At 46.5% G+C, this 69,874-nt stretch overlaps 1 long non-coding RNA gene across 1 annotated transcript; it reads left to right on the top strand.

Annotated features, from left to right (window-relative positions):
- Nucleotides 1-28,791: 28,791 nt before the first annotated feature.
- On the top strand, nucleotides 28,792-60,099 carry LOC132649258 (uncharacterized). The gene is made up of 3 exons (XR_009587697.1): nucleotides 28,792-28,904; nucleotides 30,389-30,520; nucleotides 58,729-60,099. It is a non-coding gene; the product is annotated as an uncharacterized LOC132649258 (long non-coding RNA).
- The last annotated feature ends 9,775 nt before the right edge of the window (nucleotides 60,100-69,874 follow it).

The raw sequence follows: 69,874 nt of genomic DNA, 5'->3' as shown, positions 1-69,874 counted from the left end.
CCTAGTCGGTGGTGCTAGTCTGGAAGGTTGTAGAACCTATAGTAAAAAGAACCTAGCAATAGAAAATGGGTCACTGGGGGATGAGCCTTGATCCTTTAGAGTCTGACCACACTTCCTGACATTGCTTTCAGCTTCCAGAAGGAGACACGATGTGCCGGGTGCCAGGTGCCTCATGTTCTGCCACACCTGCCCTGTTTTTGTGTTTTCTTTTTGAGACGGGGTCTCTCTAGGTAGTCTTGGCTGCCTGGAACTCACTATGTAGAGTTGGCCTCAGACTCAGAGATCTTCTTTCACCTTCCAAGTGAGGGGACTAAAGGCATTCACTGCTATGCCAGGTTGAGTGTGTCTCTTCTTAAACCAAAGTAAACCCTGGCCAAAGTAAACCTTGCCCTCCTTAAAGTGAAAGAGTGGGGGAGGGGAAAGGAAGGTGGGAAGAAAGAAAAAAGGAAAGAAAAAGATGAGGGCATGTAGGATGTCTTAGACCACGGGGGTGCAGTCTTAAAAGGAATTGTGGGGCTCTAGTTTCTGCTTCCTGGCATGAGGTGTGACTTCTCATTTTGACCCACTCTCCCTGACATTGCCACCCACTATTCACCAGTCGCCATGAGGTCCCTGCTAGTACTGAGCTGTTAAAGGCACGATATCCTAGAACCTGCCAAACTGTGAGCTAAGTTTTCTTTGCAAGTCAATTGTGTCAGGCATCTTACAGTAATGAAAAACTGACCCAGGGACACATGGACCAAGCCATAGGATTAAGTACTTAAGTATCACCTAGTACTTAGGAAGCATTCAATAAACATGGATTATTTTGGAGGTGATAATGACATTTCATCACCTGAAGTAAAACACTGTGACCAGTAAAGTGGATTAACTCCTTGATAAGAAGATTAAAGACCCATACCCCATCTTATGTTATGACTGGAGAAGCATTCTGGTACAATGAACAAAAGCCTTGAACAAAAGCCCTAGACACATTGGATTATTCTCAGTGAAGCTCTAGGGTTCTTAAGGAGTGAGCCTTATAGCAGGGGCTCTGGACTGAACCTTGGAAGTCTGGAAAAATCACAGGTCACAGTGTGACCAGTAAAAAAAGGACCAAGGGTCTCCAGAAATTCTGTGAGGCTAAAACAAACAAACAAACAAACACACAAACAAACCCCAAACAAGCAAACACTTTCCTGTGAAAGCTCCATTGTCTAATTTAAGCGCTGCACTTGGAAGGTTTCGGTAAGGTGTGAGGCATTGGTCCTACCTTTCTGCACTGTGAATGCATCTTGGGCCACACGGAAAGATGCCAGAAACCATCTGTAAGAAGAGCTCTAGGCCCAGGCTGGGGTGGGAGGGATGTGGAATAGAGTCAGGTGACTCAGCCACCACCAGCTTTATGATTGATTTTATTATGGATGCATAAATCAAGCGAGATGTGAACTTTAAACTGATTGCAACACTCCATGTTATCAGTGTGTTCTTGGATTATTCAATTTCTGGGCTGATCTTATCTACTGTTTCCCAAGATGTGTCGGAAAGGTTCCGTGCCCATGGCTTCATGGTCCTTTCTTTTCTCCTGCCAGGGTTCCATGTTCCCAGAGCCTGTGCAGATGGGGAAAGTTTTATATAGCACAAATTAGCACCTTTGGGGCCTCTCCCTTGCCTATAGCAAATTCTTCATGGTTTGGAAGAAAAATCCATCTCCATCACGTTCCTCTTGGTCTTTGGACATATTTTAATTGCCACGATCATCTATCTTGAGGCCCCAGCTTTATTTTTATGTGTTACTTATCTGTTTATTCATCTTATATTTCATCTGATCGCATAAGTCAGTCTTAAAATTTGGGTATCACCTTCAGCGTCGACAAGGCTATTTTTCATTTTAAAAGCCCCAGAAACTTCAACCTAGTTAAGCACTTGGCTCTAGTCTTGCTCTCTCTTTCTCTCTCTCTTTTCCCTCAGGCACCTGCTATCACTCAGGATGGGAGGAGGATGAAGGCAAAAAGGCTGAACTGAAAACAACGCTGATGAGCTTTAGTCAGCACTGGGGAATCCACCAGGGAAGCTTAGGTACCTGAGACCAGAAACAGAGCAGCCTTCACCACCCTGAGGCCTGAAGGACTGGCAAGATTGTCAGAGTCTGATAAGAAATGAACTATGGTTAAAAAAACCTCCCACAGGAGGGATTTCTGGGAGCATAACACCTGTAGATTGTGGGAGGGTGGATGAAGCTGGGGGAATGAGTGCCCTTTTGCCTCTCGTGCCTTTTGATTTCCTGATGGTACCTCTGGTTAACTAGTACAGATGGTCCACTCCAGGGACTCTAGCATTTCTGGTCCAGGGAAGAGCTGAGAATGGATGTGAATTAAGACCCAGTTAAGGCACACACAGCATCTCCTCATCGGCTCCTTCATTTTGGGCTGTGGGATTTCTCAGTAGATTGCAAATAGTTGAGCAGTTCTTTGTTGGCTTTCAGTGGTGACTATACGCCAATTCTATTATTATTATTATATAGTTATTATATAAAATCTTATATAATGTAGAACTATATATATATAACACATATATTCTTATTTTGAAGAAATTCTTATTAATCTGCAGATAATATATGGTATTAGATTTCTGTTGCCGTGACAACATGCCTCAGAAAATAAAATTGGAAGTAAGAAAGGTTTATTTTGGCTTAGAGTCACAGAGGTTTCAAACCGTAGATATTTGACTCCATTGTTTTGGGTCTGTGGTGAGTCAGGGTGGTATAGTGGGGAAGCATGAGGCAGAGAAAGGCTGTTTACCTCCTGGCAGCTAGGAAGCCAAAGGAGAGGAGAGAAAGGAGCGAGGGAGGGAGAACAAAGAAAGGAAGAGAGACAAGAGGGAGGAAGAGGGAAAAAAGAAAGAAGAGGGAAGAAGAGGAAGAGGAGTGGCCAGGTTCCAATAATTCCATTAAGGGTCTGTCCTGTGATTTAACTTTCTCCCACTGGGCCTGACCTTCTAAAGGCTCTACTGTCCCTCAGTGGTGTTACAAGCTTGGGAGCAAGTCTTTAGCATGAGAGCCTTTAGGGGACATTTAAAGTATAAACCATAAATAATATCTCAAAGGCTTTTGTATCCATGTAGAGAACATACAAGAAATACCAGTTTTCAGCTCCTGCTCCTGACCCCCTGAACCAGGGCCTCTGTGTGTGTGTGGGGCAGAGGTTTGCAGCAGCAGCTGTATGTACTCAGTTTGGGGTGCACTGGGCTGGATGCTGTGGAGAATGAAGTCTGTACTTCTTTTGGGCCAGTGTTGCCGTGGAAACCATCTGCACAGGTATAGCCCGACTCACACATCTCCGGGTTGCACCAGTGTGTCTCCTCTGCCTCAGGCTCCTCCACCGTACAGGTAGGGTGACTTAGAAAGCCTGCTGAGCCATTCCAGGCATGTGCAAACCTGGAGATGCTGAGGGGCCGATAAACAGCAAGCCCTTGGGCCCCCACGAACCAAGGTGGGAGTCTAGATAAATCACTTGGTCAGGGTTCTGAGGGAGAGGTGCATTATGATGGCCCAGTGAGACTGAGCCCTTTTCACCTAAACCAGCCTGGCAACACACCTCTGTCTTTCGATCTCTTCATTTTGTTTCCTGGGCTCACATACCCAAACAAGGTAAAATCTGTGCAGCATAGCAGTGTTCTGATCCACCTTGGGCTACAGTGGTGACCGGAATGGGATTGGGCGTTTCCTACTGCCTAGCGATAACCACAATGTAATGTCACAGTGTGACGTGTTACTCTGTGTTCTTGGTGTTCCTGCTGGCATGTTGCCAGTCCCTGAAAAGCATATGCCCCTGTAGTTGCGTGCAGTACTTGGTACTTGATACTATCGGGAAACCATGATTTATGTATTTATTAAGCAATATTCTTAGGTATTGTTTTAGGCACAATTCTTCTATTCATTCATTCGTTCATTTATTTATTGTTGACTGTGATGCAGGCTTGTGAGGAACAATTGATCCAGAGTGACTTCTGGCTGCCCCCCCTCCCCACGTGCCTCTACATGAATATTGGCACCCAACCGTGTTCATAAAAGGAACCCTTCCCCACCTTTCTAAGCTACGACTATCCCAACGTCGAAGCACAGCGAGTGTCTGTTGTATTATGGAGGGTCAAAGCCATGTCTCAGTGGGTTTGGGAGTCGCATCATACATAACCTGACTTGGAAACAACTGGCTGTGGTCATTCTGCACAACCGAAGCCTACTCTGTGGGCATATGCATGACACTGGAACTCGTGCCCCAAAGCACCTAGACCAAGCGTGTTGGCATGGTGAAATTCTTTATAGCTTCCTATGTGAACTTGGGCTCTCTAAGTGAAATTCTGCATGTGTTAGCAGAGGAGGTATGCAGAATGTCTCTTGCCTCTGTCCCCGCTGCCCACTCACAGGAAGTGTGTGATGCCCCGGGAACACAGATTTCAGTATATCTTTGGTCCAGGAGATCATCAAGAATCAAAGGAACAGCCGGATGGTGCTGGCTCACGCCTTTAATCCCAATGCTTGGGAAGCAGTTGGAGGCAGATCTCTCTGAGTCTGAGTCCAGCCTGGTCTAGAGGGTGAGTTCCAGGACAGCCAGAGCTCCACAGAGAAAGGAAGAGAGGCAAAAACAAAACAGTCAAAGGTGCACAGGTGACTACTTGAAGTTCAGGATTGAGGAGGCAGAGAAGCAACGGGGAGCTTTTCACCGGTCCAGGATTTGCATTGAGATGGTTAATACCTGCAACTTGACAGCATCTAGAATCACCCAGGAGACCAGCTCCAGGGCACATCTATAAGGAATTATCCGGACTAGTTCAGCTTCAGGGCATGCATTTCCGGGATCATCTAGGCTAAGTGAATTGAGGTGGGCGACCCACCACAGCTGTGGTCAACACCATCCCTTGGGCTGGCATCCTGGACTGAATATAAAAAGGAGAACGCGAGCTGAGTGCTCAGACTTCTCTGCTCCCTGGCAACTGCCACAGTGTGACCAGCTGTCTCAAGCTCCTGCCACCTCGACCTTAGAATGTTAGAATGGTTTTGTGTTTAGATTTAAATTGTCACTATACAGTATAAGGATTTTGGGAAGATTGAAATATGCTTGTGCTGCTGGATTTTTATGTCAACTTCATATAAGCTAGAGCCATCAGATAGGAAGGAACTTCAGTTGAGAAAAATGTCTCCATTATATCGGGCTATAGGCAAACCTGTAGGACATTTTCTTAATTAGTGATTGATGTGGGAGGGCACAGCCTATTGTGGATGGGACCACTCTGGGCTGGTGGTCCTGGATTCTATAAGAAAGCAGGCTGAGCAAGCCTTGGGGAGCAAGCCAGTAAGCAGCATTCCTCTGCAAAAGTTCCTGTCTCCAGGTTCCTTCCCTGTGTGAATTCCTGCCCTCCTGCTTTTGATGATGAGCTGTTAAATGGAACTGTGAGTAAAAGTAAACCCCAAGTCGCTTTTGGTCATGGTGTTTCATCACAGCAAGGAAAACCTTAAGTCGAATAGCACTCATACACGAAAAATGCAATTTTAAAGAGAAATGAACACGATGGATGGGGGGCGGTCTATGCCTTTAACCACAGCACTGAGGAAATAACAGAGGTAGAAGGATTTCTTTGAGTTCAATGACAGCCTGGTCGACATAGTAAGTTCTAGGATATCCAGGGCTACATAGAGAAACCCTCCTCCCTCCTCCCAACCCTCCCAAAAGGAAGCAAGCAAGCAAGAAAGAAGCAAAGAAAGAAATAAAATGATCCGGTGGGAAAAGCTCTTGCTGCACAAACATGATGGTCTGACCTTGACCTGTGGAACCCAGGTAAACAGAGGACAGAACTGACCTTCACATGTGCTATAGCTCACAATGTCCCACCCCCCCAAAAAAAAATCATAATACATATACAAAATTAGAAATTAAAATATAAGGCAACACACGGAACATTTTGCAGTGAGGCAAGCGTTGTGTATGTCGCTGTATGCACACAACTGTAAACAGCGAGTGGATAGAAAGTGCCAGAATAAGTAAGAAATACTGTAACCCACGCTCCTTATCTTCCTGTTTGAAATGCACCAGTCTTCGGAAACACAAACAGAAGTCTACTGGCCCAGCCAAGGACCTTACAGACGGGTGGAGGATCCGTGCTCTCCAGAGGAAAGCACGTGTTGAGAACGCAGGCTGGGATTCACATGGGCTACCTCTCCGCTGGAGCCAGCTGCTATCCGTGTGACCTCCTCACTAGTGGTCCTCCATGGGGTTCTTGGCACAAAGGAGGATCTTGAGGATCAGAGCAACTAATCAAGGTAGTATGTGGGAGGACAGGGCTTCTCCCCCAAAGTTTGGCCCTGGGTTTTCATACTCCTCATTATTCAGTTAATCGGCAGACATGTAAATGAGATTGTGAACAGAGGGACCACAAGAGACCTGGTGATTCACCTCTTCTGGTTGCCGCATTCATTTCAAAGTCACACCAAAGCTCACTTTTGCCTTATGCGTTATTTTTATTCATGAAGAAGATGTTTAATTTGTCACTACATAGCTCATAGCTTAACAGTAGACACGCTCCAGATTTTCCTATTACAGGCATACTATTGTCACTCTCCTACATTGCTTGAAGCCACCCCTGTTCTTTTGTCCCTCTGTACTTCCTATTTCAACTATTTATTTATTTTTATTATTTATGCAGATTTCTGCCTGCACACCAGATTTCATGATAGATGGTAACGAGCCACCATGTGGTTGCTGGGAATTGAACTCAGGACCTTTGGAAGAACGGTGGGTATTCTTAACCTCTGAGCCCTCTCTCCAGCCCCAACAAGTTATTTTTTAAATTATGTGTATGCATGTATGTCTGTGCACACAAATGTCAGTGCCATTGGGGGCCAGAGAGTACATCAGACCCCCGGATAACTGTGAGCACCTTGATGCGGGTGCTGGGAGCCGAACCCTTGCCCTCTGGAAGACGAGCCGTCTGTGGCACAGAGCCGTCTCTCCAGCCCTGAGCTTTATATTTCTTTGCTGCAATAACTCCCGGTGATTGTCACTTATCTCACAACTTTTCTACTTGTCTCGCCTGGTTTTGTGTCCCTCCCACTTGGTGCCATCATTATTAGTATATTCCTTCACGCTGGGGGCTGCTTGCTTGCTTCTGTGTCCTCCCAGGGACCCAGCATGGTGCCTGTTTTATGACGAGCACAACAAATAGGAGTCATCGAATGACTGAGCCAATGCTGTTTGCTATGGTTTGGCTATAGTTTGTGTGGCTTAGAGCAGGTCCCTAAAAGTCCCTGTATTGGCTGGGCTGGAGGAACAGCTCAGCAGTTAAGAGGACACTCTACTTTCCCAAAGGGCCCAGATTTGACTCTTGGCACCCATGTGGCTGCTCATGACCATCTGTAACTCAAGTTCCAAGGGATCCAAAGCCCCCTTCCGGCCTCCACAGGCACCAGACACACACGGGGTGCACAGACACACATATATGCAGACAAAAACCCCATAGGCATCAAATAATGAAATAATAATATAAAAGAGTTTATATGTTGTAAGCCTGGTCCCCGGTGTGATGACGCTGAGAGGTGGCGGGGAAGCTTTGAGAGCTTGGTTAGGCCCAGTGACTGAAGGTGCTGCTGGGGGAAGAATTTCACATTGGTCTCAAGGGACCCTGGTTAGTCCCAGCACTCAGGAGGCAGAGGCAGGTGGGTCTCTGTGAGTTCAAGGCTAGCCGGGGCTACAAAGGGAATCCAGGACAGCCAAGGCTACACAGAGAAACTCTGCCTTGAAAAGGAAGGAAGGAAGGAAGGAAGGAAGGAAGGAAGGAAGGAAGGAAGGAAGGAAGGAAGGGAACAAGATGGCTCCTCCCTGCTCCTGTGCCTCCCGAGATCTCTCTGTCTCTCACACACTGTGCTACAATGCCAGCGCTATGCAGGCGGTCACCCCACACAGCAGCACCACGCCTGTAATACCATGCAAGGCACCCCGTCCACAAGCAGTCAGTTTGGATCTTCCCCCTACAAAACTGTGAGCTAAATACATCTCCTTTCCTGATAAGTTTTCTGGCCTTTGGCATTTCTCGTAGCAATGGGAAGCAGAGACACATAACATCCAGGGGACCCCAAGCTTCTTCGGGACCCCATCTCCTTGCCGTATCCATCACTCTTTTCCTGATGTGTATTAACACAGACCACACACACACACACACACACACACACACACACACACACACACACCACTGGCTTTGTACATTCTCAGCAGAATCTGACTTTGAGATTTAGTTGGGATGCTTTCATGCTTGCTGAAAGAGTTCACCAAAAGCATTTAAAAAAATGATTGATGGCTTAGTCCTGGCCTCTGCTCATTGCAGCGCGCCGCTAGCTCCTGGCTGTGGTGCTTTCTCGGCACACCTGTAGAGTAGGAGACAGCCCAGGCTCCTGCGTGGAGATGGGAAAGCACTCATTTGTTATGAAGCTAAAATTAAACCACAAGTTTTTACATGTCTCTTTGGGGTGGCAGCTGAGGCCCATCTTTGTCAGCTCAGAACTTTTCACACCCTGGGTCTCAGCCACGGTAAGTGGATTACCATGGGGATGGATATCAGGTTTTTGGCGTTGAAAATGAATGAACTCACACAGGGGGAACCAAAAACCGTGCTTTTCCCCTCTCTTTGAGCTTAAAATCTTCTAATTTAAAAAAAAAAATGGGGGGGGGTATTTTTTTTTCTTTCAGAATCTCCTATTCTTCGCTTCTGAGTCTGAAGCGTAGCCAGAGAGTCTGGATTGAAATGGGAAACGCCAAACAGGGAGGTGTTCATTTTTCTCCTCTCTGGGGCCTAGGATGCGAGTCTCATCAGGCTCTGCAGCCCCCTGCCCTCACAGCCCACTTCCCATGTGGCTTGGATGCTGGTATACCCCTTGTCTTGTGGCTGTGCCTCTCACCCATCTTGAAAAAAAAAATTAATTTAGGATTTGAAAGGCAGATCTAAAGGACTTACTTTATGAAGATCTAAAGGACTTTACTTATGAAGCTAAAATTAAACGATGTAGCCCAGGCTGGGGTTGAACTCTCCATCCTGCTGCCTCAGCCTCCCGAGTGCTTGGAGTAGAGGCATGAGCTGCCATCATCAGCCGATTTTGATAGGATTTCCTGTACACGGTAAAAGATTCAGGATGAACTCCCAGGAAACTCTGCTGTTTACTCCGTGTCCTTCCTAGTGAGACCCGAATCTGCTGGCAACAACCCCTTTGCATGATGCTTCAGAGAATGTGTAGAAAACCACAGGTACAGGAGCCAGAAACCGTGGGTGTCAGAAATAGCACAAGAACCAGATGAAAGTGTGTATCAGTGAGCTCTGGGCTCCTTCCATGGATCAACCGGACCTGGCCTCTTTTGCCAAAGAGGTTTGTTAGGCCACAGTTGGGAAGTTTCAAAATGTCAGCAGCACGGTTCAGGCTCTGGAGAAGATGCAGAGCCTAAGGCACATAGCAAGTGCAGGAACATGCGTTAAAGCAGGCCTATGATGCCACAGCCAGGCAGGAGGGGTGCAGGGAAGAGAGAGCTGGGGCATCAGGCAGAGCTCTCACTGACTTCACCTCTCCCAAAGGTTCTGGCACAGTGCCACAGTCCCACTCCAGCCCTCCCTACCCAGTGATTCTTGGAGAAAACACAAACCACACTAGGTTATAGATTTATAGTATCTAGGGCCTGGGCAGAGGGTACCGTGGGTGAGATGCTTGCCACGCAGCTGTGAGGACTTGGATTTGTGTTCCCAGAAGTGCCATAAAGCTGGGCGTGCTAGTGCACCTCTGTAATTCCAGTGTTCTTGTTGCAAGGTGGGAGACAGATACAGGAGGCCCTCCACAATGCTTGAGGGCCAGCTGACCAAGAGGCCCATCTCCAGCAAGGTGGAAGTTGGAGAGCAACATGTCTGAGGCTGTCCTCTGGCCTCCATACGTGAGCTGAGACACAGCGTGCCCGCAGTTACACACACATACATAAGGCCATACGTACAGGGAACAGATTAAAAATAAATAACTAATAGGGACCACGGAGAAAGAGGGGCCGCAGAAAGAAGGTAAGGACCAGGTCCTGTCAAGCGCACAGGACCAAAATAGTGTTTTCTGGACACAAGCAGACGGCTGCTTTCATGAAGTCACAGCAGCTGTCCTGGCCTGCTGCACAAGATCCAGTCAGCCAGCATTCCAGCACGGAGGGGGAGGGGTTCGCAAGGTCCCCACTCTTGAGGACCTATAGGCAGTTGATTGCTGTTGGGGGAGGGAAAGCTGTTTTTCTTTAAAGTCGTGCCCTCTGTTAGGCCAAGCATGTCTCACACCCAAGAGTATATGGGAAGCACAAATTGGACCTTGTTGATGATTAAAACAAAGACAACTGACACCACTAACAACTAAACACAGTTAGGGCTGGAGGGTCGGTGGCTAAGAGCACTTGTTGCTCCTGTAGAGGACCTGGGTTTGAGCCCCAGCACCCACATGGTGATTCACAAAGGTGTGTAAACCAAATTCCAGGGAATCCCAGGCCTTTCTATGACCTCCACAGGCACGAAGCACACACCTCTTATACAAACTTATGTGCAGGCAAATCACTCATACATACAGAGTAATAAATAAATTAAAAACAATTAGAGGACATGTAATTTGGGGGATGTGTAGGTGGGGTAGATATGAAAGGAACTTGGGGGTGAATATGACAAAAATACCTTCTGTGAAGTTATCAAAAAACTAATAGCCAGGCAGTGGTGGTGTATGCCTTTAATTCCAGCACTAGGGAGGCAGAGGCAGGCAGATCTCTGTGAGTTCGAGGCCAGCCTGATCTACAGAGTGAGTTCCAGAGACAGACAGGGTACAGAGAAACCCTGTCTCCAACTGCTTCTCCTCCCCCGAAAAGAACTAATAATTAAAAAAATAATAATAAGTAGAATAAAAATGGTTGTCTTTAAAATTGAAGCTACGATGACTCTCAAGCCAAGGACTGGGTAAACTGAATGCAGAAAGTCTGATAGTGACATGGAATGAAAGCTCTGTGTGTGTGTGTGTGTGTGTGTGTGCGGTAACGACTGTGGTGTCTAACACATTTCTTTTTGCATAATGTAGCCCTGGCTGATCTGGAACTTGCTATATAGATGAGGCTATGTTCAGACTCAGAAATCTGCCTGCCTCTGCCTCTCAAGTGCTGGGATTAAAGGCATGTGTCACCATACCAGGCCTTATTTTAGACATTTTGCCCTTTATAAAGTTTTTTTTTTTCTATTTGTTTATTTACAAATTAGAACATTGCCCCTCCCCCCAGCAGGGATGACTACAATTCCCCTGGGACCCCTGTAAGTTGATAGGAAAGAGGGGGCCTGGACCCGCAGTCTCCCCTGCTTCCTGTATTGTCCTATGATTCCTCCACAGTGCCACCTGCCATGCTGTGATGCTGTGAAGTTGAGATGCTGTGACGCTGTTACACAGCTAGAATCTGACATGTCCTCCACAGACTCATGTCTTAAGTGCTCGCTCCCCAGCCTGGGGTGCTATCTAGGGAGGTGAGGCTTAGCGGTAGACGTCAGTTACCGGATATTATACCCCAGCTCCTGATTCTGGCCTTGCTCTCTGCTCCTTTTATTGCCTTGACAAGAGGATCCTCTGCCAAAGCTGCCATGAACTCCACCATGTCTCTTCTTTCACAGTGGGCTGAAACCATGGGCCCAAACAAACCTTTCCTTCCCTCAGTTGTTTCTGTCAGGCATTTTGCCATGGCGATACAAAAATCACGCATGCGCGTAGCTGGAAGGCTTCCCACCAGAGTCGAGCAGATACTTACAAAATGTTCTTGAACTTTTAGGACTGTGAACTAAATGTTTTCTAAATAAAACATCCAGTCATAAGTCTTTTGTTATAGCAACAGAAATATGCTAATATGGGAGGCTGAAGCTAAGGACGATGGAGCATTTCCGGCACTGCCAAAGCAAAAGGAGCAGGCTGAGTGAAGGATACTCTGGTCACTAAACACGGGTGTCACCCACCAGAAGATCTGGCACCAGCCTCTAACACCATTATCTGTATTTATGTATACATTGTACGTCATCTGTACCTCATGCTATCAAATGTGTCTTATCAGATGCAACAAGCTCTAGCATCACTCAATTCCTTCCTCCCTGGTTTTGTGACAAACTCTTGGTTATAAATGTCCTTGCTACCTGGCAGGTAAGGGGAAGCAGCATGACCTGGATTTTGGATGCTGAGAACAGTTAGAAAAATTCTGTCTTACTTCACTGTCAGGGCCTTGGCTCAGTCAGGCTCTTGGTGAGTTGGGTTAGCACGAACTGATTCTCCAGTGCCCTGTGGATTGGGTCGGAGAGCTTCTTCTGTAAGACCAAACACTAAGCCATTGATCATCTCAAGCACAGTTGCCGGGGACCCTGAGCTGGACTCACCAGCTTCCTTCCCCTAGGACTCAGTGCGAAAATAAATGGGATCAGAAAGTCCCCCAGAGTGATGTCTCCTCAGGAGCATGTTTGAAGGGCTCTGCAGTCTCCGCTCCACTGCTTCCCCACATCTGCTCCACTGCTTTCCCACATCTGCTCCACTGCTTCCCCTATATCTAAGCCAGCACTGTACGTATGGCCTCCCTGTTCGTTCTCTTTGGGATAGCTCTCTTTGGTAGGGTTTGCTCTATTTGATCATTGACCTGAGAGGTTTACATGTCTAAATTCACTTCTCTAGAGCTACGCAGAATAAACTGAATCCGTTCGCACGGAAACCTTTTGATTTTGACCGTTGCTGTTATACTCAGCTGGGAGAGTTCCTCATAAGGTGTTATTCTTTCTCTTTTAACCATTTCAGGACTGTTCTTTCAGCAGAAGAATTTGGGCAGCTGGTTTTAGTATTATAAGCAGAGGAACAATCTGCCTCAGGTGAGAGACCAATGTTTTCATCTTTCATTATATGGCAACTGCCAGGAGCTGTGAAGATTCTGAGATTTTACTGCCTCGTAAGACCGATAGTTTAGCTGGCTACCACCTTGTGTGTCCTGGTTAGAGAGAGCAGTTTCCCAGGCTAGACAGGGCCATATGACACCTCCACACACAGAGGGTGAGGAGGCAAGAAGGCCCAGTTTTTTATTATGGACTGTTAGCAAACTTCTACCCTTTGGCTGGGGGGACGGCATTGATGTTATTTTTTTTTAAGATTTATTTATTTTATGTATATGAACACTGTTTTCATGCACAGCAGAAGAGGGAATCAGATTCCGTTACAGATGGTTGAAAGCCACCATGTGGTTGCTGGGAAATGAACTCAGGTCCTCCGGAAGAACAGCCAGTGCTCTTAACCTCTGAGCCGTCTCTCCAGCCCTGACATTGATGTTATTAAACAGGGCAGCAGGCAGACCAGGTCTTTGCTCCAGAGCAGCGGTCCTCAACCTTCCTAATGCTGCGACCCTTTAACACAGTTCCTCATGTTGTGGTGATCCCCAACCACAAAATTATTGTCATTGCTACTTCATAACTAATTTTGCCACAGCTGTGAATCGTAATGTAAATATCTGATATGTGATCTCAGTGAAAGGGTCGGTCGACCCCCAAAGGGATTGTGACCCACAGGCTGAGAGCTGCCGCTCTAGAGAGAGCTGCATTGCCTTCCTGCTTTCTTGCGCACACATCCTTGAAAGCCAGTAGTAAGCCAGCACCCATGCTCAATGTGTGGAAACATGCATGGCCATGAAGGCTGCCTCCTTCCCTTCCAGCTTTTCTACTAGTCTCCGTGTGACAAGAACCAGGCAGTTATTTTCATCAACCTTCTATACACCTGAACTTTATGCCACAAGATACAGGCAAGGAAGGAGAGAGGGAAGGCGCATGGGCCCTTTGTGTTTCTACTTTTCCTTATAACTTCCTCTACTTCATTCTTTAAATTCACATCTAGGAAACAGTTTCCACTCCAAACGACACAGATTTTCAATTTCTACTCAAGCTGGAGTCAGGTGGAAAGTATGATGTAGGTGACATAGAAGGTAGAAAGAAGTTATAGGTGCCAAATGGTAAGATTATTAAGGGTCAGGAGAGAATGGGTACAGTGTCATGCGCTTGTGGTCCCAGCTTGAGGCAGGAGGATAATCGGTCCAGCCTGGGCAATTCATCTCAACTCATCCCCCACCCGTGAAGTAAGAAACCATGACCTATTGTGTGGGAAGGGTCAAAATTCAGTGGTGTAGGTCACACGGTCGGTCCCTAACACTGATACTAGTTATTACTTCAACTAGAATAAAAGAGAGAAAGAACGGGAAACACGTGTTAAGGGAAGGATGCAGTAATTCCAGGGATAGCAGAGGCCACTGCTGATATTAAGGAAACACTAAATGGATCTCAGATGACTTGGATGTTATACGTCTAAAAGCAGCCTGCTCCTGGAGACTTCCTGGCAGTTCTTGAAGTAGTGGTCCCTAGACTAACATTGTTATCATCTGCGAACTCATTAGATGTGCAAATCTTGGGAGCCCGGTCAGGACACACGGACTCAGGCCTCAGTGGCTGGCCCGCCAAGGAAGTAAGGAGCCTACCAGGAAGGTTTCTGGGCTGCACTGAAATTTGATGGACTTAGGCCAGTGCGCCTCAAAACAGAGCACACATTCATCCCTGGGAAAGGTGTCATGCTCCGTAGTCTGAATAATCAGGATTAAGGTGCAGCCCAAGACTGTGTTCCTTACAGGTTTCCAAGTGAGATCAATGCTGAGACATCCCTGGATACTTAGAGTGATTTTTGGGGAGTAGGGCAGGGGGCCTGAGAGAGAAAGGTTTTGAAAGGGAGTTATGAAAATGGACACAGCACAGCGGCATTTTATTGTCCCTGGTATCTGGAAGGACACGAGCAAGGAGAAGGTGACTTCTCTGGCTGGCTTATGGCCTGGTGTTCTTGCTGTGCCCACTCCGATGTCCTTGCATGTCTATAACGTGGTTGCTGAAAGCACCAAGTGCCAGCCATGGCTCCTGATGCTTTGTGGTACATTCCTCTTCCTGGATAGAGAAGCTGAGGCTGGTCCACACAGTTATTTGTGTCCCAAGGTCACAGAGACCTCAAATGGATGGGGCTGGCAAAGGTCTCTTGAAGCCTGGCCAGAACTCTTCCCTCAGGGAAGGGGGGCAGGGGGGGAACAAGGCCGTCTTCCTCAACAGTGGGGAGTGACAGAGCTCGTAAGATTAGCACCACTGTGCCTCCCTTGTAAAAACAGGACCTGCTCAATCTCCAGGCCCAGCGGTGAATAATAGGAATCTTTATCATCCTTTCCAACAGAAAGCATTTATTTAAAACCCTTGGCTAACTCACGAGGTGAGCTGGCCTGTTACACACACCATCACATGGCATGGAAACTGGCAATTAAATTTAGCAACCCACCTCAGTAAATTCAGACCAGGATGTTTACAGGCCGTCCCAACCCGGGAGGAGCCAGGGGCTTTGTTCCCAAATCAAAAGGTCTCAAAAAAAAAAAAAAAAAAAAAAAAAAAGTGAAGCGAGGCTCAAGAGAGTTATGTTGAGTTATGAGCATCTGTCTCCATCAGTAATGTGGCATCCTCCGACTATGGAAGGCCAAGAATGGCCCTTCTGTAACACAGCCCAGGGGCCGGCTGTTGGCCTTGTGGTGCCACTGCTCAGGAATGGGGAGGCCGTTGCTCCAAGGACAGGCTGTTTGTTTACTGACTCTGGGGACCAACATTGGCGAGACTGCATGAACTAAAGAGTCATTTTCCCTATATGAAAAAAAAATATTGCAGTTGCAATTTTCATCTGCAGCCTTGTGGGTGGTAAAGGATCATCTAGCCAGTAAGCAGGGCTCTGGGCATATGAGGAGTGAGGACAAATGGTTGAATTTCAGGATGCAGTTAGAATGATGGCCAGATGTGCAGGGAAGGTTTGTCTGCCTCCTGGGGAGCTTTTCTGTTACTGTTTTATATATATATATATATATATTTATACACACAGATATATGTGTATAAATAATATAAAATGTAATTACATATATATCATATCTTCTTCTGACACCTTTGGGGTGAAAAATAAGCAAAAGTACAACTTGCATGCATTTTCAGAATCTGCCTGCATGGGTTGGGGTGTTCCAGCAAGAGAGAGGTTTCTTGTTTTAGCCAAACACAGCCTGAGTTTCTGTCCCACATGTGCATGGCTGGGAGGGAACAGAACAAGCTTTGCTCAAGTGACTCTTTGGTCACATTTTCCCTAGCTCCGGATGTGCGTGGTCAATGACATCTGTACCATTGTAGTAAGGCCTCTGGCCTTCTGCTGTGGGGAAGAAGGTGAAGATGCTCAGGTCCAGTGAAAGTCTCACTCTCTCTGGCAGGCCACTTCGGAGACTCAGCTAAATGCGTCTAGCATTCACACCATGCCTCCCTCCATCGCCAGCACCTCCCAGAAAAGAGAACAGAGCCCGAGGTGCCAGCTCCAAGGGAATAAAAAGGGCTGAGAATGGGTGTTCTTCTTGCTTGGGAGAGAAGAGGGGTGGCCTTTCTCACTTCTGAATGTTCAGCCTCATGAACTTCCAGGGCTAGGGGAGGGCAAGGAACGGGCCTTCCTGAGATGGTGAACCCCAACTGGCAAGGCTGGACTCCTAAAATGCCATCATTCAGAGCAGCAAGTTACCCTCTTTCCTGCCCACCATGGGTCCCTTCTTTATTTCTGCTCCCTTCCCTTTATTTTTCCTTTTTAACCCTCTTCTAGACATAACCCTCTTCCAGCACTGTGGCTTTTGAGTCGGATGCCACCTTGAGCCACTGTGCTGGCCCTTGTCTGTTTTCATGGCTGTTTTTTCCTCACTATGAGACAAGAATAATGGTTCCTCCCTTCCTCAACCTCAGTAACGCAGTAGGATCAGAGCAGCCTGGAGGAAGAGACAGGGTCTAAATGTGGCTTTATCTTCGTGGTTCCTTTGTCTCTTGGGACTCTTTTCTGTACTCTCACTTGCATCTGTCTCATCCAGTAAAGCAGGTTGTATGGAGGAGACTCAAGCCATGCAATGTTGGGTGCTTCAGCTGGATTTAAACAAAGAATAGTTTAATTTCTAATCTATGGCGCCGGTCCTGCAGACCTAAGTGACCTCTGGCCTCTGACCCTGAGAGCCCATCTGTTTAGCGTATATCCTTAGTGTGATACTTTCCTCCTTGATTAAAACCTTCTATCTTGGAAGGAAACCCTTTAAAGACAGGATGTTTTGAGGGAGGTGAAACACTACAGGGACCTTTTTAAGACAGGAAGTAAACAACTCAAAATAGCTTCAGGAAGTCCCTGAAACTGGTCTAGATTTATCAGGCCCCTCCCTCCGCAATCATATATAAACAGTAAGGACTGCAGAGAGTCATTCTCAGACTACCCAAGCTGCAAGAAAAGGAGCCAAGTGGCCTGGGAGAAGCAGAGACCAGCTGAGCTGCCTGAAGGCTCTGCAGTGTGCTCTAGATTCCAGCGTTCGTGAGCTGTCACCTATGCTGGGGTGAGCTTTGGTGACGTAGCTGCCTTTGAGTCATTTCTGCTCCAGTAAGTAACCCCTCACCTATATTTATTTATAGAAACAACCCCCCAAAAACTCACTGGTTCGCTAAGCCAGGCTTTGGTGGTGGTCACACTTTGGTCTATTGTCCATTCTCTGTCTGGGGTGAGTAGTTGTTTGTTTATGACTCCCCAAAAAGGTCTGTCACGCAACAGTATCTCACACACTTGTCTAGTGTGCCCGTATTTGCAGAGCAGGGAGTCTCTGGAAGAGGGTTCGACCTGGTAAAGAGGAGCCAGAAGTGCAAGCTGCTTTGAAAATTCCCATGTAAATAGCTAGACACATGTAAGTTTCCTGGGCTAATTGAAACACGAGGCTTAAATTCTTGGAGTCCCATGTCTATGGGTCATGTAAATTAAAAAAACAAAACAAACCAACCAACCAAACAAACAAAAACACCAGGAAAGAAAGAAGGAAGCTAGCAGAGACACTCCTTCGGAGCTGGGGCTGGCATTAGAGTTGGGGTGGGTGGTCACTACCCGTGCCCCAAGTCAGGTCTGCTCTGCCCACTCAATCTCAATAAGACCAAGCCAATTAAGAGAGCTAATAGTAGTGGAAAGCAAAAAAGGGATATTTGAATAAATATGGCCACATTGGGAGGAAGGAAGAAGAGATGCAGTGACACCCCCACCCCCACCCCTAAGTCCGTCTTCGGGGTCCTGAAGTGAGATCCAGGTATAAATAGAGGGTCAAGGATGTGCTGGTCAAGGTGTGGTCCTGCCCATCACTGACCCATCACTGGCCCTTGGTCTCATCCTCTGAGGTGCTCTGGCAAGTTGTTAGAACTGTGTGAAGTCTCTCAGACACGTTACCCCTATACTTTGCCCATCATGAGAATCCTGGGGGGAATTCCCACATCTTTAGGGCCCACTATTTCCATGGTCTGATACTGAGATTGAGAGACAGGAGTGGAATGTCTTGTTAGACATCTTCATTTCTGGCCAGGCTGGTTACAGGGCCACCCCAGCAGCTGCACACCTCGATTGTAGGACCCTTTTGCCTGCATAGCTGAGGTACTGTGAATAGCAGATATTTGCTTCCTGCAAACTGTATTTCTCAGGCTTCTTTGTCTCTGACTTCTGGCTGATTTAGTCTAGAGTCAGTGAGGATGGATGAACAGGGAGTCCAAGGCAAAAGGGAAGCCAGGTGTCTCTGTCCCCTGTTTTCTCCTGGCCCCTCTGTGGCTGAATGGGACTTTTGAATCTGGGAACAAGTGTCAGCCTGGGGGCAAGTGTCAGCAACTCTACCTTCCATTAGGCTATCTCTCATGCCTACGGGCAATGGGAGAGGTGTTGGTTCTTCTGACATCTTGGTCACTATCCTTGTGATCCATCCCTCGGTGCTGAATGAGGATGGACTTGTCTTCTTAACCTGGCCTGTGGGGACACAGGAGGAAGCAGGAGCCCTGGGGAGTATGTGAACAGTGAGCAGATTTTGCTGTGAGCAGGGAGTTTACAGCTCCCTGTGACTCTGCCTTCTTATTGGGCAGGAGCTCTGGGCCCTGGAAGATCATCTCAGGCCTCATTCTGTTGGAAAGGAGGAACCTCAAAGAAACTGCAGAAAGCACAAAATTGGTCCAGATTAGCTGAACAACAACAAAAGCACTTCTTTTGATTAAAAAAAAAAAAAAGTGAGAGAAAAGACCAAATGGTGAAACTCAAGGGTGAAGATTTCCTTCTCATCCATTACCTTCATTGTCTGGGATCCTCATGAGAGACACAGGGGTCTAACACACCACAAACACCTTGCCATGAGTCATTTAGCCTGGCACTGTGACAGCCCAGACCCATGATCCAGTTGGTCAGCACTCCTGGTACCAGCAGCCTGGTCCAAGGAAGTCTTGGGTTCTGCATCTGTATCCAGTGCTCACCAGCCCTTACTGACATCATTCATAGGCCCCTGAAAATGCCTACTGTCCTGCAAACTTAAGACAATGCCTCTGCCCTGGAGCTGTTTTGTCCCCCACTCCCCAAACGTGACTATTTGGTGACATTATCTTTAAGTAGAATTAATGATACTTCTAACTTTGGTTCATTTGCTTTTGACTTTTCATGAATATATGGATGCTTTGACTGAATGTATGTCTATGCACCACACGCATGTCATGCCCACAGTGCTCATGGGGCATGATTTCTTGGAACTGGAATTAGAAGACCGTTGTGAGCCACCATGTAGGTGCCAGGAATTGAACTCTGGCCTTCTTCAAGAGCAGCCGCTCTCAACTGCTGAGCCATCCCTCTCTGTTTAGCTTTTGAAGATACTCCATCCTGTTTTCCTAGGGTTGTACCATCTAGCTTCCCACTCATGGTACCTAGAGGCTCAAATTTCCCGGAATCCTTGACACTGTTACTGTTTTTCTTTTTCTCTCTCCTTCCCTCCCTCTCTCCCTTTCTAGTTCTGCTCTGTCTGTTTCTTTGCCTCTCTCTGTCTCTGTCTCTATCTCTCTCTCTGTCTCTGTCTCTATCTCACAAGGTCTCGTGTACCCCAGGCTGACCTTCAACTCATAGCTGAGGCTGATCCTGAACTTCTGGTCTTCTGGCCTCCACCTCCCAAGTGCAGTGACTACAGGCTCACATCCTCCTCCTGCTATCTTGATGGGAGCGAAACATTCACTAACCTTTTACTTTAATGTGGAATGTGTTTTATATGTGGAGTGAGCCTTCCATCGTGCATAAGAAATGCACCAGGAAACGCCAGCTTCCTTCTCCTTTCATCCCAGTTCCCCTCTCTAGCTCTGCAGGCGACGGTGACTTCAAAGCTTCTTCCTGAGGCCGCCCCCCCCCAGAGGTGTTTACATGTCTGTGCGTGCATCTATGAGGGGACCATGGAGGGCACGCCCATCTCCCTGCTTTCTGGTCTGCTTTGATGTGAGCAGCCTCCATGATGTGTTCTCATCGTAGCGAAGCGAGCTATTCTGCTGTGCCTTTCCATCACGATGGGCTTGAAACTCTGAGCCGAAACCCATCTCGCCTCCCTTCAGTTTCAGCCAACTATTGTCACAGCAGTTTCACCGTAGTTAATACAGTCAAGAAGAGAGTTTCAGCTTTCAGAGGAATCTGGAGTTTACAATTGTAGGTGAGGGGTTGATATTTATAGCCTGCCAGGCCCCGGGTGGGCAGCCTACTACATCTTTATTTATTTGTTTATAAGATAATAAATATATTCTCACTGCTTAGAAGTTTATTAAGTTTTATAATCTTCTGGTTTGGGTAATTTGTGTTTGTTTGTTTGTTTTTTTACTTGCAACTTTTTGTTTAAAATAACTAAGCTAATAATATGTTTAAAACAAATAAAATATTTTAAAAGTTTGTTGTCATTGCTTTTTATTTATGTGTATGTGTGTGTCTGTGTGAATGTGTGTACCTGTGTGAATGTGTGTATCACATGTGTGCGGGCACCACTGGAAGCCAAAAAAGGAGTCATATTCCCTAGATCTGGAGTTACAGGCATTGTGCGTCCTCTGGCATGAGTGCTGGGAACAGAACTATGGTCTTGTAGAAGAGCCACAAGCAGTCCTAACCACTGGGCCATCTCTCCAGTCACCTGACGGTCATCAGCGTGTGGTGAAGCAGAACAAATGTGCTAGTCTGGGTCAATCTTCCTCTTCTTTAAAAGTCACTAATGCTGTCCTGGGACCCCTCTTCTCGTGATCTCATCCACCCTAACAGCCTCCTGGAGTCCCTTCTTCCAGATACCGTGAGCCTATGAAAGTGGGGGTTAAGTTTCCAGTCCACGAAGTTTTGGGGAGTACCTTCAACCATGGTGTGGCTGATTCTCTCCCTATAGGCGGGAGGTTTGGACTGTTGAGTAAATATTAATGGGTAGTTGACCCAGATTTGACATTTTGTAAGGACCAGTAGCTGTCACAGGTGTGGAGAGGCTGCCGACCAAGAAGACAGGAGAAATCCAAGGCTTAATCTCATTGATGTCACCACCTACACCCTCACTTTAGTTGATGACACGGATTAGCCATTGGTTTGTTACAATTAATTTGAAAGTAAATGCTAGAAAATGGTCTGTTTCTCCCTTTGTGTGTGTGTGTACCTGTATTGTGTCTGTAGTGTATGTCTCTGCGTGTGTGTACCTTTGTGTGTCTCTGTGTGTATCTCTGTGGGTGGGTGTTTTTCTCTACGTATGTATGTCTATGTGTGTCTCTGTCTGTCTATGTATCTGTGTTTGTGTGTTTCTCTCTCTGTGTGTTTCTGCGTGTATATCTGTATTTCTGTGTTTCTCTATGTGTGTTTGTATCTCTGTGTGTTTCTCTCTCTGTGTGTTTCTCTGTGTGTCGCTCTTTATGTGTCTGTTTTTCTCTCTGTGTCTCTATGTCTCTGTCTTTGTTTGTCTGTGTGTGTGTGTGTGTGTGTGTGTGTGTGTGTGTGTGTATCTGGTCATTCCCTCAGCTTGAATGCTGTGCTGACCAGAAGATAGTATTTTCCCAGCATGCACTGCCTCAAGAGGACACTGGGTTAAAGAAGCTGTGTTCATGCTAAACTCCAAGCCTAGCCAGGCTTCAAGAGGAAAAAGAAGCCACGAGTCTCTGTTTCCCTCTCTTTATGTGAAGGTGAGGAGAGCAGGTGACAGGAACTGGGTCTGGCTCTGTGACTGCTCTTTTGGCTTCAGGCCACGTCGTCATGCCTGCCTGGTCCAGGGTCTGCTGGACCTGCAGACAACTACTATCCACTATCTCTAGTCAAGGTCGAGATTCATCAGGCTTATCATCCTGTTTTACACGATGGAAATGGGAGCACTAATGAAGACCTAATGAGAGGATGCATAAACAGGGCCCATGTAGCCCCAAGGAAGAGCACTGTTTGTGACCTGGTCTGACATCAAGGCATGTCTGGCTCACAGAGTCTAGGCATGAGTGAGTCAAGCTGGCTGTCCACTGTATTTGGATGCCCAGAATGGTACCCTGTTACTCCTGTCCTCACAGAGCAGCCCGTTGCTGGCCTTGGACTGCTGCTTTCTCGTGTAGTGGCCTGGCTGACTTTGCGGGAGGACACTGGCTAGAGCAGTTTCACGAGGTGTATCCCGTGTCCACTATCTGCAGGGTTTCAGCTCCCATCATCAAGGATCACGCTTTGATGCTGAACTTTGCTCCAAGGTCAGCCTATTGACCCTGAAACTGTCCCATCCAATGCTATTCCAGCTTTGCTGATGGATGCCCACATTTGTGTTCAGCACCCAGATCCCGACCGTTCTGGAGACTTCTCTGCGTGAATGGGAAACATGCAATCCAGGTGGGAGAGAGGAAGGAGCCACGGTATCCAAGCTCAGTTCTCTTCTTGTTTCCTGAGCTGTATGGAAGTCATCTGAACTCTAAGGATGACAGACATCAGGTTAGGCACTGTCACCTCCACAGTGCATGGTGACCTGCTGTGGTCTGATGTGGAGCAGTGCAAAAGGAGAAGAGTTCAGGGCCTGATCCATCTGGTCCCAAACCAGTGCGGACTCAGTAGAAGTGAGCAGATTAGAGCTGGAGTGTTCTGGGTTTGCTGGGGGCGGGGGTGGGGGTGGGGAGAGAAAAGGGTAAGTTCTAGAATTTCCTAAGATGCTAGGTCAGCTCCCAGCCTGTCCAAGATGCAGCTTGCAGAGAAGGCTAGGTGATAAAGGAGGCCATCTGGCTGTCAGGCTGGTATAGACGTGGGTCTGTCTGCTGGCCAGCCTAGAGGAAGAAGAGGGAGAGGAGGAGGAGGAGGAGGAGGAGGAGGAGGAGAAAGAGGAGGGGGTTGTTGAAGAACTATTGGACAGTGAGGTCCATATGGGTGAAAGGGGTTTTGGGATTGGACTTGTCTGTCACTGTGAGGCAGGGCTCAGGCAAACAACTCCTTTCATGATGTCTGGGCTCTCTTTGGATACTGGATTATGTAGAGTGGATCCGAGGTGAGCAGCGGGCCGACCTTGCTCCTTCTGTGGATGTATTTTAAGCTCTCGGAACACTGGCATTCTGTACCCATGTGGACTTACTGTCCGCGTGGGAGCCTGGGCTCCTCTGTGCTTTCCCACAAGGCAAGGTCACTCCAGGCTGATGGGTTTGTGCAATCCTGAAGTTTGACTGTGGGACAAAAGGCGTAAGTCCTCTGGTGGCTCTCATGATACCTGCTCTGAAAAGTCCCTAGCTAGCGGAGGCTGGCGCCATCCTGTTCGGGCCTCAGCTGTCAGCTTAGTGTTGGGGACACACACCCAGTACTGTCTGTCATCTGGCCAGGCTGTGGCCACAGCTGTGGCACTGGAGGGCTCCTGAGGCGGGGACCTGCACAGGGCAGGCCAAGCATCAGATGAGGCCTCCTGGCAGGAGCCTGAGTCTCTGCTCTGCCTTGCATAACACTTCCTGTGTGTGTTTCCTCAGTCTCTGCAACGGTCGGGTCAGCGAGTGACCTTTAAAACCACTGAGAAGAAGCTACTTCTGGAGGCCCGGCTGTCAAGGAGCCACCCCTTCCTGCCACCCTCTTTCCTGCTAGGGAAGCTGCACACTCAGGGGCTGATGAAAGAAAAAGAAAAAAAAAGAAAATTAAAGTTTTAGGCCAAACATGGTGATCCCAATCTGTAATCGTAGCATCAAAAGACAGGAGAACTAGGCACTCAAAGCCAGCCTAGGTTACAGGGGACACTGTCTTTAAGAAAACAATATTTGTAATGTGTGTATGTGTGTGTGTGTGTGAACATGCATCTGTATGACTGTACGTGTGAAAGCCAGAGGACAACACCAGGTCAGGTATCATATCATGCTTTATGCCTTCAGAGTTCCTTACCCTGGTTTTGTTTTGTTTTTTGTTATTTGGGTTTGTTGTTGTTATTCTTGGGTTTATTTTTGTGTGTGTGTTTTAAGATAGGGTCTCACTATGTAGTCTTGGCTGAGTTGAAACTTGCTCTATGGAGCAGGCTGCCTGAAATTCATAGAGATCTGCCCACTGATGCTTTCCAAGTGCTGGGATTAAAGTCAGGAGCCAGCACACCCGGCTGCTTCCCATATGTTTGGACAGAAGCTCTCCCACTGGATTCTGGTTCTCACTGATTCTACTAACCAGGATGGCTGGCCAGTGAGCTACAGGAATCCACCTGTCACTTTGTCCCCCATGCTGGAATTACAAGCATATACAGTAACACTTTAAAACATTTACTTTTTATGTAGGTGTATGAGTGTGTGTGTGTATCTGTCTGTCGTGGTGTCCACAGAAGCCAGAAGGCTTTGGATCCCCTGAAGCTGGAGTTACGGGTGGTTGTGAGGACCCTGGCGTTGGTGCTGGGAATGTAACTCAGGTCCTCTGGAAAAGCAGCAGCTCGCCTAACCTCTGAGCCGTTTCTCCAAGCCCCGGGCTCAGCTTTTGATGTGGGTCCTGGGGATCAACTCGGGGTCCTCATGAGTAGGAGGAAAATCTTTACCATCTGAACCATCTGCCTAACCCCATATGTATTTTATTTTCATTTGTTTTTTTTTTCTCTTTTAAAATTTACATTTATTCATTTATTGAGCGTGTCTATACGTCATGCTTTGCTTGTGAAGGGCAGAGACATGTAGCAGTCAGCTCACTTTCTACTGTGTGGGTCCCAAGAATTGAACTTAGGTCCTCAAGCTTGCCTAAAAAGGTCTTTTTACCCACCAACCTGTCGCAACCACCCCATTTACTTACTTTTAAATTTTGCTGTCTTCTATCTGTTTTAAAACTCAGTTTATTATTGTTCACTTTAAAATTTATTTCATCTACTTTTAAACTACTTTAAACTTTTATACTACTTCATTTTTTATTGTTACTTATTTAGAATATACTTGACAATTTGATGCCAACCAGTCAATTTCAATTTCTATGATTTCTCTATCATTGTTAGTTAAGATTTTATTCTGCATAATTAAAAAAAATCTTCATTTTATTTTATGGTGTTTATTTAGAAATTATTGTACTTATTTTAAAAGTTATCTTATAATTTTCACCCCCCAGTTGCCAGACAGCCTCCTTCAGCTCCAGTGAAGACTCAGGAATCTCCATTTTCTGGCTTTACATCACTCGTCAAAGGATGTGAAGGCTTTGCAGTGCCCAGCTCACATACCTGGCACTGGAATTTTCCACTTTGCTTTGGAGGTGGAGAATCTGTCTTCTCCTGCTCCCTCTGGCTTGGAGAAGATGCCAGCGATGGGTGGAACGGCGTGTCCATGGAGCGTGGCAGAGAAACTGCCCCTCAAGATTGAGTCTGCTGAGTTCCTCATGGAGGGCGGGTCTGGGAAGGGACATTAGACTCTCACCGGAGAGACTCCCTCCCTCTCACGCCCCCTTTCAGCTGCGTGTAATCAGCAGTGACTCACATAGTCTTTGGATACATAGAGAGGAAAGGTGAGGAAGACCCCCATCTACAGAGCTATAGGGAAATTATCACCTATGCTTAGATGACTTTCCAGTGACTGTGGGTGTTTTGGAGAGGTCCTGTAAGAAACCTCTCACCCACGCTCCTTTACAGGAACCCAATAAATCCACTGCCACTAAGCTAGACTCTTGTGGAATTGTTACTTTGCCTGGGGTTGGTGCCCTATCTGCGGTGATCTGAAGTTGTCGGTTTGCATATCCCTAGGAAAAGTTAATGCAACAGTTGGACCCAGGAGGAAGGGTGGGGAAGGCCGGTGCTTCTATCTCTGGTGTCCAGGATCACTGATACCCAAACCACTGTGCTCACGCCCCGTGCATACACAGGTGTTACACATATCCTGTGGTGTCGGCCACGTCGAGATGACTCAGAACACGTACTGTTTCGACAAGGCAAGGCATCTCCTCTTAGTCGGTGCAGATGTGCTTTGTCTCTGAGCAGCAGTGAGCCATACCGTGCTGGGCGCCTGGGCACAGATGGCGAGGCACACTCAGGCACAGAGAGGGAGCCCCTGGATTCCAGCCCTTTCCCCCAGGCCCGTGGTTGGGGTGAAAGGTCAGGAGGAACACCTTTCATTTCAGTCCTTCCAGTTTCAGCTGGTGTTCCCTGGCATGGTGCACACTTACTTCCTGGGGACGTTTAAACCCAGAAGCAGGGAACACAGATTTTCCCACAAAGTCACAGTCAAGTCTTGCGTACTCGTTTTCAGGAGCCCAGCCCTTCCTTTTTTCTTCTCCTTCTATTGCCCATCTAAGTATTCTGTGTGTGTGTGTGTATAATGCATTATTATATCTTATAATACATAATATTATATAAGATATATATATATAGAATACTTAGATATGTATAAAGGATAGACAGGATAGAGACTATTACACAGGAGGGTGGCTCATATAGAAACCATGTTAGTGAACAGGAGGGTGTGAAATACTGAGAATGCTGGTGTTTCAGCTAGGAGGGAGGGGGTTCTCTTAAAGGCTGGGGAAGGGCTAACTATGGGGGAGAGCATCCAGACAAGGCAGAGGCAAGTGCCCCCTCTGGAGGCTGGAGTAGTGCCCTGTGGGTGGAGTGAGGATGAGGAAGGAATGAAGAGGATGGAAAAGGAGGACTTCCAGCAGACCAGACCCTGGCTACGGAAGATCTAGCCTTTGCTCTGAGGGACATAGGAACCATTTTAGAGTCTGGAGCAGGGAAGGAGGAGTGAGGGTGGGGCTTTGCTGTTTGTAGTCAGACGGCTTTGCTGTCTGGAGCAGAGGAGCTTAATCTTTGCAGAGCCATCTGGCTGTGGTCCGCTCTGTGCCGGACAGACAAGCTTGAGAGTAGGTGGATCAGCCAGGCTTCCCAGGGGCAGGTGCCTGAAAGGGACTTTTATAGGTCGACTGGCTGTGGCCAGAAGTCCCAGGCCAACGTGTCTGTAAGACAGAGTGTCAGATAATGGCAGCACGTACCCGGAGGCTTATGCACAAGGACACGAGTGTCACTCTCCACCTGAGGCAGAAAGTCTGAGAATTTGAGAGACTGTGGTGAATGTTTTGGGGTCCAAAGTCTGAGGCTGTCAGGGAGAGGCCAGCTCTTCTTTGTCCTGGTGTAGCCAGCTCCAGCAGAGTGAGGGTGCATGCCCACTGCCCACCCACATATTCAGAGCCTTGCTCTGAATGCTCCTTAATCCACTGAAGCTGACGCCGGAAGAGAGCGTCTCCCAGTAGACAGTGGGTCATAGCGACCCCTATTCTAAGGACATGCTGTGTCTAGCTCAGAGAAGACCTTAGAGTGTGTTTTACCTTCTGATGAGCAAACACCCCTCCTGGCAGCAGGTCCTGGCTCCCAGGGGTGTCTGTCACAAGCCTCCCCGTGGCTGAGAGGACCTCCGGCAGTAAGTGTTGCTGATAGCCAGGTGCCTGGGTTTCTTAGCTGCCCGTTTAGTGTCACCGGGTATACAACATGCCTCCGAACTGGCTTTCCTTTTGGTCATGGGGCAGGTTCTATGTCACTCAGAGGGAGGGAGGGCTGCAGGGTACCCCACAAAGCATTGCTTAGACCTGCCCTGCACCGAGCTTGGGTGGGAGACACGGGTACAGTGCAGAGTTGCTGGGTGGGCTTCGTGGAGGTGGGAGCTAGCTTTTGGGCAGACTGAGAGTGACAGCTGTCATTGTGGGATGGAGCCACAACCCAGAGGTTCAAGGAAAGAGAAGGTAAATGTGGAACTTGAAGACATTGATTCCAGGCCCGAAGATGACCTGGGGCGGGGAGTGGGGGTTGGTTGTGTTTAGTGAGGGCAAACGCACCAAGCAGAGAGAGGCTGTTGTTCAGAGCCCAGAGGCCATCAGAGACAGTTTTAGGCACAGGCTGCCAGGCATCAGAGGCAGGGCACAGTCCTCTTCTGATCCCACAAAGCCAGGCTGGGGAGGCTGCAGGAGCACCTCACCAGGGCTGGGGACAGGGGCACCAGGCTGTATAGGTGATCTCTGCATACAGCTGACCTGAATCCTGGGTCTGAACAGTCTCCAGGTGGGGGCCACTCGGAGTAACAAGCCACCTGCTGGAGTGCATACTCACATCAGATGCCGCCAGCCTCTCTTGCTCAGAGGGTGAAGTGGAGGGAGGAAGGCTGCAGAAACGTGTGGTGTGCCCAGGACCGCTTTCCCAGCTCATTTACAGAGCTCTCTCCACGCTGGGACTCCATACATTTGTGCTGTTCACCCTTGTGGTGGAATCTGCCGCAGGCGTTTTGAGACACACATTTTCACCTCCTTCTTAGTAGCAGGAACCTGTATTTTTAGCATGCCTTTCTGGAACAAGGGCTTCTTTTCCCAGCCTCTCGGAACTAGGTGTAGCCACAGGATAAGACTGTGGCCAATGGACTAAAAATGGAAGTATGCTCAACTTCTGGGAAGTACTATTAAAGAAAAGGGATTCTTCTTCCTTCGCGCTGCAGGCTGGACGACGAGAGTGATGGCTGGAGCTCAGGAGCCAGTTTGGATGATGAGGCAGAAGCTCTGCGGTGACTTAAATAAGGTTGGTTCCCCTAGACTCAAAAATTTGAAAGCTTAGTTGTCAGAGCGACACTACTTGAAAAGGATGAGGAGGTCTGGCCTTGTTGGAGGAAGTGTGTCACTGCCGCCGATGGGCCCACCCCAGGGCCGGTTCTCACTTTGCCTGCAGATCAGGATGTAGCCCTGAGCCACTTCTTCGGGACTACATGTGCCGCCATGCTTCCCACCATGACGCTAATGAACCAAGCCTTAGTCAGATGCTTTCTTTTCTAAGAGTTGCTTGTCCTGGTCCCTCTTCACAGGACTAGAACAGTGCCTAAGACGTTGGCCCAATCGCTGTTAAAAATCATGAAATGTTACGGACTTGTGTTTTTGGACTATACTAATTTTGGTTTCTGAAATGTTTAGATGAACTAATATCTAACGGACGGTAAACACACAGACATGCGTGCGCATGGGTGCGAACAGCATCCTCTGACGTGTGTACCCTGAGGCATGTGCCACTTTCATGTTCACTGCTGTGACGGGACACCTTGACTGAGAAAGTAACTTAGGTGACAAAGGGGCTTATTTCAGTGTACAAGTCCAGGTTAAATCCCATCATTGTGGGGACGTCACGGCAGGAACTTCAAACAGCTAGTCACAGCACATCTACACCCAAGACAGAAAGAAATGAGTTCGCGCATGTTCATGCTTGCTTGTGCTCATCTCGATTTCTCCACTCTCTCATAGTCGAGGATCGAAGCCCAGAGAGTTATGTCACTCACAATGGGCTGGGTCTCCCCAGATCAATTAATTAAGACAATTCTTCATAGACATGCCCAATGCAGACAATCCCCCGTTGAGTCCCCTCAGAAACTAAAGCCAGGTGTGGTGATGACGTCAGGAATTCAGAACAAAATGTCGATCTCAAAACCACCCCAGTCAGCAAAACGAAATAAAACCCGAAGTAGTGAGCAGTTTTTTTAAACACAGAAATTTTATGGGGATATGTTTTCGTTTTAATCTCAGGTGTGGGATATGGGGCTGCTTCAGACTGTCCCCAGCAGCTGACTTTGATTTGCCTTGTGTTCTAGCAGAGGCATGATGTTGCCAGCTGCAGATAGTTTCTGCAACTGTATGACATTTAGAATTCTGGGGGACTCTTGAGAGGATCTATAAACACTGTAGCCCTGACAGTGGTTTTGGTGGCTGCTCCTCCTCCTCCTCTTCCTCCTCGTGCAGCTTGCTGTTTGCTGTTGTTGTGGTTTGTCAAGAGGTTGTCCACAGAGACAAGAAGAAATTGAATATCCTGAGGGCAAAGATCAAATTCACCCCAAGGCACTCGACACCCCTAGCCAGCTGTGCTAACGACACCTCTCCTTCCCCTCTATTTTTCTTTCCCTCCTATCTAATGCCGAAGGCTGGAAGGGTAGAGAAGAGTGGAGAAGGGCGAAAGAGGGTAAGGAACCCACAAAGTCGAAGAGCTCTGGTGACAACCCTACATTTGAATTTGGTTTATTATAGGACGACAGAAGCAGAAACGGAGGAGCCATGCCCGATGCTGCTGGCGCTGGCCATTGAACAGGGGCAGGCAAGCTTCCTCATCTCTCCGGACGTGCCTTTTCTTATGCCTGGTTATGCTGTGGGTGTCACAGGGTGAGTAAGAATCTGCCAGGAATAAGAGGTGGGGTGTCTCTTCTGGGAACTCAGTTTCCGCAACCGGTGGCAGAGGTGCATAGCCAGTTGATCAGAGTAGCATCACTTGTAGACAAATGATGTAGTCGTGGAAACACTCTACCGGTCCATATTAGGAAACTGGATAAGCTACGGACATCCTGAGGTAGAATGCTGTATGGCAGGGCAAAGGGGTGAGGCTGCTCTTGGAGCATTTGTGGGGAAAGCTGTCCAGAATGTGTACCGTTAAAGCCAACAGTTCAAGCAGCAGTGTGTGTGTGTGTGTGTGTGTGTGTGTGTGTGTGTGTGTGTGTAGGAAAAGGGGAAAAGACATAATGTGCTGTCCCTGGTGGCAGGAACAGGTTATGGCTTGTCTGTGTTACAGTCCAGGAAGCAGAGAGACGATGCTGAAATAATGTTCAGAAGCCCATCCTTAGTGACCAACCTCCTCCAGCCAGGCTCTTCCACCTAAGGGCTCCACAGCCTTTAAAACAGTGGGGCAAGCTGGGGAACAAATGTTCAAACCATGAGCCTGAGGGGACACTGTAAACAGGAAGAAAAAAAAAAAAACCCTGTCCTTGCAGGAAGGCCAGAATGATTATCAAGGAAGAAGGAAGGAAAGCCATCCTTCCTCAGCAGGAAGTAGGCTGGAGGGTAAGAAGGAAGTAGAGGAGGTCAGTAGGGGCACATGACACTCAATCACTCCATATCACCTGGGACAGGTTAGCTATAAAATGTCCCTCAAAGCCCTAGATAAGTACTGGTCCCTGATTATTGGCAAGTGGTAGAGCCTGGAGGCTTTAAGAAGTCGGGTCTAGTGGGAGGAAGTTAGCTTACTGGGGGAGTGCCCTTCAGTGGGCTGCTAGGACCCTGCTCACCTCTTGTCCAAGCGTTCCTTGCTGCACACACGAGCCAGGACGCGCCATGTTGCCACAGTCCCAGAGACTGGGAATTGAAAGCATGGACCAAAATAAGCCTTTCCTCTTTAAACCTCGACTAGCACAGGTGATTTGCCACAGTGCGCGTGGATACCCTTGCTTATGTCAGCATCACGATGTCTTCCTCAACTGCTTGAGAATCTTTCCCTGGACCTGGGGCTTGCTGGTTCAGCTAGACCGGCTGCTGGCAGTTCCCTAGATCTACCTGTCTGTGTCCCTCAGTGCTGGGGTTATAGGAGCGTGCCGCTGTGCCTTGCTTTTTATGTGAGGGCTGGGGATCTGAACTCAGGGTCCTCATGCTTTTTACTCACTAAGCCATCTCTCCAGTCCCTGTTTGTGAGGCTTTGTGTGTGTGCCTGACAGGGTATTGTATGTAACCCCAGGTTGGTTTCAAATTACCTAGTTCTCTTGAGGAGTTACATGCTTGTACCATTCCTGGCTCATCTCCTTGTTTTTCACTTCTGAGTATCTATTGGAAAATATATTTCTTGAAAGTAGGGACCAGGCACTGGACCAAATTCCTCAAAAATAGGGACCGGTGTCTTTGGCGTGGACTCTGGACAGACCTGATGATCTGCACCATTTGAGAGCATCCCACTCACATCTAGGGCACCTTTTTCACGTGAGGAGCCCTTTGTGCCTTCTATGATCTCATTCTGTTCCCTGACAACTATCCCACATCCTCTCTTTCGCCACTCTCCTGTCTCAGGGCTCCTTCCATTCCTCTTTAAGGAAACTAAGCCAGGGGCTGGAGAGATGGCTCATCAGTTAAGAGCACTGGCTGCTCTCGTCAGGCAAGTTTCCTCATTTCTCTGGACATGCCTGTTCTTATGTCTGATTCTAGACTCAGTTCCCAGAACCCACATGGCAGCTCACAACCATCCGTAACTCCAGTTTCAGAGGGTTCTGTGGCGCTCTCTGGCTTCTGTGGGTACGAGGCACACACGTGGTATACATACCTCCACGCAGACAAAACACTCATAACGCATAAAAATAAAAAGAAACAAATCTTTAAAAAGAAAAGAGAGAACGCCGTTATTGGCTGGGGAGGCGGCTCAGCGGCGGAGCATGTACAACCCCTTTCTGGGCTCCATCTTGAGTGTTGCTAAAGTCAATAAAAGACAGAAGTAAATAAACAGTCTTGCTCGGCCCAGAGAAGTAATGTATTAAGATGAAAACATATAGCAGAGGGCAAAATCATGAATCATCGGTGGAAATCTGTGCTCACACGCACACAGGATGGCGCACCAGCTTGTACTCACCCACCCACGCAGCAAGCTCAGAGCGTACAGAGAGCGCTCGCCCTGCCTGCTAAACCCGGGCCATGGGACCACTCTCTCTAGAGCAGTGCTGTTCAAGAATGCTGTTAGCTTGCACGGCTCTTAAAGGACACATTTAAAAAACAAAACGAAACACCAAACACCCCTTATCATTATAACTCGACATCTGAAATCTTTCTATATCCCAGCTTTAAATAGTTATAGAGGATGGACCTCTTGACCTACAATAAAATACTGATATTTAAAAGTAAAAAAAATGTTAGGCCGCTTTAAAATATGGGCCAAAGGGCGTTCAAAGGCTGTGCTGACTTGAAACCCATCACACTCTAAATGACAGCAGCAAATCTTGTTGACATTCAGACATCTCTCATGTTCCCTTTTCTCTTCCTGGATTCCTATTTCCATTCCATTTCTCCAAAGGTCTTCATCCTGATGGAATATGTATGTTCATTCCTGAGAGCCTCGTGAATCTCCTGTTCTTCTTGATTAGGCCTCTGTGTGTGAAGGACAATGTTATATCTACTTTATTTACTGTGGCAAGTTATTAAATTTTTTAAAAATGTGTTTCTTGGGTTGAGTGAGCTCTGCCGTGGATGGTAAAAGAGTTACCAAAAGGGGAGAATTCAGGCCAGCTATGGAAGTATCCGTTACTCAGCATTGAGGAAGCTGAGTTCAAAGCCAGCCTGTGCTACATGGACACTTTGTCTAAGACAAAACAAACAAACAAAAAAAGTAAATCAAGATTGGATCAGTAAAGTGAATTTTGTTTAAACTTTTTTCTAAGTATTTAAGGGGACAGGAAAGAACATATCAAAATATTGGTTGAACAGACAGAAAATTAACCTTAAAAAAATAGGAAGCTAAAAATATTGGAGACTAAGATAGAAAAGATTGGATTTCTCTACTTGGAGCAATAGCTTAAATTGTAATGTTTGTTAAATAAGATGTTGAATCTCAAGGAATTCCCCGAGATTGTAATTGTGGGATTTTAGCTAACGTTCTCTGAAAATGTCAGAAGTTGTGGGAACTACCCTGGCCACAGGGAAGCTCACAGGCCAGTCCACACTACAAGGCCTGAGCTGCTGATCACTCCTAGAGGAAGCCTGTTAAGAACTGATGGAGGGATGGAGGTAGAAGAGACAGTTCAGTGAATAAGAATGCTTGCTGCTCTTTCAGAGGACCTGGGTTCAATCCCCAGCATCCACATGACAGCTAACAACCGTCTGTAACCCCAGGATCCGACGCCATCTTCTGGTCTCTGAGGGTACTGTACACACATGGTACATAGACATATACACAAGCAAAACACACACACACACACATACACACACATATATATATATAATTTTTATAAAACAAATAAATCATTCTTTAAAAGAATACAGCAGGGCTGATGTGTTGCTCCTTTGATACAGTGCTTGCCTAGCATGCACAAGACCCCCTGGGCTCAACCCCTAGCATTGAGTAAACAGTGAGAGAGCACGTATCTGGAATACCCAGCTCCCAGGAGGCACATGCCTGTAATAATCAGCTCCCAGGAGCCGAGACAGCAGAATTAGATGTTCAATGTCATCCTCGAGCACATTCTTACAATAAATAATTGTAAAAAAATTTCGAAGTCTTTGTGGCAACACTTGGGAGGCAGAGGCAAGTGGATCTCTGAGTTTGAGGCCAGCTTGGTCTACACAGTGAGTTCCAAGACAGCCAGGGCTATGTAGAGAAACTCTGCTTCAAAAAAACAAACAACAAACAAAACCACCACCACAACAATAAAAACCCTTCCTTAAAACCTTTAACCTCCAGTTTGTCCTGCCTGCAGAATGTCCTGGGACTGGAGCTCAGCATTATTGTCATCAGAGACTAGAGAGACTCTATCCAGCACCTGATGGGAGCAGATGCAGGGTCCCACAGCCAAAAATTAGGCAGGGCTCAGGGAGTCCTGCAGAGGAGAGGGAAGAAAGAGACGAGGAACCACAGGGGTCAAGGACACCACACGAATGTGGCTATAGGGTCAACTGACCAGGACTCATGGGGGTTCACAGAGATCATAGAGCCTGTGGGGGGTCTGACCTCGGTCCTCTGAGTAGCTTGGTGTTTTTGTGGGATTCCTAACAATGGAAGGGGGCCTGTCCCTGACTCTTCTGACTGCCTTTGGGACCGTTTTTCTCCTACTGGGTTGCCTTCCTTGATAACGATGGTAAGTGCCTGGTCTTTTGGTTTATTTGTTTATTTATTTTGTTTTGTTTCAAGACAGAGCTTCTCTGAATAGATCTGGCTGTCCAGGAACTTACTCTGTAAACCAGGCTGGCCTCGAACTCAGAGATCTGCCTGCCTCTGCCTTCTTGGTGCCGGGATTAAAGGAGCACACCATGACCGCTGGCATGCCTGGTCTTATGGTAGCTTCTTATACCATGTCTGGTTGATGTCACTGGGAGGTCGGTTCTTTTCTGAGGGAGGCAGAGTGGGGGCTGCATCTGAGGGAGAGAGGAAGGAGAGGGCGGAGACTGGGGGTAGGGGAGGGAGGGAAAAGTTCAGTCGGGATGTAATATATTAGAGAAGAATTTTTAAAAGTTCTTGTAGCATGAAATAGTTATTATAGATGTTCCCCTTTTTTTATGCTTAGCACTGACTCTTAGGAGCTGTGACAACCTCCTTCCTCTTGCCCCATCTTTGTTCATAAAGAGCTGTTTCCCCACTTGGCTACGTAGCTGAGTAGGCCCATAGTTCCAGCCCGGAGTTTCCCTCTCCAGTAAGTCGGCAAGGGCACAGAGCAGGAACTTCCCCAAGCCAAGTGAGAGGACAGAGCCTTCGTGGGTCACCCAAGAAGGCTGCCCTTTTGTGTGCTGTGTCAGCCTTATGTTTCCTCAGCACAGGGTAAAGAAGCTCCCCAGAGGCATGGGAAAGCCAAGAAGGGTATTTGTCCTTTGCAGAAATCTAGTGAACTCCAGGCTCATTGTCTAGCTTCTCTAGGAAAGGGTGAATGAGGATGAGACCCTGGAAGCCAGTTTTTTGGATGAGCCAGGTATGCCCTGGGAAGGCAGTCTGCATGTTTCCCATAGCAAAACCATGCTCAGAGAGCTAGGGAACCTTCCAGGTGAGAAGGGTAAACTGAGACCAGCAATTCTGCAGACTTACTTTCTTTTTTTTTTTTTTTTGTGAAGAAGAACATTTTACCCAAAATCTTTTTGCGTGCAATTGGTGACAGCTGGCTAGCAAGTCTGGGAACTTGCTTGGGGGCTATAAAGAGCCATTGACATGGCTCCAGAGGTAGAGATATTTCCTGGCCCATAGTTACAGCCCAAACATACCCACTGTAAATGGAGCAGAGGGAGAAGGCAAGTTGGAGGCTAGCCTGGGCTCCATAGTGAGACTGTCTCAAAAGCAGCCATCCACTCAACAAACACTATCATCCTCTGTTTATGCTGGGCTGAGGATTGAACTCAGGGCTTCATGCATGCTGGACAAGCATTCTACCAGCTGAGTTATATCCCCCATCTAAGACAGTGTTCTCGACATTTCAAACGTGTTTAGACGTAGGAGGAATAACACATGCGTGTGGATGGAAATGATGTTAAAACCAGAGTACCATGCTTGTTGCTAGGGAGACACCTAGGATTCGCACAGACGTGGAAGCCTTCTGTTCAGAATACAGGAACCACAGCAAGGAAGATTCTCAGCCAGCCGGGCCCTGGGAACTGTTCATAGCTTCCTCATGAGCTGTAGACTGTCTACTTCCAGTATGAGGCCAATGAATTCCTGTTCTGTTCAAACCACCGTCTTATTAGATTTATAACCCCACCAATTCTAACTCACCCACTTTCTAGCTTTCAGCCTCTCTTAAGATGCAGCTGTGCTTCCTAGCATACAGCTGACTACCCCATCAAGCTTTCCACACTTTGAAGCTTTCCATTCTTCTCAGATGATTCTTGTGTTGAGTCCCTCAACCTAACAGGAAGGAAGGCAGACACATAGCATTTGGAATAGAGATTCTCAATACTTTGTGTGTGTGTGTGTGTGTGTGTGTGTGTGTGTGTGTGTGATTTTCTCTTATATTTGGCCAATAGGAAAAAGATGACTAGAAGGATGCTATCAAAAAACTAGGGCCAGGCATGGTGGCACACACCTGTAATCCCAGAACTCAGGGGGTCAGAAGCAGATAGATTTCTGTGAGTTCGAGGCCAGCCTGGTCTACAAAACAAGTCCAGGACAGCCAAGGCTACGCAGAGAGACCCTGTCTAGAAAAACCAGAGTGTGTGTGTGTAAGAGAGAGAGAGAGAAAGAGAGAGACAGACAGACAGACAAGAGAAGGGCAAGAATTATTCTGGGCCTAAAACATGCCTGGTCCATATCAGTTAATGTGGTCTCTGTAGCTGATGCAGGACAGAGTCTAGAAACCACAGTGGTGGGGCTAGGGATGGTTCAGGCATGCTGCAAAGGGCAAATTTGCTCTCGTACAGATTTGTGAACAAGCCGTTCATTTATGGTCAGCAGCAGGCCTGCCGTTCCCTGATGTAATGATAAGCTGTGCCTTATGGATTCATCTGGGAGTCATTTTTAGATTTATGTGATGGAAAGATTGATGTATTAGGGTTCTCTAGAGAAACAGACACATACAATGAATATATGCATATATACATATCTATATGTGGAATTTATTAAAATGGCTTACAGGTTGTAGTCCAACTAGTCCAACAATTGCTGGCTGCCAATGGAAGGTCCAAGAATCCAGCAGTTATTTGGTCCACGAGGCTGGATTGTCTTAGCTGCTCTTTAGTATATGACAGAATCCCAAAGTAGGCTCTAATGCCAGAGAAGGAATAAACTTGCCAGCAAGAGCAAGCAGGCAAAGAGCAAGATTCCTTCTTACATGTCCTTTATGTAGGCTGCCAGCAGAAGGTGTGGCCCCGATTAACGGTGGCTCTTCCCATGAAAGATCTGGATTAAAGGTGTGTCTCTCAGCTTCAAAAGCTCTGAATTAAAAGTGGGTCTTCCCACTTCCAATGATTTAATTAAGGGGAAAAAAATCCCTCACAGGTGTACTCAGCTGCTTCAGTTTCAGTTAGCTCCAGATGTAGTCAAGTTGACAGCCAAGAAGAGCTGTCACAGTTTGGGGTCATACCTATCTTGGCTCCTCTGTTTTCTTGAACATAGGGTGGGTTATAGACATGGCAGCAATTTCCTTCCTTCCCACCCCTTACTTCAGCTTGGTGTTTGGCTTTTATTTTCTATTTGTTTATGTTGTTTATATATTTATTTATTTTCATGTTGTGTGCATTGCCTGAATATGTGTCTGTGTGAGGATGTCAGCTCTTTGGGAACTGGAGTTTGAGACAGTCAAGAGCTGCCACGTGGGTGCTCAGAGTTGAGCCTGGGTCCCTCTGGAACAGAAGCCAGTGCTCTTAGCCACTGAGCTATCGCTCTAGTCCATGTCTGGGCTTTATTTATAACATATCCTATACAGAAAGAACAGCAGGGCAGAACCCAGAGGCCAAGTGGCATCAGCTTATCTTTCTTATTCCTTGTGCATAATTTTCTTAGACAGTTTCAAGTTTATAGGTTTTTTTTTCTATGATGGTATACTAGACACAAAGTGTTAACTGGAAACAGGAGTAGTCCCCTGTTTCTGTCCTACCCTCCTCTTCCCCTTACCTGCTAGCATGTTTCCCTCCTACTCCCATGGAGGGAGGATGCTCTGGCGGGAAACCTATCAGCCCGGATAAAAACAGAGTTATCTAGATATTTCAGCCACTCTGGGGGACAAGAGACCTTGACCACTTCTCACCCCTGTCTTCTCTGAAGGGAACGGCTCACAGGCCAACCCTGGACAGACAGAGGTACCCCAGGTGCAGCACCGCGCTCTGTTTTCCTCATTTCTGAGTTTAGAGGCTTCACTGACTAGAGACTTGTCCAGTGGGCCTTCAACAGTGTGTGTCCTTTCTGGGTCACTTGAATGTGTGGCTGACTGCATGTTCTGACCTTCTAAAGTTTGAGTTACTTTGTATCTCTATGGAGAACATGCTGGTGAGGCTGCTTACTGAAACAAAGTGACATAAACAGACTTACAGTCTGGTTCAAAGAGGAAAAGCTTCAGGGAAAGTCTATAGTTTAGGGATAAAATACTTGCCTAGCAACCTCGAAGCCCTGAGTTTGGTTCCTATTACCCAGCCCCACACAAACAGAAAAAAAACAAAACAAAACATATTGATGTATTTTCCTTCTTTGAGGTTTAGGAGGCAAATTTCATAAATTTGCATATACCCGACCACATATTTGCATCTAGGTTCATAAGGTTTACATCCCAATGAGGCTGTGTGAGAACGCTCGTATGTATTACCATTTGTATTGCTCCTCTTGGACTCTTGTCATTGGCTTGTGTTATTGATGTACTGTTTCACAAGCTTGTTCTCCATTTCCCAGAAACGCTGACTAAAAGTCACCACGGTTGTGAAACTCAGTCCTGAAGGACATCAAAAGGCTTCTTGTAAACTGGCAGCTAGTGTTAGGTATTATCTGTCGACATCAGGGTCCCCATGGTTCTGTCATAGAGCCCTTTGAGACACTACTAGTTGTTACATCAGGCCTTTAATTGTATTTCTATCAAGGACTATGCTTGTATCTACAGAAAAGGATCATATAAAAAAGTTGTATTTTCATAGAAAGGATTTTATCTGAGGTACTGGAATGCACCCCAGTTATTCTCCAGTCTAGTGTTAGGGTGATTCATTAAGGCTTAAAGATGATGTATCAAACCGACATAATTATGTGGGGATGTGGGCAAGTTGGGTCTCCTCCATGAACCTGACTTTTGTCTAGGAAGAAGGTCATTAAGCCAAATGCCAGGCATTTGTAATTATAATTTTAATATTTTCACATCTTCTTCTCATCTATACTATTGTCTTCAATTTCCAACAAGAGTAGCATTATCTGTCTTAGCCTAACCCTGAGCAAAATCTCTATGAAATACACATTTGATATAATTTTTGCTTACATGCCAAGAATTACCATAGTCTTCTTAAACACTTTAAAAATATTTTTATTTACGTTTGTGTGTATGTGTGCATGTGTGAGAGTGTGCACGCATGTGCTTGTGTGTGTGTACCCATGAAGGCAAAAAGGGGGACGGGGGCTCCTTTTGATCTGTGAGTCTCCTACCTGGGTGCTGGGAAATGGACAAAGTTCCTCTGGAAGAACAGTACATACATTCTTCATCTCTGAACCATCCCTCTAGCCCTGCTTTCTCGGGCACTTTTAAAAAGGCTCCTCTGGATTCATTTAAAGTTTCCTCAGGTATCGTTGCCCTCTGAGAACGTAATAAAGCAATCAACATTCATAAACCATGTGCTATAAGGCCAGCTACAGTAGCCATAACAGGAGCTGTGGCAGAACACTGCCCTCTGGCCACATCCTCTTTCCTTCATGGTAACAGATGAAAGGCCTTTTCCTGGGAATGCAACTTAAAAAAAATGGCATCTCCCAGCATTCCTCACAGCCTGGAAAGAACCACATAATTATGTTTATTTTTTTATTTTTGATGTGCATTGATGTTTCGCCTGCACATATGTCTGTGCTCTGTGTTTGTATGGTGAGCACAGAGGCCAGAGAAGAGCACTGAGTCTCCTGGAATGGGGATTTCAGAGAGTTGCTAGCTACAGTAGGTGCTAGGAATGGAATTTGGGTCCTTTGGAAGGTCAGCCAGTGCTCTTAATCACTGAGCCATCTCTCTAGCCTGATAATCGTGTGACAGAACAAAGCAGATATTTGGTGAGATTTCTAAGAAGCCCAGTTTTGGTTTGAATGTGCATTCCAATACTCATTTGACAGTTTTGTGCCATTGTGATAGTGTCAGGAGGTTCCTTCCATCATCACAGGAGTGGGCTCCTGATCAAAGGACGTTCTTCTCTCCTGCATGTGCTTGCTTGTCCATCAGACTTAGTCAGTGCTGCACAAGGTCTTTGGGACATGCCATTACCATGCTCTTGCACTGCCCAGACTCCTGGGCCAAGAGCCAAATAGGTCTCTGTTCTTTACAAATTCCCCAGTCTATATACTGCCATGTCAGAACCTGAAGAGTAGTGCTATTATCTCCCGGGGAGGGCAGAGCCAGGCACTGGGAGGATGGCAGGGCTTTAGTCCTGAACTGGCGTCTGTGTGTTCCCTTTACCCAGAGAGAAATGAGCCGTGCTGTCAAGCCACCACCCTCTCTGATTTTCTGTCACTGTAAACTAAGAGTCGCATGTTGTGCAGATAGATGGGTGAGTCATCGGCACTGGAGGGTCTCCATGAGGCCGGAGCTGATTGAGTCCTCCTGAATTCTGTCTGCAGGTGCATGTTCTTACGCTACCAAAGTCAGAAAGTGCTGCATCAACACTGGGGTTTTTATTTGTATGGAGATATCCAGTCACTGATCACTTACCAGCCGCTTGCACATCTGTGATGAGATCGGAGGACTTTATCCGAAGAAGTCTGATGACATAACAAAATGTCTGAGCTCTTCATCTGCTCTCAGTTTCTTCAAACTCTAAGGAAGGGGCTGGGTCACAGACCCGGCTTCCTTATTATCTAGCCGTGCATTTGTTTTTGGCACCGCGGACTAAGCCCTGGTCTTGAATCCCTCTTGCAGCAGGGACAATAACTAGGAGAGATAGGAAGATAGCGTTCTGACTCAGAGGCTCACACACATACAGATTAACTTAGTAAGCATATTTTCTTCTTTTCAAAAGGAAGGAGCAGTTGGTGGGGCAGCAGGCCTACACACATTTAGGATTCTCTGTTATAAAATGGTGAGCTACGGTCCACAGGCTGCGTCTTGACCGCAGACAAGCACGAGCTCGTCACAAGAGTGAGGGAATTGCATTTAACTTTAATCTTTTCCTTGATCTCTTTACCAAATATCTAGCGATCACAGACAGGATAACTTTTAGCAAAAAGTGGGTTATTTCGGTGTCTCTTCAGGAAGTTGAAGGCCGAGATGTCACGTTTGGTGTAGCCTTCCTGTTGACAGAGTTCTGAAGTAACACATTTCACGAGAGACAGGGAATGCATGTATATATGGGTGTCACCTCTTCCTGTAAAGCTACAGATGCTCTGTGGATGCTAGTCATTGAACCAGGGTCTTCTGGGAGAGCAACCAGTGCTCTTAACCACTGATCTATCTTTTAATCCCTGAGATGGGCCTTTTCAAGAGAACCTGGAATCTATCTCTGGACTCTATTACAGGCCACCAGGAGAGTGAAACCAGGCTGCCCATGTGCTACCCTCAGCCAGCAGCATAGCAGGGGATACTGAGGCAGGCCTGTTTCCTAAAGACTGGCAATTTGAACTTGAGCGCATTTAGTCACCTTGGCTGAGACCAAGATACCTGCTAGACACTTCTTCCCTATCTTTCTTCTGGGTGCTCTCTCCTACAATGCTGGGTCTGTGGCAGGACCCCTCTGCTTAGCCAACCTCTGCTGGGTACCTCTCCATTTTTTTTTCCTTAGAGATATCTTGTGCACACCCACTTTTCTTTCTTTGTCTGCTTCCTAGAAGATAAGAACTATTCCACTTGGTAAACATGACTGCCTTTCCCATATCCTGGGACGGGGTCACCTCACGGGATGCACTCTGAGCATTTCTGCCTCTGTGGAGAAGCGCGTCTGCAGGCGGGTTGTTCAAACTGTATTTTATACTTCTTACTGTGAACACTGTGTCTTTGTGGGAATTTATTTCACAATAAAAAACACATTCCCTCTTATTCCATTTACTCTTTTAAAGATATTAATTTTTAATTTTATGTGCATGGGTGTTTTGCCTGTGTTTGGGACCTTTGGAGGCCAAATGAGGTCATTGTATTCGCTACGGCTGGAGTTGTAGAGGAGCTAACACGTGTATGCTGGGAATTTAATCCGGGTCCTTTGGAAGAGTAGCCAGTGCTCTTAACTGAGCCACCTCTCCAGCTTGTTTTATCCTCTTTTTGACACAGCTATTTCACTTAACTTGTAGTTTTTTTGGGGACCAGGTGGCTGACCTTTGAACTTGTGATCCTCAGTCTCCTGAGTACTGAGAATGGCAGGTGTGTGCTTCTTCATCATACTTGCTCTCGGCACTGAATGAATGACTCCTAAGGTACTGTTCTCACAGCTCCCAGGGATAGAGAGCTGAGGCTAGTAAACAACTCTTCTGACTTGCTTTTGTCTTGTTCCATCGTTCATACTTCGTAATGTCTCCACAGCCTTTTCCACAGTGGGAGCCTCTGAGGGCAGGTTGGGATACATGACTGAAGAAATGAATTAAGTAATGAATGAGCTAGACTTCCAGGCTCTGGAGCTCCAGGCTGTGCCTGGATGTCACGGGACTATGAAAGCCTTGCACTCTGCTCCTCCATGGCTGATTTCAGATGAGCCATCTAGCTTGGAAGGGACTTGGGTTGCTTTCTGTGGAAGAGACAGTAAATAAGCAAGGCTGAGATCAAAGGTTGGGGTAAATGGGTGTAAGTCAGAGGCAAGGTGGGGACCACGTGCCATGGGGGTGATCATCTAACTCAGCTGAGACAGGGTCAGGATGCATTCTACTTAGCGGAAAGGAAGGAAAGCAGAGAGAAGATGGAGGGAAAAAAGGAAATGACCACATATTCTAGAAGGCTTATCAGTCCGGAACTACTCAAAGAAGCAACATTCAAGAGTTGGGGTTGATATAATAGCAGGGTCTTTGTGCTGAGGGTCCTGGGACTCAGAAGCTGGCTGCTGAGGCAAAGCCAGGCAGGAGTGAGGTCTGTGTGTCTCCAGGACTGTCAGGCTTGTCAAGGAAAAGGGCTCAGACTTGTGGCCTCTGTGGCCCCTAGCAAGGTCCCTGGGAAACGGAAGTGTGAGTCCATCTTAGAGGCTGGTGAGAACCCTCGGCAGAAGCCAAGTTTTGACCCAGGTGGACTCCCTTGCTCACTACAGAGAATGGAGCAGAAAGAAGAGGTACCCCCCAGAATTGTGCTGTGAGTGACAGCCCCTGAGCTGCCCCAGGGAAAGGTTCCTTCCTTACTCCTTAAGAGTCCTGGGTTTCCCACAGGAGTGGGGCTCATTTAGTATGTTGTAGAGTTTGGGTTTCAGATGTTACTGAACAACTTGGCTGAGTCTGCAGCGGGCGATTAGTGACACATTTACTTTGAGGAGTCAAAGTATTACGAGTTTCTGGTATTAGCTTTCAGTGGACCCTGCGGGACCAAGGCATGTGAACATCACCAGCAAATCCAACCCTTATGCTTCCTTCAATTCATTTTTTTTAAAAGCTCCTTTTTTCCTTTTTTTTTTTTTTTTTTTTTTTTAGATTCCAACGAAAATGTATGTCAAATGTATGTCAATGTTGACAGGCTTTTATGTAGAAATGGTATTTTTTAATGGAATGATTTAAAGAGACTAAAAGGACGTCACAAATTAATTATGCATGTGAATGTCAAGTCAGCTTTCCAGGACAAGGCCAGTGACAAGCCTTCAGGAAAGCAATCGTTGAAGGAACAGGCAAGAGTTGTGCAACTTAGGGGTTCTTCTAGCTGTCATGGGATAGATAGACCTTTTCCTTTCAACATGGCCCACCTCCAGCTACAATGCTTCATCCAAACCAAGATGCACCGTTATTCTAACAGGCGTGCAGGAGTCCAGAGATTTAGCACCAAAATGACAGGGAGGTCTGGAGAGATGGCGTAGCAGTTTTTGGTTCTCAACATCACGCAGCTCACAACTGCCTGTACAGGCGTTGGTACCCATGAGCGCAGCTCCACACGTAGACTCTCGCAGTCTAATCATAAATCTTTTTAAAAAAAAGAAACCGGAAACTGTTCACTAATAACTTTTTAACATTTACTGTATGTTCTAATGGTGATGTTGATGTTATGTCGGGTAAACAAGCTATATTTCTATAATTGATTTCATCTGTTACTTTTCATTTTTAGCATGGCTACCAGCAAATTGAAAATGACAAACATGTGCTCATACAGTTGGCTCTCTATTCTGTGGGCATCCAGGAATTCTACCACCTAAAGATTAAAAAAAAAAAATAAAATTAGGAATACCTCAAGCTGTCTCTATGTAACACTCTCAGGCTTTCTTTTTGTGTGTGTTAATTCCCTCAATACAGCAGTTGTTTTTTACATTACACTCAACATCAGAAGATATCTAGGAATGATTTCAAGTTTAAAGGAGGCTGTACCTATCTTCTATGCAAATACTACTTTATTTTATACAGCGGACTTGGGCGTCCAAGGTCGTAAGATTGGGAGTTCCTAGAAACAGTTTCCCTCAGGTGGGAAGGGTGGCTACGTTGGATTTCAGGCTGAACCAGATACCAACACACATTCCCATCAGCATTGTATGGAAACTTTAAAGATACAAACTTTTTTAATATTCAATGTGGACACAGCTGTTATAGTTGCAGACACTTTAAATGGTTTCTCAATTTATGGAGGGTTTTGTTTGTTTGTTTGTTTGTTTGTTTTTTGGAAAGGCTGAAATTTCTTTTGTCCCAGCAGGTGCTTTTTATAGTTTGGTTTTGGGACAAGATCTTGCTACGTAGCCCAGGCTGGTCCCAAACCTCATAATCCTCCTGCCTCAACCACAAGTCCTGGTTGCAGGTAGACCCCACCGCACCAGCCTTCAAAAGCAGTTTAACTAAGGATGTGTGTGGACGCTGAAGATGGAGGCAGGGGAGCTGTAGGTCAGCGCTCCAAGAGCAGGAGTAGAAAGAGGCTCAGTGTCTGCAGTGAGGCTCACCAAGGAAACTCGTTTTAACCCCCCTCTTCCCCTGGAAGGAAGAACGGAGAAGAGCCTGCTCTAAAGTGCAATGTCTCAGCAACTGGTCTCCCAGGGTCTGAGAAACCAGGCTCCTAAGAACCAGGAGCTCACAAAAGTTTAGGAAGTATGTTTAGCAAATGAAAATAAGATTGTGCAATGAAAGGCTGGCCACCGGACCCAAAGGCTGCTCTGCCTTGGCACCGGCTGAGGTGGAACACGGATGACAGCCTGTCAAATTCCAGATGGTCACCTGCCCAGGAGCCTAGAGTGAGAGAGTCCTCTATCCCTGTGCAGGGGCTGAGGCACAGAATTAACAGGAGGATCTTTAGACTCTGGGCTTGAAACAGTTCCTTCCCCATGGTTCATTTTGCAAGACAGCAAGTTATTTAAGCACATTCAACGATCTCTGTGATCTGCTTTGACATCTGAAATGAGAGAGAGGAAAAAAAAAATCTAAAAATGAGGAAGTCAGCAGCCAGGATGGAAACTGCTGGTCAGGCTTTAACTCTGTGTAACACTCAAGGGACTTTCTTCCCAGAAGAGTTGAAGGTCCTCCACTAGGACTTCCCTTCTGGAACGGTGTTAAGTCAGACTGTGGCTCTGCCTGTTCAGTCATGGTGTTAACACAAGAGCATTCCTTTCTTCTCCTTCTCCTCCTCCTCCTCCTTCTCCTCCTTCTTCTCCTTTTTCTCCTTCTCCTTCTTCTTTTCCTCCTCCTCCTCCTCCTCCTCTTCCTTCTTCCTTTTATAGTGTACATAATACCTCCAGGGAGAGTATTACCTCTCAGCCTACTTTCTCTGTTCTGTAGACACTGCCAGGCTGTTCAGATACTGGATGGCAACCCCTAAGTCCTATTTTAGTGTGTCTCCTGCTTTACCTCCGATAGTAGAGACTTGAGTTAATTTGCTGTAGGTTCTGGTCTCTTATACTTCAAGAATAATAATCAAGACAATTCGGGCCAATTAACTGCTACGTTTTTAATTAGAATTTTTAGTAGTTCCTTGAAAGTTTTGAGTTTCATACAACATGTTTTAATCATATTCACCCTCCTGACTCTTCCCAGGTCCATGTCCTTTTGCTCTCCAACTTTGTGCCCTTTAAAAAGAGAAAATTCATAAAGACCCATGTGAGCCGCCCACACTCATTCTTGGGTGCGTAGTCTTCCACTGGAGTGTGGTTGGTTTACAAGGCCTATGCTCTCGGAGGAAACCATCTCTCCTTTTTCTAGCAGATAGCAATTACCAGTTGCTTCATGCCTTTGGGTGCTATTGAATGCCCAGTTCCCCTCTCTGTGTTAGGATCTGGTCTGGCTTGGGCTTGCACGGGTTTTGTGCAAACTGTCACAACCAGCATTTGTGCAACTACTTTGCTGTGTCCAGAAGACAGTTACCTTTTAGTCATACGCCACCCTGTGCTCTTAACTCCCTCTGCCTCCTCTTCTGCAGTGATCTCCGAGCCTTTGGTGAGGGTTTGCAGTGTATTTTTTTTTTTCCTTCGGAGCTGAAAATTCTGCAACTTCATATTCTGTGCACCCTGTCCACCTGCGGGTCACTGTGTCATGCCCCATCTACTGCAAATAGAAGCCTCTCAGATGAGGATTGAGAGACACACTGATCTATTTTATACTACATGCACTTAGTAGCATAATTGTAGCAGTTGTCCCCTCGGGGCCTATGACCTGTTTAACCACCGTTTTTGGCCTAATGATGGTGTCAGGTAAGGGTTTCATCTTATGGAGTGGGACTTAAATCCAAACAAAAAGTGGTCGACTACTCCCATGGAACTCATGTCGTTATTGCACTAGCATTCATGTCTTACTAGGCCAGTCACTGTTGTAGTTGCTACATATTTTGGACAGATCACTGAGAGTGTTAGGCTGTTGAGTGGGAGAAGAAGAGACAGAAAATACTTTGTTTGTTTGTTTGTTTGTTTGGTCATTTTTTTTAATCCAGGGGGAGAGATTTTATATCAAAATATAGTCTTTAGATACAAGGCAATAAGAATATTACACTTTCTTTAGGTTGTAGTAGTTTTTGTAACAAGTTGATAAACAACAGAAATTCATCGTTTAAAGTACTGAAAGCTAAGAAGTCCAAGGGCAAGATACAAGAAGATTTGATAGTGGTAATGGCTTATTCCTCATAAGTGACTATTTCTATGTGTTCTCCATGGGGGAGGGGCAAGCAGGCTTCTTGAGTCTATTTACTTATTGTTTATACATTTTTTGGAGTTCATTTAAAAACAAAATAAAAACAAACAAATGGAGCCTTTTGTAGCCCAGACTGACTTTAACCTTGCTATGTAGCCAAACATGGTCTTAAAGAGGCTGAAAGACTCTACCTCCTGAGTGCTGGGACTGCCTGTTTATGTCATTATATCCTGTTTTAGAACTGTGTGTGTGTGTGTGTGTGTGTGTGTGTGTGTGTGTGTTTAATCTTTTGAGACAGAATCTTTATGTAGCCCGGCTGGAATTAAACACTTGATCATCCTGCCTTGGCTTCCTATGTACTGGGATTATAGGTTTTTGCTACTATGATTTTCAAGCCTTTTTTTAAAAAAAACTTAAAATTGAAATATATGTGTATGCATATGTACACAAAAATCTACAAATAGTTTTCTGTAGAATCCGGGGTCTCCCTCAAGGTGGGCGTGTGCCTTCCCTGGCCCTTTAATTTTTATTCTCAGATTATTATTAATCTGCAGAAGTTGAAGGACCCTGTGACTCCGCCGGGACTGGTAATGGCTGCAGGCACATCCTTTGGTGCTGAACGTTTGGGTGCTCAGCTGTCCTGTCTAGTTCTCGATCCCTTCCCTAGCTGCTACTCGTAACGCACCAGAGTCAGACCTTGCAAATTTATCTCCTTGCAGACTCTCTTTGTAGTTCAGGAAGTGAAGTCAGGTAGCTGGGCCGAGGTTCACTTGTAAAATATATGACTTAAAGCGAGTTTTCTGGTCTTCCTAAGTCTCTTCTATTTTAATACCTGAAAATGTGGTGCTAGTTACCAGGGCTGGGTGAGGATTAAGAGATTATCTAACACAGCACCCTTAGCCCAGGGCTGGGCATTCTATAGATCATAGCTAAATTTATTTTCTCTCTCTTGTAAACCTTCTGCAGTTTCATATAAAACAGTATTCCTGAAGGTGATCCTGTGCATCCCAGGTAGCTGAGAAACAGATTTTTCCCTTCCTCAGACTGTTCTACTTTCTGGGAATGGAATCCACTAAGCTGTGCCGTGGGCTCTCTAGGCATCCCTGTGCACGTAAGACATACAGGCTCCTCATTCCAGTTTCCTCCCAGCTCTGAGATCTACAGACACACATATCTCCTCCTGCTGCCCCACCTCATTCCTGGGAACGGTTTCTTTGAGGTGTGGGAAGGGACTGAGGTAGATTTTTGAGCAAGGGCTGTTGACTCAGTACTTCCGGATGGATAGACCCAGGGTGTGGAGGGTACTGGGCCCATCCCTGTCTATAGCACAGCCAACAGAAAGGGGAACTGAAAGGAATTTCTGAGTATGCTTCGGAGGAAGCCAAAGAGAATTTTCTGCAGGCGTTTGGTTAGAGACACGGAACGGGCCTGAGTCCCATATAAAGGTAGGGCATCTCAGCTCGCCGCAGGACGTAAATTCGGGAGCCAGTGTGTACCACCAGACTGGCCCTGTCTCCCTGTCTCTCAGCAATCCTTTCCCATCAGGCACCTGATGGTCTCTCCATGTTCCAGCTGCAGTACCTGGCTTCCTCCAGGGCTCTGCCAGGAAAAAAAAATGCTTCTTTCACACCAATCCTTCTGCAAACATCCACCCTGATCACCACCCCTTTTAGTCACGGCTAAGGGAGCGACGTCTTTGCCTCACCTGGAAGCTGTGAGCGCCCCAGGTCAGGACTGTAGCCCTCTGCTCACTCGCATATCCACTTCGTGCTCTCAGGGAGGGGGTGTGTTGGTGATGGAGTGGGCACTTTGCTTAGGGGTTGGGGGCAGACAGGACCGTTGTTAAGCAGCTTCCACTCCAGGTCCATGTCACTCTGGCAATGGACTTACAACTGTTTTTCTTCCTTCTGCTCTCCCTCCTCCCGGTCTGTCTCTTAGAATCTCTCCAGAGCTCAGTTAAAATTCAGAGTTCTTTAAAATCTCTGCCTGGATTCCCCTACGGCTTGCCATGTTTAGATTAGGATCTACATCCCTCTTCATGACACGGAAGCTCCTCTCCCCACACTGGGCACATTCTAAGAGTTCCTGTTGCTCTGGTCTTTTCTTCTCTCTGTCCCGTAAGTCCCCAAATCCATCTCTACTTGGGTCTTCCTTGTGGGTGCTCTTCCCAGCTCCCCAAGAACACACAGCATTATCTTCTCATCTCTTATTTCCCTCACTTTAGTTATCTTTGGAGAGTATATCACTTTATAGGATTTTATTCAGTTACTATTAAATTGCAAATACTTTTGTGGACTTGTTTCTAGGATCTAGAAGTTCCATGGTGACAGGGACTTGATAGGCTCCTTTGTTCCTGGTCTTCTAGACTGGGGCTCCCATGAGAAACTCAAGCATTGGTTGAATGATGACTAGACACACAATAGAATTTAGAGTTCATAGATTTTGGCCCTGTGATCAAGTCTTTTTTTCTCTTGCTCCTGAATAAGGATAGATGCTTTTGAAATGGCTGACACTCCACGGAATGTGACTCTTAGTCCCAAAGATCCCTGAAGAGTGGTTGAGTCCTAGAGATGTTTGCCAGGTATCAGAGAAGTCCTGATACCAGGAAAACCTGATACAAGGTACCAGGAAAGAGCCCAGTCATAAATTGCTCTAAGGGCAATTTGCTACTGAGGTTAGCCTGAGAGTAATAAACACTGGTAATTTTCCTACGGTTCAGATATCACTTTAAGGGGATTTACAGTAGAGTCATGATAGTACATGAAACAGTCATCTTAGGTCTCCATAAAGTGGTTTCCATAGTCCAGAACTACGAAAAAAATGCAAGAGTTTGTTTGGGTAGGGAAGCTAATCCTAAAATAAAGCACAAATACAAAATCTACCAGCACCATGCATTTTCCCTGAATTCCACTGTGTATCCTAGGCTGGCATTGGACTGACACTGTAGTTCAAGACGGCTTCAAATTAATAAATCTCCTGCCTCAGCCCCTCACGTGTTGAGATTATAGGCACATACCTGACAGAGGACCTCTCAAAGGGTACTGAGTACATTGGTATCTGCCCCTTGGATTACTCTCCCAGAGGGCTGTCTGAAGAGAAGGGGGGTCTCCGCCTGAATGCAGAGCAGAGGGAATGATCCCCAAGGCTCTCATGATCTATGGCTTGGATTGCACTTGCTTTTGTGAGCCTTTCTTTTTTTTTTCTTTTTCATGTTTTTCTCTTCCCTCCTTTTACTCTTCCTCACCTGGGCCATAGATGTTCAAGTATTATTTCTCGCCTCCTGCTGCTTTGTGGTCTCATAGGAAAGTACACATTTGTATCTAATTTGCACATTTTCTGCCTGACAAAAATTCCCTTAAATAATCAGATATCCCTTGGGCCCATGGTTGGGACCTGACTTCCCAGTTCTGGCCTTGTTGTGTGTTCTCAAGAGGACACTTGGGAGGAAGGGCAGAGGTGATCATTTCTGCCCTGAAGAGGGCCTGCTGGTTGTCTGATACACTTTTGTAAGAGATAGAGATTCAGAAGTGAAGGAGAAGAGCCATTGAAAACGTGTGCCCATCTGTGACGACACAAAAGCACACTCACAATCTCCTTTATTCAGTAGGTTCTACCTGTACTCCAGACCTGACTGGGCCCTCACCAGCTCTGTCAGCTTGGGCTGACATTAGTCTTGGGGGCAGAAGTGAAATATGCCATCTTCATCCAGTGTGACTGTCTATTTCACAGATACTTGGGTTCATATACTCTTGACTTAGTGATAGAATCCCAAGGCCCAGGGCAGTGCCTGGGATCTAGAAAAAGCTTTTGAACATGTTTTAAGTAAGTGGACTTCTAGTTTTTTTAAATTCCCATTTCTAGTGGAAGAGGATATGACAATGTAGGAAAAAGGCCAGTTGGGTTCATGGGTTTATCGTCTTGGTGGTTCTTTATTTTTCCAAAGCTCTGCTCACAGCAAGTGCTTGAAATGCTGTCTTAAATAGCATTACTCATACACTTGGGGAGACTGCATTCAAGAGCAGGAGGGGACATCGTTTTCAGCTTTGTAGACTATGCTGTCTAGAAACTGCCATGAGTCAGCCCTTGTTACTTGAAGGCGGCCACAGACCACTACGGAAATCAACAGATTTGGCTCTGTTCTAATAAAGCTTTATTTACAAAGCCAGGTGGGGTCTGGTTCTAAAGGGTGACAGAGGACCTTGATCGCTACACTTCCGACTTTGATTTTTCTTGGGTCTAAGAGGTGAGCATACGTGAAATCGAGGAACTTTGCACCAGCTGTATGCTTTGAGATAAGAAACAAATGACAAGATTAAACAAAGCAACAACTCTATACAATCATGTGCTTTTCAAAGCCACTGAGTTTGGGAGTGATTCACAAGGTGGCGGCAGCCCGTGGTCACAGAGCCCTTGGCTTGCTTACTGAGCACTGGCAACCAAGTGTGACCCTTTGTGGTGGCGCAAAGCCTCACTCACAGTGCTATGCCTACAACCTTTGGTGAGCTGGGAAGAGAGGCAGGTGTGAGGAGTATGCTGGAGGCCAGGAGAGGAGGCACAGCAACATTCCTTTATCCGTTTTATGTAGAAATAAGAGTACACGAACCCGGCCTAACACGGTGGTAGACAAAACAGACCACCATCGACAGTTGCCTGGTTCAGCTCAGCACTGAAAGGCAAGGAGGCATGGCTACTGCCCACAACAAAATCGCCCTTCTTCACCCTGACACAGATTTTAATGTTTTCTTTTTCTTTCCTTTTTTCCTTTCTGCTCTCCAGTTATTTTTATGAACCTCTCTGGACTGCACCTTGCTAAAAGAATTCACTGCCCCTTCTACTAAATGCCCAGACAACCTTATTGTACATGCTACAACGCACTATTTGTGCCTCTGCTAAGGAAAAATCTTGACTAAATCTTTTAGAGTGTTGTCTCAAGCTGGTTTCAACCTCACTATGTAGCAGAGGATGACCTTGAACTGCTGATCCAACTATCTTTACATCCTGAGTGCTGGGGTCATGGGTATGCACAACAGGCCTCTTGCATGCTAGGCAAGCTCTCTAAACAATCAAGCAAACAAACAAATAAAAAAACAAAACAAAAGGAAAAACAAAAACAAAGAAAGAAATGTGTGCTTACAATGTGTCACCCAAACATGGGCAGACTGACTCATATCAAAGAAGCAAGGAGATGGGAGTATGTAATCATTGACTGACCAAAGAAAACATCCTATTGGCTGCTTCTAGAAGCTTTCTGATTTTCCAGATTGAATGTCTGGGGGTCTGTGTGTCACTCATTTTCATTATAAAGCTGACTGAAGGTTCTTGCTGTCTCTGTGCTGGAGGGAAGCAGACTTCTTAGAAGGACTTTGTCCCTAGCATAGTGAAAGTTCTTTAAGTTGCAAGTGGACGAGAAATCTAAATCTAACAAGCAAATCAAGAGAGAGGATTTGTCTGCTGGGTTAAGCAAGCAGCACGGGGCTGCCTGGTATGATTCACACATGACCGTATTCGGGTCTAAAATTATGTAACAGAGACCCAGCAGTTTCTTCTATTGTCTGCCTGCTGCAAAGCAAGCTTTTTTCTTTGCAGGATAATTGGTGAGAGGTGAGGGGTTTCCAGGTTCAACTGAGGAGGAAGAAAAGGAGGAAGGGGACGAGCAGGAGGAGGAGGAGGGGAGGCTCAGCATCCCCAGGCAAAATCTGTGTTTCACCAACTTTGAGTGGGTCAAGAGCCTGTTGTTGGCCAGAGGCTTAGGAGATGCAGATTGGCTTACGTCTGGGTCACATGCTCTCTGATTATGTGTCAGGTCACTCTTCTCAAACAAGATCAGCTGGTCTGGGGACCGGGGCATTCTGTATCTATTCTGTGCACAGCGAAGAGAAAGACCTTGGTCAAAGCTGCCAGTCTCCAGTGTTTACACAGTAGCCAGGTGAAAAGAAATGGTGGACATAAAGGCCAAGGCATCTTACTGACCTGTTCTACACTGCCTTTTGGGGGCACAGATGTTCCTAATTGGCAGATCACCAGAATCACATTTGGGTTCAATAGGTTTAGGAGAGGGAACGGCCCCTGGGTGAGGTGATCCATGGGTGGATCTTAAAGGAAGAGCAAAGGGAGCTGAGAAGTCTCTGGTGGATCTTGCTCTGGGACTGAGGCAGACCCACCTGTCTGATTCTGCAGCTTGGTCTCCATTGCCTACAGGACCAAGGCCAGGCCAGTCCATCATCTGCAGTCCCCTTTCCAGCTTTGCTGTCACCTCTTATCTGCACTCACTTTCTATTGGCCTGTCTAGAAGTTATTTATTCTAAAACTCCATCTCACTCCTTCCTTGCTCATGTCATTTTCTTCAGGAAGGCCTCTTCTGTCTGTTGCCTTATTGCTAGGATTGAAGCCTCATCGTCACGCCACTCCTGCCCTCTTTGAAGCCTTCCCAGATTTCCTTCCTTCTCTGCCCTTTGTGTATTCAGCCTTATGCTGCAGGCCTTCTCTGTGTGCCTAGCTTTCCCTCTTAAAGTTCCCACCCCTGTGTCAGAGACAATGTGGCCCTTGCATCTTCTCCTCAGCCTCTGTCTATGATCCTGACTTACACAGAGGAGGGGCTTAACTCTCTTGCTCTGTGCATGGATTATTCCCTACCCTTCCTCTTCTCTTTCCTTTTCCTACTATCTTCTTCCTCTCCCCTTTCTTCTCCTCTTCCTCCCCTTTCCTTTCTCCTTGTCTTCTTCCTCTTCCTCCTCTCTTTCCTCCCCTCCTTCTTTTCCTCCTTTTCCTTACCTTCCTCCTCTCCTTTTTGCTTTTCCCCCTCTGTTCTCTTTTCCAAGATATCCATCCTTTGAAAGTTCTTCTGAAGCCCAGCCTTGTTTCTGACACGACCTTGAAGTGTTACTATCAAAGCTGTGTTGATATTTTAAGAGGGGCTGCTGGGAGACAAGAAGTTTTAAAGTCCTAATAGGGAGCAGAAGCAGAAGAAATGGCCCAGAGAACCAGCTTCAAGGCCTCTCTGTTTCTGAGAGCTCCTTTGTTTCCTAACTTGGCTCCTTCACAAAGGGAGGAGAGAAGCAAATAGCAATAAAAAAGAGTAGAATTTAGGATGGGTGGAGATTTCTTTTTATATCAGACAGAAAACAGAAAATGTTACCAAAATATTTGATTATCTAGTAGCTACATGAGAAATATACTCTGATGGATAAGGGGGAAAGTGGATGATGATTATAACTTCGTAGGTAAATGGCCATACCTTGATGTGAGAAAACTAACACCCACCTCGATGAAGGGTGTAGAAATAAAACTAGGTGGCTTAGAGACAAGGAAGTACCAATAGCTAGAGACATGGGAAGATGCCAGTTCCCCCAAGCCCACAGGAGTTAGAGGAACAATAGCAAAATCAATCAGGAATTCAGATTTTAGCAACTCAGTTCTCAAAATTTCAAACAATCCATAGTATCCAGGGCCAGGGGGATGGTGAGATGGGCATCTTTTCCAGAAAATTTGGAAACAGCTATAAAAATTACATTATACACTTTATTCAAAATACTAACCCTACTTCTAGGAATCTAGGCTATAGTTCACAAAATAAACAGAGCGTCGGTATACGGGCTGGAGGTCTGTTCGTGGCTGTAGGTTGTAGGTGGAAGCACTATGAACACCTAAGGGACTCTGCATTGAGATCGGAAGCTCAGAAAGAGAAGGCCTGAGCTGTGGGAAGAGAAGGGCTGTGGCCAGCATTACACTACGTTCTAAAGCGACAGGGAAAAAGAAGGAAGACCCGCCCCACACATGTACACTATGCTCTAGTTTATGAACAGAGACAGGTGTGGAAGCGGCATTCTCACTGCTACCCAGGGGGAGAGGATTACAGTGAGGGAGGTGGCCTGCTGTTGGCATCCGGCCTGAGAGGACAAGTGAAGCAGCCTGTGCGTAGGCCCCGTGCACTTCCTGCTCACGCACCGGCTGCCCCCTGCACTCCCGCTTCTCCTCTCCCTGAGGCTCTAGATCATTGGTTCTTAGAACGCTGCCACCCTTTAATACAGTTCCTCACGCTGTGGTGAGCCTCAAGTACAACATTATTTCTACTGCCACTTCGTAACTATAATCTTGCTATAACTGTTATGAATCGTAATGTAAACATCTGTGTTTTATGATGGCCTTAGGTGACCCCTGTGAAAGGGTCATTCACTCCCCAAAGGGGTCTCGACCCCCAGGTCGAGAGCCACTGCTCTAGGGTTTGGAGAAGCACTCTTCCTGGAGAGGTCTTAGGATGTCAGGTACAGGCAGGTGTCCACTTTGACATTAGAAGAGATCGTGAAGTTACTGGGGCATAAATTTTGTCAGCCTCGTACTTGGAATTTGGTCCAGAAGGAGAGTCACAGAGCCCAGTGCAGTGGGCACACCTCCTGGGATTTGAAGAGCCTAAGGGGTCTGTCTGACTTAGGGTAGTGCTCAGGTCTTCGAAGGGTGTTGAGAAGTGGGGACAGTGGCTAACTAGCCTCATAGTTTTCTAAATTATCTGACTCACTCAAAAACAATCAAACTTTTTAAATTAAGTATTTTAAACTGAAAACTAAAAATACAGCACTATTGCAAGTTTACAGTGGGAGAAGTGAAAAGAGTTGGTCATTGCTATAACATCCTAAGCGTCATTCTTCCTGTCCTGAACTTCCGCTGCCCTCTGAAGGTGAGGAGCAAGCCAGGTGAATGGTCAGATGTACGTATCTGCATGAACTCTGTCTGTCTGTCTGTCTGTCTCTGAATGATCCTGAGTAAATGACATTCTGGAAAAAAGGAAAAAGATCAGTGCTCACCATTTCTTACCAGTATGGAGAGATGTTCAGGTTGTCTCAGGAACACTACAATGGTAGATACCCATCATCACACACTTGTCCAAACACACAGAATGGACAGACCAAGACTGAGCCCTGATGCTTACGTCAACACTCTCGTGAAGGTGGCACATAGGAAGCACACGTGGGCACACAGGACAGAAGAAAGGACATGAGATCTGGCTGTGCTTCCATTTTGCTGTAAAATGATCCGTGTCATCTAGAACTATTTATTTACAGACTGTGACCTTCTTGGAAAGTATGTGGGCCGAGATCACTGTTGAAATGGTGTCACATGTGTGGCCCATTCCACCCATATTGTGAACTATTTCATCATGTGAGTAATTTCCATGTCCCCTTTTATATTAAACCGTTGATACTCAAACTAAAAAAAAAAAAAAAAATTGGTTGTATAAGTTGATACAGTTTGACTCGTGTGTGTGTGTGTGTGTGTGTGTTGGTGGATTGGTCCTCAGTACAGCGATGTTGGGATGTGCTGGGGTCTTTGACAGCTGGCAATTAGCATAAAATGATTAGAACATTGGGAATGTTGTCCCAGGAAGGGATTGATGTAGTTCTGCGAGCACAGTTAACTGTTAAGAATGTCCGTCCTAAGGATATTTGCTCAACCATGTTTGTAGCAGCCTTATTTGTAATAGGCAGAAGCTAGAAACAACCAAGATGCCCCTCAACTGAGGAATGCATACAGAAAGTATGGTACATCTACACAATGGAATACTATTCAGCGATAAAAAACAAGGAAATCATGAAATTTGCAGGTAAATGGTGGGAACTTGAAAAGATCATCCTGAGTGAGCTACCTCAGAAGCAGAAAGATGCACATGGTATATACGCACTCATATAGACATATAATATAGGATAAACCTACTAAAATCTGTACATGTAAAGAAACCAATTAAGAGGGAGAACTTTGGCTAAAATGCTCAATCCCCATCCAGAAAGGCAAAGAGGAAGGACATCAGAAGAAGGAGAAAACAGGGAACAAGTCAAGAGCCTGACACAGAGAACCTCTGAAAGGCTCTGCCCTGCAGACTATCAGTGCAGATGCTGAAACTTATGGCCAAACTTTGGACAGATTGCAGGGAATATTATTAAAGAAGTGAGAAATAGTGAGATCTGGAGAGGACAGGAGGTCCACAAGGAGAGCAACAGAACAAAAAAATCTGAGCACAGGGGTCTTCCCTGAGACTGATAGTCCAGCCAAGTAGCATGCATGGAGATAACCTAGAACCCCTGCACAGATGTAGCCCTTGTAACCATTCTCCAAGTGGCTTCCATTGTAATAGGAACAGGGACTGTCTCTGACATGAACTGATTGGCCTGCTCTTTAATTACCTCCTCCTGAGGGGGGAGCAGCCTTACCAGGCCACAGAGGAAGACAATGCAGCTACTCCTGATGAGACCTAACAGACTAGGATCAAAAGGAAGGAAAAGAAGACCTCCCCTACCAGTGGACTTGGGGAGGGACATGTGTGGAGAAGGAGGAGAGAGGGAGGGATTGGGAGGGGAGGCGGGAGGGAACTACAGGGTAGATACAAAGTGAATAAAGTATAATTAATAAAAAAATTTAAAAACAACAACAAAAAGAATGTCCGTCCTTAAAAAAAAGAAAAGCAAGCAGAGCGGGAAGAGGTGGGTGGCTGGAGGGGAGTGCTCCACTTCCCCACTTCCGTGTTGCCACCTGACCTCTTCCCTCTTTGCAATAAGCCGTCTGTCATGATGTGACATAGCAAGGAAGCCCTCTACAGAGGCAGGTGAATGGTTCCTCCCAACCCTCGGCATTTGTTCCCCCAAACATTGAGCATGGTGGATTTGCTACACCTGGTAGCCTCGGTGCCTCCATACTCTGGGAGGACTTTATGTCCATCTTTGACACTAAGTGGTTGAATCTAGGCAGCTTTTCTTTCCACGCCTGATGCCACAGCTACTGCTGTTGCTTGCAGCACCTTGCCTTGAAGCATGATGCTGCTACCTTCGGTTACAGTTTTTGACCGCACTCCTTTCAACCATTCTCTGTCAAAGCGGGCGAGGCTTCCCGGAAGCCTGCCCAGCAGTCTCGGGAGTGTAACCCTTCTCAATACGGCAGAAGGCGTGTGCAGTGGCCGGAGTGTGGTGCTGGAGAAAGAGCTGGGGTCTACCTCCTGGTCTGCAAGCAGACAAAACTTGCGTACACTTATTAAACTCGTACACTTGTTAAATCACATTTCAACTTTGATTTCTCTTTTTTCTAGTGGAATGCCCATGATGAGATTTTACCAACAGGCATGCTGGGAAGACATTGTTAGTGCTTACCCCCTAGATCCCGGGGGCGCGGTGTCGCAGAGAGCAGAGGGGACAGGATGTGTCCCTTGGAAGTGGAGGTCTGAACAGCTCCTCAGCGCTCCAAGCCTCCATAAGGATTGCTGTTTTTTTTCCTTCTTTGAGACGAAGTCTATGTGACCCAGACTGGCCTCAAACTTAGTATTCTCCTGCCTCAGCCTTCTGACTGCTGGGATTACGTAAGGGCACCCATGCCTGGCGATACTGAACTCAGATTTACTGAGGAGGCTCATGTGTTGTCTTCTGGAAACATCTTCACTCTTCAGGAGCCGGCAGTGTACACAATGCAGAGAGTAACCTCGGAATGTGAGAAGTCCCCTCTCGCCTTTGTCATGTTAGGGACAGCTTTGGTGCTGCAAAAACAAACAAACAAACAAACAAACAAACAAACCTTCAATGACTTTGGGTAGTTATAGTCTCTCATTCCCGGAAACACTGTTATTCAATCATTTGGCTTTGGGTAGTCGTTACCAAAATAGCACCCCATTTTCTGCTCTGGGGGGGAAGCATTGTTGCCATCAGCTGGGATGTTGGGGTGGGGTGGGGAGTCAGAAACGGTGGGATGGCACAGGAGAGTATTTGTGTCATAAAGATTAGGTGCAGATAGAGGTTGGAGGAAAGGCAGCCTAGAGGATTAGGAATCTAGAATAACCGTTTATTATACAGACCACCAGGTCACGTAAAGTGAGGGTAGCATCACCAAACATCACTCCAGCCCTTTCTAAAGGCAGTTATTAAAGAAATTGGACATTTTTGCTTTTAAAAAATAATGAATTGAAAACGTAGGCTGCATTTTGTGTGACTCCTATTATTCTAGTGTGTTTATAAATATCTTCCCTGGGAAATCTGTCTCTCCAGCACATCATGTTGGCGGTTAAACTGTAGAGCAAAAGTGTGCTGGTTTGCAGTGTTTTTGGAGGCGTAGGCTTAAGATCAGGGATGTCTTGGCCAGGAAGGTCAGGTGGACGGGAAATTCTGAAGAATGACCTGCTGCTCCTCAGTACAAACAAAGCCTCCCCGCCTTACAGGACCATCTCCTTGGTACAGAACCTTCCCTCTCAAAGCTCAACATTTCCCCATCAGCCCACCGAAGCCTCGAATCCCGTACTATCCCAGGCCACTCCACCTATCCCGTTTATCATGGCATTTGCACCATTTTAAAACTCTCATTTTTCAGGAGACTTCTTCTCTGTCAAATTGAGGTGTGAGAGAATGAATCATGACTCCAGGCTCCCCCAGTGGATCACACAGCCCTGCTTCCCTTTCTCACTCTTCACTTCACACTGGCCTTCTATAATGTTTTGGACCTATGGTCTATTTGATATTTACGCTGTTGCTTTTCTTCCACCTTCCTCTTCCTGATTCTTTAAAACATTTTTTTTCTCCCTCTAAGTTCAAGGGATGGGTGGTTGTGAGAACTGTCTGATGATGATGGGTGGAGACTAGGGTGTGGGGCGGGGGCCCAGGAGGAAGCAGAGAGGGCACCCTCCAAGGTTAGCAGATCTGGGCTGGCAACCACAAACAGATGAGTTTGTTCCAAAAGCCCTCCTCTCTCCACACCTGTCTTTCCCCAAGTGCTAACGTGTCTCCTGTCACAGTGGGAACTCGGTAGGGTTGTGGTTTCTTCTAATTCCCTCCTGTAATTTCCAGACATGACGGTCCTTCTCCTGGCTGGCAGACTTAATTTCCCTTATGATGCTCTTAGATTAAACTAATTCCTGCTTTGAAAGGGGATATTAAAAAGAAAGAAAGGAAAACAAAAAGTTGTAAAAAAAAAAAAAAACTGCACGTGGAGATCAAGTTCATGTGGCCATGCGTGCCTTTCTACAGACAGTTAGGGAGCGTTAGAGAGTGAGCAAGGATCAGGCCCTTTCCGTCATCATCTTTATTCATTCTCTTGCCCTCTCCCTCCTTCCTTCCCTCTTCCTTTCATTTCCCAGCTGACAGAATTGGATGTTTTTCATCTTGGCAAACTGACTTCTGAGGAAAAGCTTGGAGCAAAGCAATGCGAGATGCCTGGAATCAGCAAGAACCTGGACACGCTTCGATCCAGCCTTTAAATGGGACGAGGGAGAAGCCTGTCTCTGCTCCTGCCAGGGTCTGGGATCTGGGAGGAAGGGGTGCCTCTCCCCACCGCCTCTGTCTGGCTCCTGACCGTCTGGAATCCATTGTGTCTGCCCCAGCACCTGGCAGCTGGCATGAGCCTGCTGTCTGCAGCAGGCACACAGGCCACACTGTTGGGGATTAGATGGAACATACGCCTATAAGATGCTTATAGCCTTTCCCAAGCACAGGACCACTCCAGCTCAAGAACGGGGCAATTAGATGAAGGCTCACGCTGAGAGGAAAGCTGTTTCCTGGCTGAAAGCTGTAATCCCTCCCTTGCTTCAGCCTCTCTTCTGCTCCAGTTTATCTGTTTTCCTCCTTTGCCTTTTATTTTTTTCCTTCTTTTCTCTCTTTCTTTGTAGTGCATGTGTGTACATGTTCTTGTGTGTACATGCATGCTGTGTGAAGGACAGATACTGAGTGTTTTTCTCAATTGCTTCTCTACCTCATTGGCTCCTTTTCCATTTTTCATGTGTGTGAATGTATGGTTTTGCATGTGTGTGGCCGTGCATATGCCCATGTGTGGGTACTCACAATGTAGATTGAGCTGGCTTCAAACTCCGAGATCTACCTGCCTCTGCTTCCTGAGTGCTGGCATTAAAGACGTGGCCGCCATGCTTGGGGTCAAGTCTCCTGATGAACCTGGAGCCGAGTTCTGTGGATCAGAACTCAACTTCTCACTGCGTGATAAGCACGGACTGACTGAGCCATGTCTCCAACCTCTACTCTTTCTTCACTCATCTGCTTTCTGTTCTCTACTCATCTCCAGCTTAGCTTGCGCCTTCTCCTGACAACCCTCTGCTCTTCCAGTTTCTTCTCCTCCCTCTTGCGCTTGCTTTTTTCTGCGCAGTCACTTTGTGCTGGCTGCATTTTTCTTCACTCAGGTGTCGGCTTAAGCAGACTACAACTCTCATGGGGGGAAGAAGCAAGCAATACGGTTGCAGGTTGCAGCTTCATATGTGTGTGGACAGGCAGGGCAGTAACTCAGAAAGCCATGGGCACTGCCATTGGCTGAGTACAACTACCAATTCAGACATTATGGTGGTGAGCCCAGCCCTTCTCTGTCTAACTCTGACGTGTTCCTTGCTTTTATATATTTTAGGGTGGTGGGTGGAAACGCTGTGGGTTTGGGGTGGGAAAGTGTTTCTGGTTTGATTCTAATGTCTAAAGCAAAGGTTCTCCCAGCTTTGGCATGCACACAGGTACCTGCCCAGCCCCACCAGTTTCCAGTGCAGTTGGGGTGGGGCCTGAGAGTATATGTCTGGCAGGTTCCCAGGTGAGGCTGGTGCTAATGGCCTGGCATTGACCTTGAAGTTAGGAGCTAGTCTGAACTCAACCCTAAATGACAGTAAACATCTTTTACACCTTGACGTGTGTGCAGGGTGGGTGTATATGGAGGATTTGCCTTTATCTGTAAAACTGCTCACAATGTAAAAGTGACCTGGTGCGAAAGGAATCACAAACTAAGGGAACATAAAGATGAGTTTTGGCTTAAATCATAGGACTGCTGTCAGGATAGTTTGTTCTTTTTGCAGAACTCTGTAGGCCGCTCTTCCATTTTCTGGCTGACAGCATCTTGTTGGTATTCTGAGTAAAGGACCTCTCAATTGTATCACTTGAATAAAAATTCCCCTCTTAACAACTTCCTCACTTGAGCAATTTATTAGGTAGAAGTCCTCTGGTCTCCTAAAATATTAACCTATTGGCACTGTTCTGCCAACCTAACAACAGAACAGTGAGCATTGGCTGAACAATTGTGCATGTTGGATGTACAATGTTTGCTTGCCAAAGAAAAGAAATCTGCAGGTCGTGGGGCCTAGCACTCTGGAGAGGGAGACTGGGTATCTCAAGTTCAAGGCCAGACCTGGGGTACATAACAAACATCATCTCCCACCCAAAATCAATCAATTAATCAGCCAACCAACCAATCAATCAATCAAAACATAACAGCAATACCACCAACCAACCAACCAACCAACCAAACAAACAAAACCTTAAGAAATACAGGGGAGGAACCCTAAAAAGCTAAAGTAGGTTTTCTATTTTCTAAATATTTAAACCAAGATACGGAGAGAAAAACCTTGATATATGCAAAACAGCAAGGAACAATCATAATCTTTAACAGAATTCAAAGGCTCTAAGTGCAATGCTCTTAGGTCAGAGGAGGGTTTTGATTTTACTGTTTTGTGTAGAGGCACAAAAGAATAAAATTTAACTTGATAGAAAGGGGAGGGGTAAAATAAGTTTGTTTGTTTTACCACAATCCAAATCTGAAAGTGTAGCTTTGTGTAAAACTATGACAACTTCATTGAATGTGTATCTGGCTAGTAAAGAGAGAAGTGCATTTGCCAGCAGCAAACCTAGACCAAATTCTGAACTTGTTACTATGACTGTGTGTCCTTATAGGGATCATTAACCTCTCTGAGCCTTGGTTTCTGCAAAAATAAGATGGGAATTTCCAGCCTCTATCTGTATCTATCTGTATCTGTATTCAGCTTCCTGCAGGACACCTGAAGCTGGAATGTTTAATACGAGACAAAATTAGTAAAGGGCTGTTTAAAAGCTGTAGATGAGTGGCTGGGGAGGTGGCTCAGCAGTTAAGAGCACTTGTTCTTGCAAAGGGCCCAGGTTTGATTCTTAGCACCCATAGGTTGCATCACTACCATCTCTAACTCCAGCTCCAGGATATCTGGTGCCCACGTCTGGCCTCAGAGGAGATTCCTCACACATGTGATGTATAGATATACATGCAGGCAAAACACCCACACATATAAAATAGAATAAATAAATCTAAAAAAAATAATAAAGATAAAGATGAAACTGTAGGCATAATTGAAAAGACATAAGACCCTGGCCTTCTGGGTTTGTCTGTGTGGCCATGAGAGCCAGGACGTTACCCCTCTCTCCCTAGAGGTCTAGAAATGATGCCTAGGCTGTGGCCCAGGGCATCACGAAGGCTTCTGCCACAGCTCATTGTCACCTGTGAACACAGGAAGGGCGTTCGCTGCTCTTATTAGAGCAGTGGTTCTCAACCTGTGGGTTGTGTCCTTTTTCAGGGTCACGTATCGGATATTTACATTACAATTCCCAACAGCAGCAACATTACAGTTACGAAGCAGCAGCAAAGGGTCACAGCAGCAGGCTCACTGAGAACCACTGCATTAGAAGGAAGATGAACTGCGTCTGTGGTCTGCCTGGAAGCTGCACCAAGGCTTCCTCAGGTAGGCAGAAACGAAATGGAGCTGTAAGGGAGGCGGCTGAGGAAGCAAAGTCCTTCGCTTCTCTTGCCCTGAGGTCTTGCAGAGGGGCGCAGGCCCTGGGATGAGGCAGAGGAAAATCCCAGCCACCAATCTTCGGTGCGGAGCAAAAGCAGAGTGGATGCCAGGGGCTGCGGTTCCTTGGCTGGCTGTAAAATAAGCGGAGAAGACTTAAAATGTTGAATGGCCAGCATTAAAAAAAAAAAAAAAAAAAAATCAAATGGGACAAAATAGGAAACAGCAGCAGTGCTTTGTGTAAAGCAAGTGTCGTTTTATAAAAGTTACTTCGGTATTTATGTTTGAGTGTGTGAGAGAGACAGAGACAGAGAGATACTAGGTCATGGATTATGAATGCCAAAAAGGTTTAAAAGCCCTAGAATGAATAATTTGTTGGTTTTGTGAGTTGTGGAGGACAAAGCAAGCATGGTGGGTTATAAACTCATTTGCCTTTCTGAAGCCACATTTGCTGTGGTCACCCAGGTGGTTCTACACTGCATCTTTGTAGGGCCCAGCGGCACCTGCCTAGACCCATCTTGCCCACTCAGTAGCCTCCCACCCTCACAGCGTTGCTGGTGGTGAGGGATGGGAGCCACCAAGGATACAGGAAACAAACTGAACGCTCTGCTAGGGTTTTCAGTTTCTTGTGGACATGAAAGAGTACAGGCAGGAGACAAAGCCAGGAGTCAGAAGGACTTTGTTATGGAGCAAAGGCCACGTTAAAGGGCGAGTTTCAGCTTCTTGACAGAGAGAACTATCATGAGCTTTTCATATCTTGCTTTATGGACAAACTTAATTTAATGGGTGAGGGGGGTGTTGGGGATGGGAGAGTAGGCTGTCTGTGTAGCTGTTTTCCCCCCAAATCTCAACATTCCCTCCTGAGGGAGGAAAGAGGCTCATAAAGCTAAAAAGACTCACAGAGCTTACAAGCCTCTGTGAACGCAGAGTTAGAAGACCCACACGGCCTCTCCCTAAGGTGGTACAAGCAGCAATTTCTGGTGGAGCGCAGACTTTCTTCAGCAGGGAGCTCCCTGCCAGCTGCGCAGGGTCCAGGGAGCAGGATTTTCTCAGTCGTCGCCCATGCTGGGGTGGGCTTTTCAGTGGGGCGGCTCCCTTTGAGTCATCTACTCCCTCCCATTTTTTTTTTCTTTTCTTTTTGCTTGTAAGAGGCTGTCCATGATAGAATAACTGGTTTTTCCTGGAATGGCTAATACATAATAAAAAGAGCACCATTCACTAATAACAATTTGCCGATTGTTCCCTGAACCTTTGGGAGGTGTGTGGAGCCTCGACTCCTGTCTGTACCGAGGTGAGCATGACAATGTGATCAGCCTCATGTCAGGGCCAAGTAGGAATTTAAAACTGATGCTTGCTGATCCTATAGAAAGCCAGGCTTCTGTTCTCTTTCAACCAGGTGGCTGCAGACTCTATCAAAACATGGCCCTGCCTATCAAAACGTTCTATGCTAGAGTTTGTCCTCAGGCCTCAGGGAGGCCAGGAAATGGGAGGGCTCTGCTGGTCACCCAGGAGAGATGAGGACTTATTACCAAAGGGGGTAGGGATTGGGGAGTTGTAGGGGCACGTAGGGGTGGCCAGTGGGGAAAATACGGTGTGTGCTGATTGAGAGCAGATTAGGAAAATGAACAAAGAGTAATTAAGGAAATCAGGAAACTTCTTACCAGTGGGGTGGGATTAGAGAATGTACCAGGAAAGGGAGATTTGATCTCAGTATCCTGTGTGCTAAGAGGCTGTGGGGGGTTGCTTGAGAATGGGTTGAAGGCATTTGAGTATTAGAGAATGGTGCCAAACCAGGTCTCCCCAAAGAGCTGTCATCTGAAAGAAACAGGAGTTAAATAAAGGGTCACTTGACAGCATATCTGGGACAGTGGACATTGCTTGCCAGTAATGACACAGCACAGCATGGTGGAAGCAAGAGTTGGAAGTAAGAGTTTGAGGAGGGACAAGGTCATAGTTGGAGTCATGTCCCAATGACCTAAAGGCTTCCTGATGGTGCAGATATGAAATGTTCTCCCCGTGGGCTTCCGACTTTGGAAAGTTGGTCTGCAGGTGGCGGCCCTGTTTTGGGAGATAGGGCCACTGGGGGATGGCTCCCTAGTTTGTTTTCTGTTGCTTTGATAAAACACTGCCCAAAACAACTTAGGGAAGAAAGGGTTTCCTTTAGCTAACATCAAGAAAATCCAAGACAGAATCCTGGAGGTAAGAAAGCACCGAAGCGTGCTTTCTTAGGAAACCCAGGACCTCAAAGTCAAGCAGTAGCCATGGCCCTGCACGCTGGGTAGGGGAGATCAAACGGCCATTTTACCTCTTTACCCAAAAGCCAGTTCACCAAGCAGACCCCCTGGTTGCCCAGAAATGGATTCATTGAGGAGACACTGAGTTGCTAGTGGCCAAAGTAGAAGCTGATTCTCTTGTCACGTGGGTGTGGAATAGGTATTTCTTGGAAGAACACAGGGGATTACAGAACTGAAGGAGATAGACCTTGGGCAAGCTTGGGCAACCCAGGCAGAAGGAAGCAAATTCTCTAGAACTTCACTATAGAGGTGAATCAACTTGGACTTTTTTTTTTTTTTTTTCAACTCAGATGCTTGCAGGGAATTAAATGAGGTCTGCTGCTCAGTTTGTGATGCCCCTGTCCTCATAGATCTGAGCAAAGCGCTGTCTTTATTTTGTTTCCTTTATTGTATCCTCTCATCCCTTCTCTCTCCTCCCCAAAGACAACCACTCTAAATAAACTTGATTTATGCCCTTGATTTAAATTCATAACCATGGATAGAAAGCATGTGTGCGTGCATTTAATATTTATACAATTCCTTTCAGACTCTCAAATGTGTCTAAAGGTTTCTCTGTGATGCTGTTATGAGTTACCACGCAGTGGTTTTACCCTAGCATGCAATTATCAACAGTTGTCTCTAGGCCCCTTTCCCTGGAGATGGTCACCTTGTTCTGTCTTCAGTTTCGGCTACACAGGTCACTGTAAAAACACAGCCTCATATGCATCCGTGTTGTTCTGGCTGAGAATTTCCCCACAACAGAAGTCACACCATCACTCTGAGGATGGGGAGGGGAGAGGAATGAGGGCTACTTACCAGGCATGTACACCCTGGGGCCCTTCTGCAGATTCTAAAGCATTAGACAGAAGCGAGTCCCCGGATTGGTAGGATTAATATGATGTTTCTTATGGTCAAGTATGTCTGGAGGGGAAAGGTACCCACAGTGTCCACCCCAGGATCAGATGCTGGGTTAAGGGTAGATATATGGCTTTTGTGACACTAAACAAACACCAAGACTTATTTTTTCTTCAGATTCAGGGTCAGGAGCCTTATCAATTGTGCTGTCTAAGCCTTCTAAGGCTTATTTTCTGAAAAGGACTGTTAACCTAGCTCTTCTCACTCTTTCCTTTATATGTCTGTCTGTCTGTCTGTCTGTCTATCTATTTGCTTGTGGTCCTTGGGTTGGAGCCGAGAGCCTCTCACCTGCTAAGTAAGTGCTGAATCACCAAGTTACCCCTGCAGCCCTCAGCTCTTGAGTCTACCTACCATCTCTTTGTTTTTAATGCCCACTGTCAACCTGGTATTCACTTCCGATTATAACCAAATTCTTCTTTCTGTATTTTTTTTTTTTTTTTAAGGTAAAGGATGAGAGGGTTTTTTTAAAGCGCTTGTGCCCTTTTTTTGATTGTGACTCCATCCGGTGCTGATTATTCTGTTTGTTTTTCTCTGTTATTATTTCCCACTCTGTGTTCATGTTTTCTTAGACCAGTGGTTCTCAACCTGCAGGTCAAGAGCGGTCAACTGACCCTTTCACGAGATATTGTGCGTATCAGATATTTACATTACGGTTCATAACAGCGGTGAAATTGCAGTTATAAAGTAGCAACAAAAATGATTTTATGGTTGGGGGTCATCAACCACAGCATGAGGAACTGTATTAAAGGGTTGCAGCATTAAGAAGGTTGGGAACCACCGTCTTGTCCAATCAAGTATCTAGGCTTTATCGGGCACCTCCGCAAAGGGACGACAGTTCCTCAATCCCCAGACTGTGCCGTTCCCAGAGCCGAGAGAAGAAGTAGGAATGAGGCTTGAGGGAAAGTAGAAATGGCTACATGAAGCTGAGGGAGCCTCCAGAACAGGGAGAGCCTCAATGGCGGCTCCTATCATCTTGCCTGGGAGGGCTGTTTTTATCTCCCGGGGTTATGGAAGTCTGACGCTTGAAATGAGAGGCAGGGCTTTTGAAAGACTGGCACACAGGGTATGAGGAGTTTGTCCACGCTGTAGGTTTTGGGATCCCAAGGGGGTGGGGGATGGGGTTGGCCAGTACTCTGTACCCAGGCTGTGTATCTGGGTTTCATTTCCTAGGAAGAGGTGGTTTGTGACCAGTGGCAGATCTAAAAGGCTAGGGATAGACAGAAGAGAGCATAAACAGGACATTCTTGCTCCTGAGCCCTCCCTACTTGCTCCCTCCTCCTCCCACCCCTTCTGTCTCACTCCTTTAATTTTTGTGTTACTGTGTGATGTTTGGATAAATGTGTGCATTTAACAGAAATCAAGTCACGATAATCAACAGATTTATCACCTGGAGCATTTATCATTTCTTTTGGGCATGGCTTTCAAAAATCTTCTCTTCCAGCTACTTTGCATTGCACAATTCATTATTATTGATCATCCTCTTTCCAGTCTGCACGCCCAGCCCATTCCTGCCTTTGGTGTTGTCACCCTATGCTGTCCTCAGCTCTGTTCCCTCTCTGGCTTCTCGAGGTTTCTTCTTGCTTCATAACACTTTTCGGCTGCTTGTGAGATGTCCAGGCTGAACCCCAGGGGGAAGGTAGAGGGCACATAACCCGGCCTCAGACTCCTTGGTTTTCCATGCTAATAGTGCCAGGCCTTATCCCAAGAGGGAGGTTCTTATTGGTTGAGCCTAGGTCACATGACCACATCATTACCATGGTAAGATAGCAGGAAAGCCTGTAAATCAATCAGCTGGGGCTCCTGGTATCTTAAACCTTGTAGTCTCAGCTGTTTGAGGTGCTGAGGGAGGAATTCCAGGCCAGCCTGGGCTACTGAGTGAAAACAGCCAGCTGAAGCAATGTAGGGAGAACTCGACTCAAAATGCAAAACCCAAAAAGGCACCGGGGCCTGAGTAGTTCAATGGTAAAGAATGCTCTTAACTCGTAGAAAGGCAAAAAATAAAATAAAAAGAACAAAAACCTACCCATGAAATGGCTCGGCAGGCTGCACTTGGCAGTGGTTTTCTTACTGCCCAGTTATAGTCTCTAGCCCTGGTATAACAATTCCAGGGAAGCGATAAGGGCTTCCAGCCTTGAGCCTTCCCAGGGTGACTTGATTTTTCCATGCCTTCACCTTTTGAAATTGGTTAACCACTCCATCACCTGTTCCAATGGAGGCTTGACTTGGGAGGGGCGGGGTTGCAAGGAGGCTATTCCACCGTGTACCCCAGGGAGCTACCGTAGCTCAAATGTTGTACAGAGAAAAGGCACAGTAAGTGTTCAGAATGGCCGTGTGAAACTCACTGCTGTGACCAGCTGGAGCCTCCTGGCTTCCAATTTGGCCCTTCCCAGAGGGCCTGGCTCCTTTCCCCAAAACGACAAGATACACTTCTTTAAAAATGGTGTGGTTTTGACTTCAGCTAGCGTGAGCGGCCAGTACAGCAGTCAATGCTA

This window comes from Meriones unguiculatus, chromosome 19 (genome assembly GCF_030254825.1).
Source record: "Meriones unguiculatus strain TT.TT164.6M chromosome 19, Bangor_MerUng_6.1, whole genome shotgun sequence".
Taxonomy (NCBI): Eukaryota; Metazoa; Chordata; class Mammalia; order Rodentia; family Muridae; genus Meriones; species Meriones unguiculatus.
Note: the sequence above shows the minus strand (reverse complement) of the source record. Positions and strands in the feature narration are given on the sequence as shown.